Source organism: Argentina anserina, chromosome 6 (genome assembly GCF_933775445.1).
Source record: "Argentina anserina chromosome 6, drPotAnse1.1, whole genome shotgun sequence".
NCBI classification, from domain to species: domain Eukaryota; kingdom Viridiplantae; phylum Streptophyta; class Magnoliopsida; order Rosales; family Rosaceae; genus Argentina; species Argentina anserina.
Genome location: NC_065877.1, coordinates 30168574 through 30236023, shown reverse-complemented (window position 1 = coordinate 30236023; position 67450 = coordinate 30168574). Strand labels below are relative to the sequence as shown.

The 67450-nt window shown below is 37.3% G+C and overlaps 12 protein-coding genes across 19 annotated transcripts in view; 8 read left to right on the top strand and 4 right to left on the bottom strand.

The window, feature by feature from the left end:
- LOC126800416 (scarecrow-like protein 23) overlaps nt 1-978 on the top strand; it is a 2088-nt gene extending 1110 nt beyond the window's left edge. Inside the window, exon 1 of the mRNA XM_050527786.1 lies at nt 1-978. This exon is cut by the window's left edge and continues 1110 nt beyond it. Within this exon, the coding sequence (XP_050383743.1) occupies nt 1-478 (478 nt within the window). The 3' untranslated portion in view covers nt 479-978.
- An 840-nt stretch (nt 979-1818) lies between these two features.
- Nucleotides 1819-5135, top strand: LOC126800414 (uncharacterized). Of its 2 annotated transcripts, XM_050527783.1 has the most exons (5): nt 1819-1837; nt 1928-4142; nt 4356-4557; nt 4642-4820; nt 4915-5135. In XM_050527783.1, the coding sequence occupies exons 2-5, from the start codon at nt 1979-1981 to the stop codon at nt 4977-4979; spliced, it is 2610 nt and encodes an 869-aa protein (XP_050383740.1). In that variant the 5' UTR covers nt 1819-1837; nt 1928-1978; the 3' UTR covers nt 4980-5135. The 2 variants fall into 2 exon arrangements, with proteins under 2 accessions (XP_050383740.1, XP_050383741.1); XM_050527784.1 differs by lacking the exons at nt 4642-4820; nt 4915-5135 and having other exon boundaries at nt 4337-4391.
- Nucleotides 5136-5670: 535 nt separating this feature from the next.
- Nucleotides 5671-12539, bottom strand: LOC126800413 (COP1-interactive protein 1). The gene is made up of 7 exons (XM_050527781.1): nt 12403-12539; nt 10497-10609; nt 7242-10391; nt 6870-7112; nt 6616-6774; nt 6281-6439; nt 5671-6137 (listed from the first exon to the last, which is right to left on the bottom strand). Exons 2-7 carry the CDS (start codon nt 10572-10574, stop codon nt 5904-5906), a joined length of 4023 nt encoding a protein of 1340 aa, XP_050383738.1. The 5' UTR covers nt 10575-10609; nt 12403-12539; the 3' UTR covers nt 5671-5903.
- A 3789-nt stretch (nt 12540-16328) lies between these two features.
- On the top strand, nt 16329-17529 carry LOC126797254 (uncharacterized). The gene is made up of 3 exons (XM_050523910.1): nt 16329-16419; nt 16721-16980; nt 17380-17529. The coding sequence occupies exons 1-3, from the start codon at nt 16329-16331 to the stop codon at nt 17527-17529; spliced, it is 501 nt and encodes a 166-aa protein (XP_050379867.1).
- A 952-nt stretch (nt 17530-18481) lies between these two features.
- LOC126800415 (gamma aminobutyrate transaminase 1, mitochondrial) lies at nt 18482-25099 on the bottom strand. Its single transcript, XM_050527785.1, has 19 exons — nt 24933-25099; nt 23867-23982; nt 23555-23639; nt 23356-23428; nt 22693-22790; nt 22338-22430; nt 21808-21881; nt 21682-21720; nt 21517-21605; nt 21355-21431; nt 21179-21253; nt 20892-20939; nt 20731-20814; nt 20554-20641; nt 20405-20483; nt 19384-19474; nt 19208-19286; nt 18848-18963; nt 18482-18733 (listed from the first exon to the last, which is right to left on the bottom strand). Exons 1-19 carry the CDS (start codon nt 24972-24974, stop codon nt 18659-18661), a joined length of 1521 nt encoding a protein of 506 aa, XP_050383742.1. The 5' UTR covers nt 24975-25099; the 3' UTR covers nt 18482-18658.
- A 1043-nt stretch (nt 25100-26142) lies between these two features.
- Nucleotides 26143-31527, bottom strand: LOC126797138 (probable protein S-acyltransferase 19). The gene is made up of 9 exons (XM_050523814.1): nt 31124-31527; nt 30423-30536; nt 29463-29873; nt 29085-29153; nt 28905-28976; nt 28691-28819; nt 28504-28584; nt 28069-28266; nt 26143-27632 (listed from the first exon to the last, which is right to left on the bottom strand). Exons 1-9 carry the CDS (start codon nt 31166-31168, stop codon nt 26556-26558), a joined length of 2196 nt encoding a protein of 731 aa, XP_050379771.1. The 5' UTR covers nt 31169-31527; the 3' UTR covers nt 26143-26555.
- A 2228-nt stretch (nt 31528-33755) lies between these two features.
- Nucleotides 33756-39405, top strand: LOC126799151 (protein FAR-RED ELONGATED HYPOCOTYL 3). Of its 2 annotated transcripts, none has more exons than XM_050526282.1 (10): nt 33756-33960; nt 35420-35559; nt 35785-38004; nt 38084-38140; nt 38329-38397; nt 38487-38555; nt 38647-38715; nt 38801-38845; nt 38931-38942; nt 39078-39405. In XM_050526282.1, exons 2-10 carry the CDS (start codon nt 35557-35559, stop codon nt 39099-39101), a joined length of 2568 nt encoding a protein of 855 aa, XP_050382239.1. In that variant the 5' UTR covers nt 33756-33960; nt 35420-35556; the 3' UTR covers nt 39102-39405. The 2 variants fall into 2 exon arrangements, with proteins under 2 accessions (XP_050382239.1, XP_050382238.1); XM_050526281.1 differs by having other exon boundaries at nt 38931-38989.
- A 799-nt stretch (nt 39406-40204) lies between these two features.
- LOC126798124 (protein FAR-RED IMPAIRED RESPONSE 1) lies at nt 40205-44789 on the top strand. Its single transcript, XM_050524963.1, has 8 exons — nt 40205-40361; nt 41004-43232; nt 43347-43403; nt 43622-43681; nt 43778-43846; nt 43948-44013; nt 44118-44165; nt 44269-44789. The coding sequence occupies exons 2-8, from the start codon at nt 41082-41084 to the stop codon at nt 44320-44322; spliced, it is 2505 nt and encodes an 834-aa protein (XP_050380920.1). The 5' UTR covers nt 40205-40361; nt 41004-41081; the 3' UTR covers nt 44323-44789.
- An 853-nt stretch (nt 44790-45642) lies between these two features.
- On the top strand, nt 45643-49842 carry LOC126798682 (protein FAR-RED ELONGATED HYPOCOTYL 3-like). Of its 6 annotated transcripts, none has more exons than XM_050525710.1 (8): nt 45643-48261; nt 48350-48406; nt 48504-48569; nt 48691-48753; nt 48838-48900; nt 48980-49094; nt 49226-49290; nt 49402-49842. In XM_050525710.1, exons 1-7 carry the CDS (start codon nt 48097-48099, stop codon nt 49264-49266), a joined length of 570 nt encoding a protein of 189 aa, XP_050381667.1. In that variant the 5' UTR covers nt 45643-48096; the 3' UTR covers nt 49267-49290; nt 49402-49842. The 6 variants fall into 6 exon arrangements, 5 of the variants coding, with proteins under 5 accessions (XP_050381667.1, XP_050381666.1, XP_050381668.1 ...); XM_050525709.1 differs by lacking the exon at nt 48980-49094 and having other exon boundaries at nt 45643-45788; nt 46003-48261; nt 49226-49300; nt 49393-49820; XM_050525711.1 differs by having other exon boundaries at nt 49226-49300; nt 49393-49454.
- LOC126798681 (cytochrome P450 97B2, chloroplastic) lies at nt 49834-54746 on the bottom strand. The gene is made up of 15 exons (XM_050525707.1): nt 54642-54746; nt 54304-54503; nt 53634-53814; nt 53292-53399; nt 52887-52971; nt 52539-52777; nt 52039-52212; nt 51794-51841; nt 51622-51681; nt 51439-51525; nt 51226-51314; nt 50843-50934; nt 50536-50597; nt 50285-50431; nt 49834-50178 (listed from the first exon to the last, which is right to left on the bottom strand). Exons 2-15 carry the CDS (start codon nt 54444-54446, stop codon nt 49954-49956), a joined length of 1740 nt encoding a protein of 579 aa, XP_050381664.1. The 5' UTR covers nt 54447-54503; nt 54642-54746; the 3' UTR covers nt 49834-49953.
- A 5349-nt stretch (nt 54747-60095) lies between these two features.
- Nucleotides 60096-61307, top strand: LOC126798796 (VQ motif-containing protein 22-like). The gene has a single exon (XM_050525854.1). The coding sequence runs from the start codon at nt 60192-60194 to the stop codon at nt 60948-60950; it is 759 nt and encodes a 252-aa protein (XP_050381811.1). The 5' UTR covers nt 60096-60191; the 3' UTR covers nt 60951-61307.
- A 2499-nt stretch (nt 61308-63806) lies between these two features.
- LOC126799942 (probable pectinesterase 8) lies at nt 63807-65636 on the top strand. The gene is made up of 5 exons (XM_050527205.1): nt 63807-64192; nt 64292-64463; nt 64549-64755; nt 65001-65257; nt 65420-65636. Exons 1-5 carry the CDS (start codon nt 63807-63809, stop codon nt 65577-65579), a joined length of 1182 nt encoding a protein of 393 aa, XP_050383162.1. The 3' UTR covers nt 65580-65636.
- The last annotated feature ends 1814 nt before the right edge of the window (nt 65637-67450 follow it).

The following is a 67450-nucleotide window of genomic DNA, read 5'->3' as shown; positions in this document are numbered from 1 at the left end:
CTACGACGTCACCGGAAGCGACATCGCGACGCTGAGATCGGTGAGCCAGCTGCGGCCGAAGCTGATCACGATCGTGGAGCAGGACCTGAGCCACAGCGGGAGCTTCCTGGGGCGGTTCGTAGAGGCGTTGCATTACTACAGCGCGTTGTTCGACGCGCTCGGGGACGGGTTGGGTGCGGACAGCCTAGAGAGGCATATGGTGGAGCAGCAGCTGTTCGGGTGTGAGATAAGGAATATCCTGGCCGTGGGTGGGCCCAAGAGGACGGGGGAGGTGAAGGTGGAGAGGTGGGGGGAGGAGTTGAAGCGGGTCGGGTTCCGGCCCGTTTCGCTTGGCGGTAACCCGGCCGCCCAGGCCAGCCTTTTGCTGGGGATGTTTCCTTGGAAAGGGTATACATTGGTGGAGGAGAATGGGTGCTTGAAATTGGGGTGGAAGGATCTTTCCTTGCTCACCGCCTCAGCCTGGCAGCCGTCCGATTGAATGACTTTGACTATCCGGGTCGATTATTTCGATATTGATCGATACCATCAAGCAAACGTTGGGTCATGGAGGCAAAAGGAATATCATTTCTGCTTTGTTTCCTTGGGTGTTTTTCACTGTGCTGTAATTGTTTGAAAGGAGGTAGTTAGGTTTTGTTCTTTAGAGGAAAAGGTCTATAGTTCATGGGGGTCTTTCTATAGTTGATGAAAATTCAAGTGAAAATCAAATGCATTCTTGGTCACTTGCAATTTGTTTAATTCATTGACTAGTTTAATTAAGGTTTGGCATTGTCATGAATCATGATAGGGTGGGAAGTTGCAATCAAGATGGAAGAATATTGGGAAACTCTAATAGAGAAAATAAAACAAGACTTGTCCTCTTTGGTGTGCTCAAAATATGAACAAGAGACTGAAAAACTGTTGCGAAGTATTTATTGGAATTCTTTGTTAGTTTCTGTCAATTCGAAGGACACCATTGATGTTACAAGTTGCAAAAAATTCTACAATACTCGTGAGTGCTACAAATTCCGCATTAATCTTTGTAAATTGAATGATCTGAGAGTGATGAGGATTGAAGCAATAGGGTACCATGTTGGCTTGGATGATTGAGCAGGCAGTCCAGCAGTGAAGACAAGAGAGTGCACATGTAGCTGTACCAAGGAAAACGAAAGCTTATCCTATTATGTCTGGTGTCCCGATATCCTGTTATGCTTCTTTCTTCTCTTCAAGCAATCCCACCTTCAGAGACAAAGAGATCCTGATTTGTGATGCAATAGAGCATCTGTTGCTCCTGTTCGTATTTGATGGTGACTAAATTTATACAAGCCTAAACCATAATGTTGATGAGTAGGGACAATGGTGGAAGGGCAAAGAAGCCTACGACATTCCTTCACATGTCACACATTTATGTTCAGATAAAAAGAAACAGACAATTCATGGTTATTTTTAATTTGTATATTTCACAAATCAATTGTGTTGTGTCATTTCACAACTCAATTGTTAATCTATATATTTCACAAATCAATTTGTTACAACTTACGAAGACATGTGTTGACTTTTTTGTCATCATAAAAGTCGAATAAGAATCATTCATGTTACAAGTTAAGTAGTTAACGGGTAACGACTCACGAGCGACAAGAAAGGTGTAACGGAAATTATTATGATCTTCTAAGTATTCAGATTCAAAATATTTGATGTTGGGCCAACTGTTTGTGTTATCTGGCCGAGCCAGGCCATGAATTGAACCGGGTCGAGCTCTTACGTTGCCTTGGAATCGGGTCGTCCCACATATAAAAACACAGACCCCCTCTCCATTTCTTCGGCACTCCAAAAAGACTGGGACAGCAATCAGCCGACTCAAGTAAGTCACATTTTCTCTTTTGAATTCATCATTCAGTTTTAAATGCATGCAGTGGGCTGTGTTTGATTTAGCTTATTTGATTGCATGCAGCATTATGATCTGGGTAGTGATTGATTGATTGATTGATCATTGTGTTAGAAGATGACATCTTCTTTGGAGGGTTTTGAGCCCATAGCTATTTCCCCAAATAAACAAGACCCAGGATGGAAACACTGTCAAGTTCTCATTAAAACTGGGGACACAAGGGTTGAGGTTAAGAAGTGTTTGTATTGTGGCAAACTGTTTCAGGGTGGAGGGATTAGTAGGCTTAAATTTCACCTTGCTGGTAGAAAAGGAAATGGCCCAATTTGTGATCAGGTCCCTCCCGATGTTCGTGTTTTGATGCTGCAGCATCTGGATGAAAAGATTGCATCTTCTAGGCATAGAAAGAGTCAAGTGGGTGCGAACTTGAGTCGTAGTTTTAGTGGATTAGGCAATGTGCTTACTGAGAATGAAGATACCAGATTGGCTGGAGGACCCGATTTGGTGATTCGTGAGGAAAATGTGGGAATCAGTGGTGATAGTATGACTGATGTGCCTCTTGAGGTTGATGATTGTTTCAGGAGTGATGGTTTAGAGGGACTGACTAGTGTGCCTCTTGCAATAGTTGACTCTTATAAGGGTAATGCGCTAGGGAGAAAAGTTGGAGTACTGAATTCAAGTTTCTTGGAAAATCGAGAGGAGGGTGTTGATAGGCGAGTAGGGTGGAAGGGTGGAAATTCTTTTGTAGCTAGTGGTGCTGGTTTGGGTTCTGGTTCTGCTAATGCTATCAGATTGAGTCATGTCCCAGCTCCTATTCATAGTGAGGTAGACAATCCACTTGTCAAAATCACAAGTCACAGATCAGGTGGTTATCCTGATTCAATTATGTTACATTTTCAAGCTGAAGTTGGCACAAGTAATACAGATGAGCAAAGTAGGAAGAGGGTTAGATATGAGAATGGATCAATGGCTGCCAATGCTGCGACTATAGGCAACAATGGTAAAGTTGAAAAGGCAACCAGTCAGCAGCAGGTTCAGATGGCCATTGGACGGTTTCTTTACGAGATTCAGGCTCCTCTGGATGCCGTGAAGAGTTCTGTTTATTTTCAGCCCATGATTGATGCAATTGCCTCCAGGGGACTAGAGTGTAAAGCACCCTCATATCATGATCTTCGCGGTTGGGTATTGAATGATGCGGTTGAAGAAGTTAAGAATGAAGTTTTTCAGCACACAAATTCTTGGGAAAGGAATGGTTGCACTCTTCTAGTAAACCAATTGAACACCGAAAAGGGTAGGATGTTGCTAAATTTCTCAGTGTACTGTCCTGAAGGAACAACATTTTTGAAATCTGTGGATGCATCCATATTAATAAATTCTCCAGATGCTTTGTACGAGATCCTTAAGCAAGTAGTGGAAGAAGTTGGAGTTGTGCGTGTTTTGCAAGTAATTACAAATAGTGAAGAGCACTATGTTATTGCTGGGAAGAGGTTGATGGATACGTTCCCCACGCTGTACTGGTCTCCCTGTGCAGCTGCTTGCATAAATTTGATACTAGAGGATTTTGGAAAAGTTGAGTGGATAAACTCCATAGTATCACAGGCTAGATCTGTTACAAGGTTTATTTATAAACACGTCTTTCTTTTGAATATGATGCGGAGGTATACTTTTGGAAATGACATTGTGAAGCCGGGAGTAACTCGGTATGCTACAGACTTTATGACTTTGAAACAAATGGCTGACCTTAAATTTAATTTGCAGACTATGGTTACTTCAAAAGAATGGGAAGGGTGCCCTCATTCTAAAACACCAGAAGGATCAGCAATGCTGGATTTATTGACTAATCACACATTTTGGTCTTCGTGCATTATGATCGCGCGATTAACAAATCCACTTTTGCAAGTCTTGAGAATCGTTGGTAGCCAGAAGAAGGCAGCAATGGGATATGTTTTTGGAGGAATGTATCGAGCAAAAGAAACAATCAAGAGAGAATTTGTCAAGAAAGAAGAATATACAGCTTACTGGAATATCATAGATTATAGGTGGCAGAAACTATGGGATCTTCCGCTTCTTGCTGCTGGTTTTTACCTTAATCCAAAGTTTTTCTATAGCATCAAGGGAGACATGAACAAGGTGATTATGTCGAAGATGCTGGACTGCATAGTGAAATTGGTCCCAGATTTGAAAATTCAAGACGAAATTAGCAAAGAGATAACCTTTTACCAAAATGCTGTTGGAGATCTGGGGAGGAATTTGGCAATTAGAGCTAGAGAAAATCTGCTTCCTGGTGAGGATCTCTAGTTACATTGCATTGCTATTATCAAAAAATGGTTCCTGTATTTGCTGGACTGTACGGCAGATATCTAAAAAAGTACATGCCTTTTTGTCAAAAAAAAAGAAGGTTTTATACAATAGAATGATAAATTGTCTATCATTGTAGTTGATTGTAGCTATTTCATCTTTCATCTCATCTCCTTAAAGTTTTCATTGTTCTAAACAGCTGAATGGTGGTCTACATATGGCAGTGGTTGCCCAAATATGGCACGTTTGGCAGTTCGAATTCTCAGTCAAACGTGCAGCTTAGTTCAGTGCAAGGAGAATCAGATTCCTTTTGATCAGTTACACAAGACAAGGAACAGCTTAGAGCATCAACGTCTAAGTGATTTTGTCTTTGTTCAGTACAACTTGCAACTAAGACAGACGTATGTAGAAACCCATACACTATTTGTGTTTCGTAACTTATATTTTTTTGCTAATAAATTTTCTTGTCGGGTTCACAAGAACAGAGAGCACGAGTATGTGGATTCTATGTCATTTGACAACAGTAGCGTTGTTGAAGAATGGGTAACAGAGACCGAAATGTACCTAGAAGACAATGGCAGTACTGATTGGAAGGCAATTGATCCACCCTCTTATAATTCAAGGCTTTTGGAACTTTCAGCTGATGAATGTGACTTGGGTTCAGGTAACTGATATTGTCTGAGTTGTGAACTATCTCGTGTTAGACTCATGATTTATTTTCAGTTTAAATTTCAACTAGAATGTTGATCAATGTACAGGATTTGATGACAACGAGATTTTCTTTGATGGATTGCAAGTGGTCAAAGAAGAAGGCAGAGCATAATGTCCCTAAGCTGATGGGCCAGACTTCATACACAATCTGACAATCTTTACTATTAATGACCCCTTACCTTCAGATCCATCAAAGAAGGTACTGTAACAAAGTAACATGTGTAAATATACTCTCTTTAAAAAAATATAGTAGTATTCCTGTAGAAGTTGCTGATCACCATGATGCTCTTAAGAGTTGAGTCAATAAATAGAACTAGTCTACTTATTAGATCGATATACAAAAAAAGCAAACCAACTCACTCTGATCTATCATTCTGGTGGTGATTAAAGGTTCCAGGAATTATTTTCACAATATCTGCACATTTGTTTGAGGACACTATACTTTTTGTAAAATGACATATTATAACAGACCTGTTGCTTGTGTCGTCATTTCTTTTGCTCCCAGAACCTCACAGCTTTGTTGGTTGGGGATCTCCTGGGCACTGATAGTGGCAAAACTAGGGCACACTGATACTTCAGCATTTCATTTTTAAGTATCTTGTATGATATTGTTGACCTGTACGATCGCATTTCACTCTATTTTTACTAATTTTATCTTAAATTTGAGACAAATGTAAAACCTTTTTATAGCGTCCCTGGCCAACTGAAATATGTTTAAGAAAATTTCATCAACAGGTGAATTTTAAGTAGTACTCGAAGAAGCTGTGAAAACAATATTTCTAAAAGCACCAGCAACCCAATCGAAAATTAGATACAAGCTTGAATAACAATACATGAATTAACTGTGTTTTGCTTCGCAAACATGCAAGGGATATAGGCATCAAAATAACCTCCCCGACCAAAAACCTCAAAAACTATAAGCTTGAAAGCATAAAAACAAAAGCTTTCAACCAGATGAGCATAAATTATGCCAAGTGGAAAATATAAACCAAAACCTGAGAGGTAAAAGTAAAACCAAGACCACAATACACAAAAGCTAATAACTTTTCCCAAGAACTATGCCAAGGATGACAGACACCAGAGCCACTCCGAGTACGACCTTAATGGTCATCATAGGGGAGGCATCAGCAGTGTGAGCAAGGCTCTCTGATGAGGATGATGTTGGAGCAGAAGTTTTTGCTTCGGACTTCTTCTTACTCTTCCTTTTCGATGGAGATGAAAGGGTTGATCCAATGTCCCGGGATTTCACTTCCAATCCTGAGATATCACCCTGCAACAAGATTTAAATATAAGTACCTATACAACTTCTTTGCTGGAAGACTTTGCTTCATGATTCTAGTAATTTTGTGCGTGCCGATCTGTTTGCATTTGGTATATACATGAAGTTTTGATGGGGACTAGGTATAAACATACCCTTTCAGTTATATTGGCATCAGAAAGCTGTAATTTTTGCTCAAGGTCTTTGACTTGCTTGTCTAGAAGTGCGACTTCCTTGTTCTTAGCTTCAAGTTGTTCAAGAGAATGCTTCAATGCCGCTTCTCGTTCCAAGTCCTTTTGAGAATCTGCTTCTTTCTGTTGTTGGGAATCCAAACAAGATAATTTCATCAGGCACAACATTATATATAGACATAAGATATGATACTTTGTTTGGTCTGAACAATTAGCAGCTCTCCAAGCAATAAACATCTTATAGTAAAGTACAAACAGCCTTATAAAGTTATACTCTTATATGATGAGTATTGCCTTACCTTTTCAGAAACAGCGGTCTGAGCAAATTCTAACTCCCTCTGAAGGTGTAGTACTTGCTCATTTAATGCATCTCTATCGTGGACCTTTATTGCATGATCCTCCAATTTTGAAGTCAACTCGGCTTCCCTAGCCACAGCAGCTGCCTTGACGGTTTCAACCTACAATACCGTCATCGAAATCAGAACCAAATAATACAGGATAATAAAATCTTGCATGTCGATTTAGTTGATTGTTGCAATTGATATTAGTCTACCTCTTTCACTAGTTGAGCTTCAGCTTTCACCAACTGTTCTTCGAGTTTCTCAAGAGACTTCTGTAACAAGGGTTTTTCGGCAACCTCAGCCTTGAGATTTTCAATCTCAGATTTTAGAGCATCTCCTCCTGCTTTGTGTTCCTGCAGTTGTTCTTCAAGCTGTGATATCACTTGCTGAAGTTCTTTCTTAGTACTTTGATGCAGTTCATTAAGAAGGTTATTCTCATCCATAACCGATGATATCTGTAACAAAAACATATAGATTTTCAAAATATTGCAGGACTGGAAAGCAACAAATCAATCACTGAGAGTATTATGTAGAAAAGATTCATTATATTAAATTATATACAAATAAAAAGGCTGACTGCAAACCTGAGATTGTAATTTTTGCCCTTCAGAAGAAAGCTGCTGCGTTAACTCTTCTATAGTCTTTTGTGCAGTCTGAAGTTGTTCAACTGTCTCATCCTTCTCAAGGATGGTGGCAGATAATTTAGCTTCTAGATCACTCACTTTGGACTCATATACAGACACTTCATCTGTAAGCTTAACATTTGCCTCGGCTAGCTTTCTGCTCTCTTCTTCAGAGTGAGTCAACTTAGTTTGTAGTTCCTCAACAATATTCTCAAGTTGCTTTAGCTTCAAGAGAGCCTCTTCTAGCTGTACTTTAGTAGTTTCAGAAACTGCAGACAATTCTACAGCCCGCTCTTCATGAACCTTTATTTGGGCTTCTAATTCCAGAATGCGGGCTTCGGCAACAGAATGGAGATCAAAGGCTCTTGAGTGTTTCTCTGTTAACTCCTCAATAGTACTCTTGTGGGAAACAAGCTGTCCAGTAGTGGCTTCTTTATCAGATAGAGCAGAGTTCAACAATTCTTGTAATTCATCAATCTTGCTTTTCAGCTGAACATTAGTCCCAACCAACATTTCATTTTCTGAGAATGATTGAGAAGCTTTGTCTTCTGCTTCCAAGATCTGTTTTCGGAGTTCTTCATTTGCGCTTTCTGAAGAAGCCAATTTACTCAAACTGATATCCAATTCTTCTTTCAAAGATGCAGATTTTTCAGCTGCCGCAGCAACTTTCTCTTCATAAGCCTTCACCTGATCTTCAAGAATAGTAAGTTTCTCAGCAAGAGATTTTGCCTCAGAATCCCTGTTACTAAAGTTTCCTATTGCTTCTTGGAGTTTAATCTCTGAATCCCTCGACAGGGATTCGTGTAGAGATTTAAGTTCTAAGTTTCTTGATGATGTCTGCTCTATCACTTTGCTATGTTGCTCGAGTTGATCCTCTGCCAACTTGAGTTTCTCTATGACCTCACCTTCTCTGATTCCAGCAGCCTCAAGATCAATTTCGATTTTCATCAATTTCTCTTTAGTTTCACTTAATTCATTCTTCAAGACTTCCACTAAATTCTCCGCTTCTGAATACTTCTCAGTCGAGCTCTTTGATGCATCTTCTAACAATTTCTTCTCTTCAGTAGCAATATTCAAGGATTCTGTCAACTCCCTTTCCTTGTCATTTGCCGTCTTCAGTGCAACTTCAAGGCTAGATGCTTTTTCTTGGAATGCCTCAAGTTCAGAAGCGAGTTCAGACACGTTGTTCGAATACTTCTTTGAATCTGCTTCAGCATCCTCACATTTCTTTTCCAATGTGCTTATTTGTTCCTCAAGCTCTTGAATTCTATACTTCTCAGTTTCAAGTAACAACTCCAGCTCACTCGCCTTTTTACTAGCATCCTCCACTTTGGAATGAGACACTTGGATCAAATCTTCGAGTTCCAGGCTTCGCTGATGAATTGTAGTGGCTTTGCCTTCATGTTCAGAGCATTTCTCAGTGGAAATCTTCAATTGCTCCTGAAGCTCCTCATTATGCAAAGATGACTGGTTTAAGGCAGATTCCAGCTGTGTTATTTTCTCTTGGAATTCTTGAACTTGACTGCTCAGCTGATTTTTTTCTGCCTCAACTTCTCCCAATGTTGCAGTGAGAACTGATCTCTTTTCAGAAAGTTCTTCCAAATTTCTCTCAGCTACTCCTTTGTTTGACTCTACCAAATTTAATTGTTGCTCCAGCTCTACATTCTTTTGTTCCACTGATATAAATCGTGTATGAAGCTCTGTCAATTGCAATTTCACTTCTTCTGCTGCTGCAGTTGAGGATTGAATAATACCCTCAAGCTCAAGACTTCTTTGAGTAGCAGTTGCATGTGCAGCTCCTGATTCACTATGTAGCACCTCCAATGACTTCAACTTCTGTTCAAGCTCTACATTGTTCGACAAAGCTTCAGACAATAGAGAATCTGTTTTTCCAAAATTCTCCTCCGAAAGCTTCAATTTTTCTTCAAGATCACTGCACAACTCCTTCATCAGCTGTACATTACCAGTGAGATCGGCCACGGCTGCTTCCACTGCTTCTTTTTCTTTAGTAACTACAGCCAACTTCTCCTGTACAACTACAACCTGTTCTTCATGGGTTTTTTTCGCAGCTTCAACCAATTCCTTGGCACTTGATTCCTCCTGCAGCTTTAGCTTGATTTCTTCCAACTCAGCAACCTTTGCCTGAAGATCTTGTTTGACTGAGGCAAACAGACTCTCAAGAGCTGAAATGTCTTCCCTCACTTGAGACTCAGAAGCCTTTTTCAAGTCCAATTCCCCGGTTAATTCACTTATAAGAGCTTCCTTATCAGAAAGTCGTTGCTCCAAGTCTGCGCCTTGGGACTTTGACAGAACGAGTTCCTCTTGGACAGCAGAAAGCTCAGCAGCAGCAGACTGAAGTGCTTCCTTCACTTTTTCATCTTCGGCAATCTTGTCATACAATCTCTTAAGTTCTTCTTGAATAGAACCCATCTGGTCTTCCATTTCTTTAGCACTCAATTTTGCTACTTCAAGCAGCTTCTCGAACTCCAAGGCCCTCTTTGTCTCAGACTCGGCGTGTGAACCACTTTGCTTGTGCAGCTCCTCAAACTTCTGCATCTCACCAGCAGAACTCTGCAGCTCTTGCTCCAGCTCCTGCATCCTCTTTCTTGAGTTTTCAAGCTCGAGGCTTAGACCATCAAAAGATTCCTTCACCCCAATAAGATCCTTGTGCTTTTCTTCTTGAGTTTGCAATGCCTCTTGCAAAACACTGAGTTGTGAACTATATTTCTCCTCAGCTTCAGTGATCTGCTCTTGCAATTTCTTGTGGCTGAGTTCCAGCTCCTTGTTCTTCTTTCCACTTTCTTCAAGCTTCTCCTTTGTAAGTAAGGCCTCACTCTTCAGCTCAGAATTCTCCGACTCTGATTGCTTCAACACACCAGCCAATCTTTCATTCTCTACCTCAAGTTCACTCATCTTCTCCCGCGCTTCTAATAACTCCCTGCTTGAATTGCTTGTGCTTCTCTCAATAATAGATGGCTTGCTGTCCTCCCCCGCCAATGTCTTTTCAGTTAGTGATTCCTTCTCAACTTTGATGAACTCTCCATCGAAGTTCGCTTCATCCTCGTCTTTCTTTCCTTCTTTTTCAAACAGTAGGACGTCCCCATTTGTCACCTGTATAAAATCATCCGAATCAACACTCAAATCCTATTCAGATTTTAAGAAATGAAATGAATCCTTGAAAAAGGTATAAATCATAAAACACATGATGCAAATTACCTTTTCATTAGTCTCAGCTTCTTCAACGGCCTTCACTGGGATCTCTGCACTCACTTCAGTCACTTGTGTTTCATCCATACTGCAACAAATGTTCAGCTACTCTTCTTGCTTCTCTGAAATTTAAAAGAACATCATGATCTACTTCAATCTTGTTACATGTAATGATATAAATCAAACAACAGTTCTTGTTTTGGATGGAACCAATTAGTTAAATTATAGTGGTACCCTAACATATGATCATGTTGCAAAGGTACAGCATGATAGAGGGCTGATCTGTAATTACATGAAAAAAACAGTACCCATTCGTACCATGTTTGATTTGTGTTCCAAGCAAAAACAAACAACTTGACACTTGACACTTGACACTTGACATGGTACCCCAAACAGGGTTGCCCACCCTAAATCATAGTGGTAGCCCATCAATATCTTTTCAACAGATTTATTTTCTTTCACTCAATTATTTTCTAAATTTCCAAGTCATTTTATTTAGGTAAAAGAAAAATAAAAAATAAAAATAATTTAAAAAATGCAAAAACAAAATCATATCGTTTGTTATTAGTGAAAAATTTGAGGTAAAAGTAAAGAAAATTAGGAGGGTTAAAAATTATTCTCTAAATTTGGTTGGTGTGATCTACCATGTGATGATTTCATGTGGATCCATCTCACAGTCAGTGGGACCCGAGCTTCTTCATTGAAGCTATATATACATGAACACAACTGATCATATATAATATAAGCTTGCACCATTTCACGATCCAATTGATGTAAACAGAAGAAAATGACACATTTTAGTTTCGACATTTCAGGTGAAATTCAAGCAGTTTCCATTGCGGCGAGGAAATAATTGATAAATATAAGAAAAACATTTGTGAAATTTTCAAATACATCAAAATTGAATCATAGTGGGTGGAGCCTGCTTCCATGGTAGGCACTCCCATCCTTTAATTTGTTTTGATCCTTTGTTTATTTGAATGGACAGGTCACAAACCCCCATCTTACTTGAACTGTTTTCTTTCTAGAAATCTAAATTTATGACAAAAAAAAAGTTCAGGAAAAAAAAGGGTCCAAAGAATCTTTCAATGGTCTTAAAGCTGCATAGACAGGTAGCTTAGCCATCATTTTCATTTTTTCTAATTTTGATTTTTGGCATGGCCTTGATCACTTTTGGCTCTCTAACAAACACAAATAATCAGAGAACTGAAAGATCAATTTTTTTTATATCTCTTCTAAAAGAAAAGGAGGCATATCAATTATGACTGACAAATAGGAAAAAAAGGAGAAAAGGGTGCCCAAGTCTACAATATGATAATGATCTTAGAAATTCCACTAATTGAGGGGATGAATCAAGATTAGTAATAATGTAATAAAACTGGTAATTTCATACTTTATTAAAATTTAATACTTCGATCTAATTATACAGCTGACGAATAAAATCCCAACCAAACACACCTCAATAAAAACAAATAAAAAAACCGTAAATATATCAATTTAGAATTTACAGATTCAGTTCCCTTCCTTGAACAAAGATCTCAAAGCTAGTACTGGTCAAACAAGAGTAAACCAATCCCAAATGAACTTGGAGCTTCCACTGATCCATGATCAATGTAATGGGATTCTTCCAAATCCTTTCAAGACAAAAACTTTGATAACAAATGATGATCTAATCCACACAACAAAGATCAAATGCTTAGTTTCAAACCACACCTATATGATCAGTCACCCAGATATCAAACTCACATAAAGATCAAAACTTGATACTTAAATCAACAAAGACAAGATCAAACACCACATCAACTCTACACATGAATCATTACAACATGAAACAGCGAAACCAGAAACAGTAAGTAACCCAGAAAACAGAGCAGGAATATAAACATATGTAGAAGAATAAGTGATCAGGTTTTACCTGATGAAGATGATTGCTTGTCTTGCTTAGATATCTGGGAAGCTTATTGTGTTTTGTTGTCTGTTTTACGAAACACTGGAAAATGTCTCGGAAAACAAAACTGAAATGGGAGTGATTAGGAGAAGACGATGATGAAAATATAAGACAAAGCAAATGAGAGAGAGATTCTTGGTTTTTATATTAGAAGAGGGATCGAGGAGTATAAGGGTCCACTTTGTATGTGGGGGCTTGATGAATAGGCAGGCAATCGGAGAGTTGCAAACTTTGCTCTGTTCGCAACTCTTGCCTTTCGATTTGATTTTAATTACAATGCCGACCAGAGCATACTATAATGTTCTGCAAATTTGATTTGGTTTGGATGGACTATAAATGGGGTTTGGATTTTTCTGTTTTATATTTGGAAGCATATTTTCTTGTGTTTTTTTTTACAGTTTTGGATACCTAGAAATCAGTTGAAATCTAATGTTTTGAAGCTTGTTGATTTGGAGATCCATTGTTTTGACAAACGATGTGTAGTTAAAGTTTTGCATGTTTCAAATGGAGAAATCATATCATCATAAATAACATATTAGTAATTAGTGACGTTATAAAATGAAATTGCATAGTAACACTCAAAAATGTAAATATCAAGGACGTTAAACACAATTGGTAGGCATTGTAGCATCATGGTTCTTCCCAACATCGCATCTTTGTGTTAGTGCATGTGTGGTATATTTGTTGTTGTGAAATAACTAGTGTAATCTCCCACATGTGTAGTACTCCAACACTCCTAGGATCCCTTTTCTCATAAACCTTTGTAAACGAAATTTTATGACGATCAATCATTCAATCATCTTTGGAAACCTTGGCGTGCCTCTATGCCTCAAGTTCCAATAGAGTCGTATACATTTGCAAAGTTCTCCATCTTGTAACGTAATAAAGAAAAGATAATTGAAGCAACTAATAGTTGACCTCATATACCACTTTCCTTAATAGCTTGTAGAACTTGTAATATAGTTTCCTCTGGATGCTCATGGTAGTGGGGAAGACATGATGTGTTACCTCATGAAATAGCTCATCGACTCCTTTTCAAGTGGCCCTATTTAGAATGAAGTCTTGATTTCTTTTTCTTATGAAAATCAGAACATGCATCTGAATATCATAATGCTAGGTGTGAGAACACAGACTTAGAAATAAGGCCAAGCAAGTCATTTTGTGTATAATTCAAAAAGAAATATTGGCTTTTGGTAGGACTGTGAGTGGCGGCCATATCCCGACCGACCAAACCGCCCTTCCAGGCGTGCCAGCATCACCTCCGCTGTCTTTCTTTGGCCCATTTGCGACATTTTCCCCGCCTTTTCTTTTTGGCTTCAACGTTTTTTCTAACTTTTTGAACAAATCTAATTTCTCTCGGGCACATTGGTCCTAGTCCTACACTTAGTTTATATGAATCGTTGATCATTCTTCTTCTAATATAACATAACATGGTAGGCCAACAAGTTGTTCAGCATGTCTTTTCTTTGTTTAAGAGTAAACTTAACACAAAACATTCAAGTATGAAAATAAATGTTCTCGAATCATTACAAAACTACGTTACTACAACATCATCTATAAACGAAATCATCAATAAAGATTACAAAACGAAAATTAATAATAGCTTGTTCAACAAGAAATGTGATATCCCGCCCTAATGTACGATCTGAAGCATTCTGTGTGACGATTGTGCCCATATTCATGCATTACCTGAGGTGGTTCAAGAAGGATTGGCATATAGTTCTACCTGCTACGAGTACTAGTAAATGGACACCAGAATTTGGTATCAATTAGCTGTTAGTTAATTACTTTACATGTAAAAAGAAGGTACATAAGCTGGCTACTAATGGTACCTGGCTACTGTGAATAATTGCTAGATATTGACAAGTTGGAACGCATAATTACGTGAGGCATCAAGCTGTTGTAACACGTACATATTATATAACAAAAGCCTAATCTAGAGAGTGTTTCACCAACACCTAGCTACCTCCTTTTGCGTACATAACTGATGTTAGCAGCATCATATTTACACTTCATCAATGTACAATTAAGATCTGGCATCATATGTTAAGCTTCATTCAAACAATCAATCGATCAATTACTTTCCTGCTTAATTGTGAAATGGAAAATGATTGTTGGCCTTCAAAATATAGGCCTCAAAGGTCTTAATCCTATGTGTCAAGCTTAGTTATATAGACACATCATATCTTTTCCAAATTTATATAATATTATTGTTAAGTAGAAAGACCATCAAATCATTTCAAAATATAATGGTTATTATTTTTTTGAAAATATCTAAAAACCATATTTTATTCCATATATTTGAGTTCTATTTTTTTCTCAATATATTTTTCTCAAATATTTGTTCTTCAACTTTTTTTTCTTTGATTACAAAAAAAAACAAATAAACTCCCGTAAAGAAAGAAAAAAGATGGTTAAATTTTGTTTTTAAATGCATATTTGTTTTGAATATGTGAATACATATGAATATACCATATATATAAGGCCTACATATAAATCATCTACAAAATATATAATTTGAATATATAATTTGCACTAAATATATTGTGAAATTCTAACAAAATTCATATTGAAATCGTATTTTATTTATGAAGAAGTTTATTTCCTTGCACATTTGCACTAACTAGTAAATTAAAGAAAGTCAAAAGATCTAAATATAGAAAGAAAATATATTAAGATATTAATTAAATTCATGAGATCCTTGTAACTAGAGAAGTAAGAAATTATCATTAAGTAATCAAATTTAATTAAGAAAAAAATGAAGTCAAATGTAAAGAACAAATTATAACCAATAGATAGATATTTTCAAAATAAATAATAACTATTAAATTTGAAAGGATTTGATAGTCTTTTTACTTAACAATGATGTTGTATAATTTTAAAAATGATATGATGTGTCTATGTGACTAGACTTGACACATATGATTAAGACCTAAATTTGTGCTCTTGTGAGTTGTGAAATCATAATAGAGCCTGATCGATATATGGTAATAATAGATACCAATATATATGGCAGTATCTCACTAATGGAAATTTTACATTGGAGATCATGATGTTAGATGGCACAAGAAAGGAGACTAATTAGCTAGCTACGTAGTATTGATATTGAAGAAGAATGTTTGAGACTAATCAAATCAACTAGAGCCGGCCAAACATGTTTGACTAGTTGTTTGAGACTTGTAAGTTGGAAACCAAGTCAACCAAACTACTCAAAATCTGGCCGAATCAAAAAAGAAGACGGCAGTCTAAATGGGTTGTTGATCAGATCAGCTACATGCACTGTTCTCCAACGTATGAATGGGTGCTTACATTGGCGTTCAAGAATCAAATATGAATAATTGACAACTTGAATAAGATTTGAGACAGTTTTATAAGCTTGATTCTGCTGACTTCACTATTTTTAAACTAGGTCTGGCTGAAATAGTGAAACTGGCGCGCAGAATCAACCATATAAAACTGCCTCAAACCATATTCAAGTCGTCAATTATTTCATATTTGTTTTTCCGACGCAAATGGTGATCATCCATTCATATGCATACGATGATCAACGACCAATTAAGACTGCTTGCTATCTTCTAGCTAGTTATCATTAAGTAATTACTTATAACAACTGATCATCGATATATAGAATATCCAATATTAGCTGCAGCCTCATCCGCGAGCCTCGTACTTGATATTATTGGCTCTGTGATGATGAGTGATACCATGCACCATTACTTGGCACGTCATTTCCATACACAGAGTTCCCTAGACACGTGTTATATATCTGCACTGTCAAGTACTTGCAGTGACGGTAAGAAGCTACTGTAGCGGTGCAGCTTCATATCTGATCGATATCGTATACGTTGTCTCTATATATAATTATATAAAGACTCCGGAAGGCACAGAGAGTGATGGCATTGAGTATGTTTTGTGCAACCAGGGCTTCTGTGTATTTGATGAACATGAACACCTCAGTTCCTTCCTCTAGAGGCTTTTCTTCTGGTATGTTTTTGTATATATGGATCCGAGTACAAGAATCTTAGATTTTTGGTGTTTTGATCTTGTCTGTATAAATAAGCTTCTGTTTCATATTCTGTCATGGGATTGCCCTGTCTGATTTAGTGCTAGCTTTCTGGGGAGGTACCTCATGTGTATTCTCAGGAAGCAGTTATAGTTAACTTATATATAATTAAGCTTTTACCTAAGTAGTGAAATCTTCAATGATTTCCTTAAAATCATTAATCATATATATGCTCAAAAGCGGATTTCCTTAATTTGTGATATGTGTTGTGTGTATCTTCAGTTGTGAAGGGTTTAAAGTATGCCAAGTCGCATGAGTGGGCGAGAGATGATGGGAAGGTGGCCACGATAGGGTTGAGTGACCATGCTCAGAAGCACTTGGGTGATATTATTCATGTTGAACTGCCTGATGCCGGTGAAAATGTAGCACAAGGCGCCATATGTGGTACTGTTGATTCTGTCAAAGCTAGCAAGGGCCTCCACTCTCCTCTCTCTGGCAATGTAGTTGAAGTGAATGAAAAGCTTCGTACTTCTGCTGCTTTGGTAATTATAAGTTTATAACCGCTTTCATTGATCATTTAAAGAGTATCTGATTAGTCGAGTCTGATTCAACAGCTCTATTGCCTCTATACTTCCGAGCTTTGGCAAGCATAGTCCTTATTCACTTTGATGTAGTTGACACAGTCTTGAGTCTTGACATATATGTTAGTGCTGCCATCTAGTATGCGGCAGTATAATCATGTAACACCTTGCAAATTGGTACATTGGTCAAATGATTTCTTGTTGGGCCAAGAGTCGCCTCCCCAGTCCCCAGTATTGAAATTCACCATCATTCTTTTCAGAAACTGAGAATTGTTGCCAATCTCAATCCACTATAGTCTACTTCAAGCATTCACCGGCGTGCTTGTGTTTCAATACATTTTTGATGGAATTACCGTGCAGGTAAATGCAAGCGCATATGAAGATGGTTGGCTCATGAAGGTAGAAATGAGCAGCAGAGAGGAGCTGAATAACCTGATGGACCATGATGAATACTTGACCTGTGTGCAAACTAAGTGCCCAAACATTGACGAACCAGTTGCAAACACCTAGAATATGTTGTATCAGAAGTAAATAAATCTCAAGAAGCACTTTCAATGTTGTATATATGAATCGGTGCTTCCGTCTACTTAATTTTAGTTTTGATGTGGTAGGAGTAATTTTGTACGTTTGGATGGTTTATTACTTTATTTACATTTTTGAAAATAATCTCAACTCCAGTCTTTCACTTAATTGTGGTGAACTCTACAACTGTGGAAAGCTAGCATGCAAGAAACACCATGTCACCATGATTGCTGAAACAGTTGAAAAATATTTACAGAGGTGAATAGCACCTTATCCACCCCGAGTCTCAAAGACCACGAGATACATAATCCTTAGAAGCAGGTAGCCTGAGAGTGAAGTAGAGAAACATGGATGGGTTGCAGCAACTTGGTCTTCCCGTTCTTGGTATTGTAGCAGCTGCAGCTATCACCTTCTATGTTGTGAGCTTCTCTGAGCTTAGTGAGGTACAAACTCTCTATCTTTATCGATCTCTTTCACATGGATAAGGTTCATATACGATTCTCTATCCTGTGGTTCCTGAGATTTGTTTGAATCTGCAGAAATCTTTTAGAGACTTGGATAAGAGAGACTACGATGTCGAAGGATATAAGCCATCTCCGAGCTTTAGGGTTAAGCGGGCCAGAAGAAAAGCTAACAAACAGTCCAAGAGTTGAAGACATTACCAGACTATGCTTGCTTTAGCTACAGTTTCGTTCCTGAGTTTTTTTTTTCTGCTGTTGTTTTTGTTGCTGGAACTATATATCATCTTTGTGAAATATGTTTGTAGATTTGTATTCAATCAGATTCTGTATGATTTGGTTATCACCTACACAATGTGTCTTTACAAGTCTGATCGAGGACTATAACTTTAATCCTCTCGAGGTACCTTTCTATGCAATTCAAGAAGTCAGAATCTATTAACGTACCATTGCTTATACTCAGTTCCCCAGATTAGGATGTATGACAAACATAAAGGGAAGAAATATAAACTCCCAACAGTCACTTGATTTATTGATAACCTCATAAAACAGAGTTTGGTACAGAGGGAAAGAAAAACAGCGAATGGATTTTATGTTGTACATGAAGTCCACACAGTTTTCAGTTTTTCACCATCATCAGGTACTACTGTATATAACAGCTATTTCTTCTGAGACTTGAGCTCCTTCACATACTCTTCAGTAGCCTTCAATGCCTTACCATATTTGCTTATTAACTGAAAATGAAAATACATTCTTGCTTAAGAGTTTTCTTCAAATTTTAAATCATTTCAGGGGAACAGATATCTATTGAGGAAACAAAAATCTATTGAGGATATTGTGGCTCTTACCTCATCAACCTCACTAGGAGTCATTATAAATGGTGGGGACATCATTATAGTATCACCAGCAACTCGTACCAACATCCCCTCTTTCTCACATTGAGCTCCAAAATATGCGCCAACCCCTGTTGATGCATCTTGTCAGTAAACAATATCAATATGAAATTATGAATGGAAGTATCCAACTTTGCTTCTGGTCTCATGTCTCAACTTTATACCAATGACCAGGCAGAAATCACAAAATCTAATATAGGATAACCAACAATGTTCGCGTGGCTCAACTATGGGGGGAAATTCCCACAAAAACTAAACATATCGATGCGATGAAATGTAATATGTGTTTCTTTATCATAGAAAGATGGCACATACCCCATTCAGGAGGGAATAAATCATTTGGTGACTTATTGTCTGTAAATTCTGTACCAAGAATCAAACCAGTTCCCCGTATCTGCAACATGACAGGAGCACCACCTTGTTAACATATTAGTGATCGCAATTTCTCTTTGCAACGTCTACAATTTGGAAAATTAATGAACAAAATATACCTCTCCTATAATGGGACTATCAGAAAAGGCTTTTATGCCATCTTGAAACTGCGGGGCAATGCTCTTTACTTTTTCAACGATATTTCTTTCCCTACAACAAGGACAAAGGTTGAAGCAAAAGGTTGAGTTAATTATAGTTCAGCATTATAAAATAAGGACAGAGGTTGAAGTATATTGGACTATTTTCAGTTTTTAAGTGATTAAATTATTCTTTCCAAGCTCTATATATGTTTCTAAGTTTACTAAGACAAGCAGTGCCACACCAATCGAGTATACAATTTGTCATTCGAAGTGCAACTTGGTTATTCAACACTTCTACTTGAATATATTAAAATATGCTGAAAGTATGTTTTAAAAAACTCGACTCAAGTCTAGCCTGAGGCTTCAAAAAACTTAAAGCTACTTATATAACACCTTTGTTTTTCGGTCTAGGCAGTGAGGCTTAAAAACTTACGCCTTTCACATCTACAGCTACGTTTTTCACGTCTTTTATGTCTTTTACTATGTCTTAGAAAATATTCTTTTTAGGTATGTTTTTATATTTATATATATATAATGTGTTTAAATTGATGAAAACTATCTAAAAAGTTTAGATTATGAATTTCATTATATCTAAATATAATATATTGGTAAGTTCTCATGTATATTTGTTCTTTTTGTACGTGTATAATTATATATTTACATATACGCCTTATGCGCCTCAAGGTTTAAGGCTCATGGCTCTCAAGAAAATGTCTTGGGGGTACACATTCGCTTTTTAAAACATTGGCTGAAACAACAAATCATTGAAGTATCGAAAAGAAAATGGAGGAAATAAATCCATCTGCTTTATAGCCTAAGTCTTTATCTGGATTTATACTTTTAAGTTGTTTCCTTTGAGATATAATTACTGGAGTTAGTACAAATATTGTGATTTAGTCAGCATGTTCCTATTCTATACTTAGTTGTTTTATTCCTGGGAAGTCGAAATCTAGATACATAAATTTAGTTTTAAATATTTATAAGAGAGATGAGAACACACTTGTAGATCTTGAGCGCTTCAATTGCAACTGCACAAGCTACCGGGTGTCCAGAGTACGTGAACCCATGAGAAAATGAACCTGTCATCAAAGAACTCATGTCAGCCAACACAATGAGAATGGGTGGAATTTCATACAGCTGCCAACATACCAAGCTTGCTGCTTTGAGAATGTATGACGTCTGAAATTTTTGGGCTCACAAGTACAGCACCAATGGGCATATAAGCAGAAGAAAGTGCCTGGGATAACCAACACCAGAGTGATGAGAACAATCAATTTAAACATGGGAGGTGAGAAAGGAGCTTAATCATACACTATGATAGTTTACCTTGGCCAAAGATACAAGATCAGGTTTTATGTTGTATTTATCACACCCAAACATGGTCCCGAGTCTTCCAAATGCACAGATTACCTTCAGAGGTAAATAAAAAAAAACTTAGTAAATAACATACAAGTACACTCAAATATTAACGACAGAATATTACATACCTCATCCGCAATAAATAGAATGTCATATTTCTTCACGACAGCTTGAATCTGCATCCAGAATTAAATGATCTCCATTAAAACTATCTAATTTGGCAGGTAGGAGAGACAGTCATGTGTTTACAGGGCCTAATAACAGCTCATACAAACCTAATTGAAAGCTTTTCACGCTAGTACATGATGATCAGATTATTCATGTAAGAATCTATTAATAGTGAACCTTGAATATATAAGGTGGGTAATATGGGCCTGAAACATTTGCAATTACTTCATGCTTATTATAAGCTCACCTTCTCAAAATAAGTTTCAGGAGGAGGTATCACACCTCCTGCACCCATGACAGGTTCGGCAATGAACGCAGCAATCTGAAGACAAAAAACTGTGTCAGGCACAAAAAGTACTCGATGTGCTTGGAGGATGCTTTAATTTGTGCCAAGGGTTTGAGAGAATGTTATAAATTACTTACCGTCTCAGGTCCTTCTTTAAGGATAAGCTTCTCCAAATTGTTGGCTAATCTGGTTGAGAATTCCTCCTCCGTCTCATCTGCCATATTTATAAGCAAGATAAAGTTTGATAGAACTGGTCGAATATGCATGTGAAATATTACACAAGTGAAAAGTAAAAGGACCTGGCTGGTGATACCGCCAATAGTGGGGGCAATCAGTGTGCAACACAAATGGGGCAGGAAGATCAAATTTTTGATGCAGAGCTGGGAGGCTGTGAAAAGAAAATTTACAGTTACTGAACTGGAGGGTAATCATTTCCTGATATTTCTCTAGACTATGTATCATACCCAGAAAGACTTGCAGTTATCAAAGTTGAACCATGGTACCTGTCATAATACAAAGATAACATCAAAAGACTTAAGGACAATGACCAAAGAATAAAAGAAAATAAATTCATTGAGTAGTGAACATACGATTTATGGCGAGCTATGAATTTCTTTTTATCGGGACGTCCAAGCGCATTATAATAATACCAAACCAGCTTTACCTACAGAGAAAAATACTTCAAGTTATAGAGATATCATCTCAGAATTTGACAAAGTACTTGGTCATGAAAATAAATAAATTAATAACCAGACTGATTAATGATCACTATATTATTATCTTTGAGCTCTTGACAAGCAAATAACTTAAGTTGTTGACAGTGTGTTCCAGTAGGCTGAATTGTAACTGATGTGTCTCCAGAATTGGGTGTCAACTATTTTAAATTGAATTTTTTTTTAAATATTAACAGGAATCAAATTGAACAAGAGGAATAAGTCTTAGAGATCCGCCAGTATTCTAAGAAGAAAGTTAAATGAGTCCTCATCATAATAAACATCATTATTATTCTCTCAATGATCCAGACAGAAACCGATATCATTATTATCATGCAAAGGAATTTGTACCACTAGTTCAATAATTATCACGTACATATAAATTTTCTCAAATAAGTCAATCAGACCTGAGTATCATTGGCCTCGGAGCCGCTATTGGTAAAGAAGGCTTTTGCCATTTTTGTAGCAGTAAAAGTTTCGAGAAGATCTTTTGCCAAATCCTGCAAAGTAAAACTCCTGTTACAGCCGCGCAAGCATTTTATGGAGGCAACTTTCAACTATGGCACTGAATAAATACATCGCAGAAGTGACGCATAGAGTACAGATCTGAAGAATTATTTTTCAAAATAGTACAACGCTATTTTATAAGTATCCAAGTTAGACCGGGAGATAAATGACAGGCATGTGGAAACAAGTAATTTTTTATCACAGATTAACATATAAACCGTCACTTCAATAAAAGAGAGATACGGATTATATTACCAAAGAAGGTCTGGTAGTACGATTCCAAAAAGAGTGGTAAAATGGCAAGGTATTCAACTGTCGAGTTGCAGCTTCAACCAAACGAGGTTCATTTCCACCTGCAAAGTATTTTGACAATCTATAATTTGAATTCAAGTACATTCACAAATGAATACACAAACAAGCAAAAGTATACATGAATATATTTCATGGAAATTGATTAAAAAGTACTTTTCGACAAATGTCTGATACACAACTAACTTATCAATGGTAAGGTCAGGCAAAGCTATTAGTGAGATGGTGATTGATTTAGCCAAATATAGAGTCTAAAGTTTGTCAAAGCAAACCAATGCTCATTGATCCTACGCTATAAAACCTGGAGATAGAAGGCTGAGAAAGGAGAAGAATGTTTCTAGGTACTTTCACAAAGAAATGGACATACTTGTACCTTTGCTCATACTTTCATCTGAAATTATCGGCTTTCCATAAGGTTGATATACTTGGTAATTACAGTTTTTTATCTCTACTTTTTATTTGAGAAAAATACCATTCAAATATAGTAATGAAAAATACCATTCAAATATAGTAATGAAAAATACACTGCAAGACACTTCTAATACTATGCAATGACATATCTCGAGTTGAAATCAAACGAAGGTGAGAAAAGAAATAGTAAGGCGAAACCTAGTGCTGTGCACCATAGACCAGCAAGAGCATCAAGATACTTCTTCCCATTGATGTCATAAACATAGCTACCCTGAAACCAAGAATGACTCTGTTAAATGATTTCGGGAACATCTCAACTAGGGAAAAGCAGATGCTTTTATTTTCAGAGAGAATGTTTGATTAATTAAAGGACACGACCAGGAAGACACAAGTTTACCTCTGACTTCTCTATAAGCAAAGGATGCACATCAGAACTTAGGGACCCAGATGTGAAGGGTGCAAGCATGTCATGCCCTTTAAACCTGAGTACATCGATAAATTTGTTACACTTAGATTGGATTATCTTGGGCTGGAAAAAACACATGAAAATGCATACGCTTGAACAACAGTACTCTAGATCAGTTGAAAGGAAAAAAGCATAATTAAGGTACAGATGCCTGAAGTTGAACATGATCATTTGAAAAATTAGTGACCGCACATCGGAATATTAAGTCTAAATTTAACATAGAGATTCCACCTAGGCACCTACCCTTCATCCGATGGCAATGTTGCGCTTGTACCATAGACTCTAGTTAGAGAGGGAGCCGAAAAGAGACGCTCTTGTGAGCTTCTAGAGGCGGCAACATATTTTACACATGAACCGAGCTGTAAGCAGAAATAAAACAAGGATGGAGAAGCAATTGTAAGTGATATATACAGCTTGTGATTGTGCTGCAATCAACCTAAACAGTATGCATACACAAAATCAGATTCTGTTACCCAGAATAGGGCCGTGATTACAAACAGAGAAATATTTCGACCTCTGTCATCCCTCTACATTAATAAGGACAGTTCCAACTGTATTCTTTGAAATAGATATTATTTCCTACTACAGCTAGTTTTATTAGGGTCATTGTATGTTCCTGGTTTCCACATAACTAAAATTAAACATTCCAAGCAATTCGAATACTTTTCCTTTACAGCATCTACTTAGCAACCAAATGTGTAAAAGAACTGAACATGCAAACACAGTGATGGAGAGAAGTAGATTCATTTACCAACAAAAACTTAAAAGGGTATCAAGCTCCGATTCCCACTGTACAAAACCATTTGTATCAATCAGGTACTTTTGAAAGTTGAAACAAGTTGAGAATTCTGGATCATAGTCCTCCCCCTTTCCCACATTGCAGAAAGTCAAAAATATAAAAAGAAATCAAAGTGCAATGAAAAGTCATCATTGCTTATAAAAAAGTGGAGCTTTCAACTAATAAACTATTTTCAACACTTTGATCCACAAACAGAGGAACCACTGGTTTCAATGATTTCAGATAAGTCATGATCTTGAGAAAAGTCAAAGAGAGTATGAGAGTTCTTATCACTTCCAACTTTTTCTGAGAAAACAAACTTGTTTTTTAAGCAGGAAAGCATCAACAACGTGATCAAAAACACCAAGAACATTAAAAAGTTATCACAAAAACTCAAATCCATGAACCAGATAAACAAAGGTTTCATCAACTTGATATCAGTCCTCCCCAGAAGTCAATCACAAAACAAAAACTTGATGAAAAAACACATGTTTCAAACAAAAACCAAATTGGGTTTGTGAGAATTGAAACCTGGGTTGTGAGACTGGATCGAACAAGGCGATTGATGCTCATTCTGGGCAGCTTGAACTTGGTTTGTTTCTACTAGCTGTATTATATTGATGGATGAAATTATGGAGTTTTTGTTTAAGAATATAAACGGAGAGATCTCTATTTCTATTTATAGAGGACTACGAGATACAATCGTATAAGAACTAAGAATCATATTTCTACTGGTAATAGTAAATGTAATACTAGACAAAACTGAACAAATCTCTATGCCAAAGTGGAATAGGCGTTCGTTTTAACCTGTTTGAAAGCGACAATATTGTATGTGATTGGCTTATATGTCCAAGTGCGTTCCAGTTTTTACAGCCAGTGGAGATCTCCGTGTCAGTTTCAAGTTTCAACTTTGATTATTAATAGGATGAATGATACACGCAAGATTTAGTCTATAATTGCTGACGCAGTTACAACTGGTTTGGATAGGAGGAGGATAATGTCGGTTAAACAACAGAAAATCAGACGAGTAGTATTTGTATCCTGAACAGATTATTCTTGAGGTCGACTGAAAGATGTTGTTTAGAACATTCGTGGATTTTAGAAAGAAGTTAATCGCCCCGATCTATATGCACTTTAGTCGTACTATGAGCACAAAATCTAATAACCACAGTCGACAATTAGAATTATTTTGACGACAAAAGTCTCGTATAGCTCATTGTTTGCATTCGTAAGCAAAATGCAAGACATGTATGCATTGCAGTTCAATTATTCATGGATATGGATATATATTGGTTAACATTGCAGGTTCAACCTCCTCAATGATTAACAGATTTCTACTTTTAATCAATGATTCATATCCCTATAGGCTATAGTTTTGGAATCTCCCAGGCCAACTTTTGACTTGCAAACCTGTGAATCTGTGATAGTTTTGTAGTACGTACCACTTTTCTGCATCTTCAATTTTCCACTTATATTATCAAATCAATGACCATGAAGATGAGCTAATACCCTGAAAATGATGATGTTCCAATCTTTAAGGTTGTGGGGTTTAATCTACCTGGCCCTCCTCGTATATCACATGATGTTTGAAAAGAAAGCTCACCCACTCTTAACGAACCCTCTGTATCACTATCAAGTATTAACTATATACCAAGCCAGATAATCACTTCAATTAGAAATCATTTTAGAAGTTTGAAGACTGAAAAGAAAAACAAAAATCTGGACATCAAACAGCAGTGTCTGCAAGTTAAAAGAAGAAAATTAATTAAAATTATGTTAATGAAATAAATCTAATAAATTACATCCACATGTTGTCCAGCTTGATAGTGGTAGACTGCTGGGAGAATTGAAAATTTTCAGTGCATAATGGAGCTGTGCTAAACTAGGCTACAATGTCAAGAAAGCGCAAGAACCACCTCTTAGTTGCCTCATTTACAAACCTCAGCTAAAGCCGGTGTTACCCCAGAATTTCATCAAAGGAATCGCTTGAACCCTGTGGGATTTCTGTTAGCAACAATTCCATGCAGCCAAGCAGGGTCAAGTGTAGCCCTCATCAGTGGTTTTCAAACTTGCATACCCCTCCATTGTGCCCTGTCAGGAGGAGGAAGAATTTTCACACGCATCTGTCTGAACTTTCAGGTCGTAAGCAAATTATTATTTACCAGACCCGAAAAAAGGGTTTTGCTCAAATCCCCCTGGGACAAACACAGGAAGCTGGTTTGACGCAGAATCACGTCTGAATCTAGACTCCCTAGGCAGGTTCAGCGCTGTCCTCTCTTGGCTCTCTCTTGGGCCCGGACCCCTTTCATTTCTCGTATTATCCCTAACTGGGGCAGTTAAGAGTGGACCACCAAAGAATATGGAGTCTCCCGTGTACATCAGTTTCTCTGTTTGTTGCAATGGAGGCTTTGCTGAAGAAGAAGAAGCCTCCTGTGGAGGAACAACTGGCCTTCTATCATAATTGCTTGTTTCTGCATTGAGATTTGGTAATCCTGGAATAGATAACCTGTTGTTTCGAGCTTCAGAAGCTGATACAGGAACTGAGACATATCTTCCAGCTTCTTGGTCCCAAACTACTGATGTCCTTCTGACATCTCTGAGAAGAGATGTAGGTGGACCAGAAAGCATCAAAGGATCAGTACTACCCTTCTGTATTATCTTTTCTTCAAATCCCAAGGGCTGTGACATTGGTTGACTGACATTGGGGAATGTTGTCCTGGAAGGTAAAGGACGTTCAGGAACTAAGCTGGGGACTGAAGTGGCTGTATTAAAACGTCCCAGATGACCGAGACCTTGACCCTGTGGTAGAGGGCTAAGTGTGACTGCTTCATGAATATGGCTTGGACTACTGAAGCTACTTATGCTTTGAGTTCCAGTTTCATACTCATCTCGGCTACCCTGACTTGGAGCATAGGAGTTTCTTGATAGCCTCATATCATTCTTCATCTCTCTATTTGTCCCTGTATCAGTGCTTACACTGCTCCTCACACTCATATTGCCACTTGAGCTACGCTCAAGATCAGGTTTATCAAGTGGCCGTAAAACTGAGGAAGAAGCCCTTGCTTTGGCTGCTGCCCTCATCGCCTCATTGGAGTCTAGCTTCGCAAGCTTCCAAGCACTAATACGAACAGGCCTTTTAGGACCTTTTGGCCCCCTTTCTGTAGATCCAGCTGCATCTGGATCAATAGTTGATGGGACCATTCCAGGCTCCAAATGTGGTACGACTTCATCCTAATGTCAGGGGGTGTAAAGTTAATGTAGATATAAATATTATCTCCCATATAGAATAAATTACAAGTGTCAACCCAAAAAGTGGGAACATATATATAGGATGATCCAGCCAATTAAAAAACCATTTTACAATACAATGAGAACTGGATGATTTTAAGAGAAGAACTGAAGGACAAGCTTCTTCTGAAAGAAAAAAATGTATATATGTTGAAAACAATCAAGTAGGTAAGCCTTTTTTTATATTAAGAACATGTTTTTTTAAATTCATATCCACCCTTTTCTTTCCAAGTTGTTCCACCTAGGAAGTCAATTTTATCATTTTATCAGAGGTCCGGTTCAAAAATATGGATATTGTAAGCCTAAGATTTGAGTTCGAGCAAAGTCGATCATGCTTCAGGAAATACAAGACCATGATATAACATCTAAACTAAAGTACCTGATAATCCACAAACACTCTTGGAGGGGTGCACCATGCACCCTTGTATGGCAGACCCAAAGAACTTCCACCACTCAAGCCAGTTGTAGCTGATCCAGTTGGTGAGTACATGATATTATTGATAGCCTCATCCACCTCTCCTCCGGGTACCTCACTCATTGCTCTCATTGCCACAACATATTCATAGGTAGTAATACCCTAATGCCAAAAAAAACAGTTAAGACAAATAAGATTATTTATTGATTAACTTAATATAATGTCCTACTATGATAATTCTCTATTCTTCTTTCTTCATATCTGTAGCTAGGCTGGTACTACTACAATTACAAACCCAATATTTAGTTGCATACTTTCAAAGTTTAATATCTTTGTTAAACCCGATCCTAACTAACCATGGCATGAAGAAAAATGATAATAACAACCAGCAGTACTGACCTTCCTGATTAAAATCATATGAAAGAAAAACAGTTCACTGAGGGGTACACATGCCAGAATAGAAACTGCAGTACAAATAGCCTGGACAAAGTGAGAACCGCTGTCAGCAAAGGAATACTTCTGCAATTGATACTGGTAAATAATTAGGATGCCAACTATAGTTAAAGCATTAAGATACAGTACGTACCACAACTGTTGCAAAGGGCGCTCGAGTGAAACCATTTCCAAGTCTATCAATGATTTCTGCCTCCATGCTTCTTTTATTAACAAAGCAGCGCACTAGTACAGCAATACCAACTCCAGCTTCAATGGCAAGCTGGACCAAATATGGACAAAGAGAACATCTTTAGTATCCAAAATTGCTGTTGCATAATAATTATTAATCTGCAACCAATACCTACCCAAACAAGACTGATGGCCATCAGGCTGATAAAAGTTATGTAATTTTTGTGCCCCACACAATTATTAAGCCACTGCAAACCAACATAATTACTGATGTTACTTTAGAGCGAAAGAACACTAAGATCTGTCCACTCAAAACAAGTACCATTCGACAATGTGAAAGCAGAATAGTTGAATACCCGACAGTGGTGATCAAAACCGTCAACACACTTATCACAACTTCTACAATGTTTGCTGAACTTGCGAACCTGCAAAAAGAAAAGTAACCATATCTTAAACAGTCATTTGGTCAATTATCAGCATATAGCCGCTATCAAAGACAATATAACCCATTTAGAACATGGTAGTTTTACCAACTCATTAAGAAAAATCTAAAAATATAGATTATATTGAAAAAGTAATGTTGAACATGTTCACATCTGGTTATTGGATAAAGAAAGCAGCTTCACTTCCCATGCAATGCATTGAGAATATTACCTTCATAAAGAAACATGTGATAGCATAATATAACTAGATTTTTGTCAATAATAATAGTCCTAGACCATTCATAATGCTACCTCAGAATTGCACAATGTACAGAACAAAGCCTCTTCACCACCTTCACCGCCCTGATGCTCATATGCTCCTTCCTGTTGTTTGCGGCAGTCTTGATGTACAAACAAGGCACATAAGATTCCAACTCCTCCAACGCTGCTGGCTGTTGGTTCTGCTGGAAAATTTACACCTCCTAGTTCTCCTACTGAGCCTTTCCTACTAGAGTTAGCTCCTGCAATTGAACTTCTGGATACTGATGATGGGGAAGATGCCCCAGTTGCACTGTCATCAAACTTTCTTGGCAAATCTTTTGCTGATAGCCCATCATTTGTATTGACACCATTCATCACCCCATTGTAAAACCTGGACATAATTCCAGGATCTGCAGGGTTTATTGCAGTACATCGTACATAGAGAATAAAAACAAGAAGTGCCTGCAATGCCATAGCAGTATGAGAATAAGACAGAATAAAAGAACTACATCCATCTAAAAGAAAAAGTAAGTATAAATAACAATGATTCGGTTATGAGATAAGTGTGGTAAAGCATTACATATGGTGACTGATTATATAAATTAGAGAGGCAGTTTATTTCCGCTTAATCTAGTTTGGCCTCCTTGCTTTTTTTTATAGAATGAAGTAAATGTCAAACTTGGAAACACGATAGGAATATATTACAGGGCAGAAGCTCTCAATACATTTCAACAACTGGATAAATGACAGAGTTTCATTAGTTGACACTAAAATACTCCAGAACACACTATTTGGCAAGGTTTGACTTATAGTCCTTGGATGACTCTTTTCTACAATAGTACAATGGATCAGGTTAACTGCTACTTTCCAAACCAAAGACTAATATTATTTTTCTTCTATATAGTATTATATATGTCTATACTCTATACAGACAATGAATGCGTATAAAACTGTGAAAACTTCTAAAAGAATTAAAATATTATTGAACATAAATTAAATAATCTCACATACCACTGGTGAGTAAGTTCCAATCAGAACATATTCCCAGATGCGGCCTCCAAGGAAAGGGGCAAAGAAAGCATAGAATGCAACCACTAACAAGCAGAATACGGTAATTGCAACAACCTATCGATCAAACAGCAGAGTTAACGTGATAATTCAACAAATTAACCAGTGACAACCACAAGAAATAAACACGACAAGACAAGCAAAAGATGGCTCAACATCCAGCAAAATATGTATAATCATGAAACAAGAAAGCTTTTGATATTCATTCAGTGAAATACTACAGGACCAAAACCTAGACCACAGGGCACAAAATTTTAAATGTCCGACATAACACAAGGCCTAAACAAACATAAGAGCACACCAGCATTTCCTTTTCACCAAAATGAACTAAAAGATTCCAACTTTCTCCCCTAGGGCTCTCCAAAAAGGTAAAAGCACAAGCACCTAACTCAAAACTAAAAGGAATAATGTCAATGATATAGATTCTAACAATGTCAACCATACAGATTCGACCTTTTACAACAATTGAAAGATGGAAAACCCAAAACAGGGATCAGAATCCAAATTCAGCTCGAGTCGATTTCACCTCAGTAAACCACTAGTTAAAACAAAACCTAATCAAATTACACGAAGGATCACAAATTTACACCCCCATTCCCACAAATTGAGATGAGAGTAAAACTAGAGAGGAGCTATCTGGGTACCTGAAAGGTGTGAGCAGGCAACTGCCATCCATGCTTCCTTACCATAACTAAATCAATCCAGAGACCAAACCCCAAAGACCCAAAAACCCTAACACACTCCCGAAACCTTGACTGAGTCCTCAAATGTCCCAGAACCCAATAAAGGAAGAAGCTTTTAGGACAGTGTGGTGTCCTTTGTAAAACCCAAAAGCCAAAAAAGAAAGCAGCAATCACTTTAAAGCTTAATTGCTTAACACATCCTTAAATTAGAAGCAGAGCACAAGTGGAGAGAAACCCATTGGAGATTGTTGGGTTGTGAATAGATAGAAATGGGGAGAGACCCAGTTGAGAGTGGTGAAGAGGAGAGAGAATGGGAGTGAGAAAAGGAGTGGAATTTTGGGGAAGAGGGAAGAAGAAGGAGGAGAAGTTGGAGTTTGGGGTCTGACTAAGTAAAGTATAAGGGGGAAGAGGGAGCGTATAATTATACGGAGTATTAGGTAGAGGAAAACATGGTGGGTGCGGGTTATTAATGGTGAGGGTCCGCTTACCCGATATTATTCTCTCTACGTATCTCTCTTCTTCTTCTTGCTTTCTCTGTCTCTATGCTCGACTTTTCCTCTCTTTTATGCTGCTCTTTTCTTGTATAATAGTTAATCTTGTGAAACAAGAGTGAAAAAAAGAAGAAGTTTTATTGACAGATAGAATGTCTTATATTATATGGAGGCATTATATTAAAGTTGTCGATGAATTTGAAATAAAATATCATCTTTATCTAGTTAGATTATAATAATTATGACATAATATACTTGAATATCACAGAGAATAAATCTCATACAACATCTTGAACATTTTTCAACTAATATTATTCTAATTTCCAATCATCTTTTGGGGATCCATTTTGATCTCTTCTACAAAGTTTTCCGAGACCGTTTTTCTCTTTTACATTTACTTACTTATTGTATCGTTATTATAGATATCGTCTCAAAAGAGTTTTACAATTTCAATTAAAATTATTAATAGATTCATGGAAATGAAACTGAACTTTATGTAACTATTGAAATACCTTATTGATATTCGTCTGAAGGCACCCTACGAAAGCGGTAAGGACCGAACATGACAACGTGGACTATGACTTCTAAGGTTGCATCTTCTATGACATTTCAATATATCTTCATCATATGACATCGGTTTCGGATCACTTTTAGAATTCCGGTGTTTCACTGTAAACTGCATATGTCCTTCGAGTTGAAATATGGTTTTGTTTTACTAGTCAAGCTAATGTCATATAATTCCTTACTTAAATCAAAATAAATAAAAAATTAGATCGTAGCCAACAGCTATGAAACAATCAAGTGGATGTTGACATAGCCGGTGTAAGTTTACATCACTAGTTATGTCTTGCTTATCAACCAACTCCATTTCCATAATTCCATTGTTAATTAATTCCATCACTTCCATGGCCAGAGAAATGCCCTTATTCAAATGGTGGGGTGAGTCAGACTTGGGAGACAAATATTCATGCAATTATGGTAATTTGGTGGTGATGTTCGAGCGAGTCCATTATCACCCTAGTAGTTTAGAATCAGTGTCGGATACGATTCAACCATCGTATGATGGAGTGTGATTTGATATGATGGAGATGATAAATAGCCTTTTTACCAGAACACAGATGAAAATTGTACTTTGAATTCATCTTATGATGGAGTTCTATGATTCTAGTTAAGATTCAATGTGGGATGTCATTATTCATTACCTCTTGAGTGGCTGCTTGAAGTTTTGGTGAGGTAGCTTGCGAAGCGGGTACAATCATATTCATAATTGGATTGTATATTTGAAATTGTTATAAAGTGTGGTCTTTCAGATTAGTTCATCATCAATGATTATAGGTTTCTATCTATTTTTGAGTGTCATTGTATAATGTATCACACCATCTACGATATAAAATACAAAAACAACAATTAACAAAGCTTCAAAACCCATAAAAAAAGGATGAAGTTTGACAATACATTCGGTTTTGATTAGTCTAGACAAAACCAAATCAAACACAACTTAGCCAAAAACGCAAAGCAAAGATCACCATTTACCGATTCACCTCTACCTTCCTAGCTATCCTCAATTCAATTTTCACCAATCCTTATCTTTCAATTTTCTCTTCATTTCTATTGTACATTTTTCTTATTCTACTCTAGCCAAAAATCTTCCCTATTTTTGTAAACTGAATATGAATAAAAATCGTAAATCAATTCGGTTTGGTCTTCAAAATTCGGAAATAAAAACCGGATGAAAAGCCAAATTTAGTTGGCTTATCATCTCTAGTTCTCTACACACTTCAATTTCAATCAGAACATGCCAGGCTCATACAAATTCTGATATGGAGGGGCTCTTGATTACCCGACCAAAACCAAACGCGGGAAACGCAATTTTCCGCGTCATAAATTCCCCGAAATTCCAGCCTTTGACTTCGGTGGCCACTCGCCACGCGCCCCCCTCACCCCAATAATGGAGTTAGCAAACCCAAACCGGGCCCCACTTCTCAAACCCCTCTGCAGCTGGCACGCGCGACGCGTGTGGCCGTGATTACTGGGTTTAAAAAACAAAAACAAAAAACAAAAAGGGTAAAAAAGAAGGCGAGTGGGCGAAGGTGAGAGTCAGATAGGGGCGTGGAATCGAAACCCTAAAAAGACCAAAACGAATTGGAGGCAATCTCCAGAATTATTCTCCACTCGCCGTAACCCCTCGCGTGTGAGTTCTTCGCACCCCCATCCCAGATCTTCCAAGCTCTCCTCTTCTCCCTTCTTCTCCTTCCTCTTCGTCTTCTTCTTCCATTTGTATGCCAATCACTGCTTATATATATACAGGTAAACCAAACCTCTCTCTCTCTGTTTTTTTTTGGGGTTAAATTTACTTGCTGCTCTTAAAGTTTGGGTATTGTTTGAATTGTGAGGGTGAGCTTGTGAATTTGATGCATTGATTTGAGTTTGTTGCATTTGAAATGAGATTATTGAAATGTAATTGAAAATGAGGGCTGTGAATTTTGGTTTTAGAGTAAATTAGCTGACATGTGAGCTAAGCTGTGCTTAGTTTAGCTGTATAAGACATTGAGACTATGAACTGGTGCAGTTTGTTGTTGTAGTAGGAATATATAGTTTGACTGTGGAGTTTGTATTTGTATGCAGTAGGAGTTTAAGAGTTTTTGTTGGTAGAAATGAGGTTAGAATCAGGATATGAACCGGTTGGTGGTTTGGTCTTAATGTGGATTGCTGTTTGATATAGATGAACCGTCCCCGTCCAGCTGCCAATGTAGCTCTAACTATTGTTTTTTTTTTCGAAAGAAACCAACATTTGTGGAAGAAATGGATAGATTATTGTAGGGGATAACTATTTACGTATTGGATTAAGGGCTTTCTATGGCGTCATATACAATTGATCCTAAATGGAAACTTATGTGTAGATATTATGATGTAAGTTGGCATTTTGTTGAATATACTTTTGATAGAGTAAAATCGGAAAGGAAAAGTTGTACATTAGAGATGCAAATGAGAAATTTATCTTGGAAAAATTCGAAGAGTTTCTGTCTCAATCTCCAGAACTGGTTTACTGCCTTTTAGGGTTTGCCTTTACTTATCAATTTTCACATTACCATTATGCATAAATTATAACAGAAGAATGAATAGAACTTAAAAATCAAGACATATGATGCAGCTATGAGAAAACTAAAAGTTGAAGTATAAAATGGCATAAAGATATACTGATGGAAGCTTGATGGTCTCTTGTTCTCCTTGTTTAACATCATCCAGTTGTATTAATTGACTTTTAACATGTCCTTTGTTCCAGATTCTTTCAAATGCTCTATACAGTTCATATGTAAATGTATATTTGTAATTGAACAACCAAAATATGAGTTTTTTTCCGCCTTTAAATCTTCTGAGACTTATTTGGTGTTAAGAGTCTCACATAATACCGTAGCTAGAACTGTGAAGATTACAGTGAAGACCCTGTATAATGAATATTAATGATAAAATGATCTTTAAAATTTTGTTTTAGGGATGGGGTATTTTCCTTGAATACAAAAAAGAGGGGATTTTCAGGTTAATGAAATGATGTTTGCAAAAGGCTGCAGACCTTTTTTCTCCTCACTTTAATGTTCTCTCACTTTGATGATTCACTGCTTTCGTGTTGATCGTAATTTGGATATATTGGGGTGATTTCTGTTGTTTCCTATTTTTGTAGAACACTAGTAGGATAGTTCTTTTATATTCATTTCTTTAATGTCACCAAGGAGGAAAAGTTATTTTCTCCTGTCTTTTTTCTTCTCAGCCAAAGCTATGGTAGCATTAATATACCACGGGAGGTGTTAGTGGTCCCCTATGTTGGAAGAGGAGGATGCCATCATTCTCTTCACGTTGATCTAGTTGGAGCTGTTAATCAGTACTGCTGTACTCTGAACTTCGAAAATGGTTTGCACCTCTATTTCTGTGCGAATATTATTGTTTTACTGTTATCTTTATTAGCAACATTGCGGCACAATTATAGTTTTATCTATGATTGTTTGCTACATCTTTCGCTTACTATGTTAGAAAGTAAGAAAATAATAGCGTTTCTTTATAGATGAGTTCATCATGATAAATTGCATAGTAATAGATTTATACGTTTTGTTAAGTGCTGTCATTTTCTTTTTGCAGATATTCTCTGATGATCATCAGTTAAAATTAAATAGTCTCAACATGGATATAGACCTTCGGCTACCTTCTGGGGACCAGGATAAGGAAGATGAAGAGCCAAATGCAATTGATAACATGCTGGAACATGAAGAAAAACTGCACAACGGAGATATTGAGAGTGCACATATTGTGGATGTTAGAGATGAGGTACATGGTGAAGATGGGGGAGATTTGAATTGTCCTACAGCGGATATGGTAATCTTTAATGAGGACACAAACCTTGAGCCACTTTTTGGGATGGAATTTGAGTCACATGGTGAAGCATATTCTTTCTATCAGGAGTATGCTCGCTCTATGGGGTTCAACACTGCCATCCAAAACAGCCGCCGCTCAAAGACATCAAGAGAATTTATTGATGCCAAGTTTGCTTGTTCCAGATATGGTACCAAGCGTGAGTATGAAAAAACGTATAATAATAAACCACGGGCCAGACAGAACAAGCAAGACCCAGAAAATTCAACTAGTCGGAGATCATGTTCAAAGACAGATTGCAAAGCTAGCATGCATGTGAAGAGAAGACCAGATGGGAAGTGGGTTATACATAACTTTGTGAAGGAGCATAATCATGAGCTTTTACCAGCCCAAGCAGTCAGTGAACAAACAAGAAAGATGTATGCTGCAATGGCTAGACAATTTGCTGAATACAAGAATGTGGTTGGTCTGAAAAGTGATCCAAAAAGTCCATTTGAAAAAGGTCGGAATTTGTCATTAGAGGCAGGTGATTTGAAGATGTTGCTTGATTTTTTTACTCAGATGCAGAATATGAATTCCAACTCTTTCTATGCCATTGATTTGGCAGAAGATCAACGTCTCAAAACTTTGTTTTGGGTTGACGGCAAAAGCAGGCATGATTACATCAATTTCAATGATGTAGTGTCATTTGATACCACTTATATTAGGAGCAAATATAAGATGCCTCTTGTTTTATTTATTGGTGTGAATCAACACTATCAGTTTGTGCTGCTGGGATGTGCCTTGGTCTCAGATGAATCTGCAACAACATTCTCTTGGCTAATGCAGACATGGCTGAAAGCTATGGGTGGACAAACTCCCAAAGTCATAATCTCTGATCATGACAAATCAATAAAATCAGTTGTTTCAGAGGTCTTTCCAAATGCTCGTCATTGCTTTTGTTTGTGGAATATTTTTGGGAAGGTTCCGGAAATTCTTGGCCATGTAATTAAACGGCACGAGAATTTTCTGGCGAACTTCGAAGAATGTATTCACAGGCCATCTACAACTGAAGAGTTTGAAAAGAGATGGTGTGAAATTGCTGATGAATATGAACTTAAAGATAATGACTGGGTTCAGTTATTGTATGAAGATCGAAAACAGTGGGTGCCAACATACATGAAGGATGTTTGTTTGGCAGGTATGTCTACAGTTCAGCGATCTGACAGTGTGAACTCCTTTTTTGATAAGTATGTTCATAAGAAGACCTCTGTGCAAGACTTCTTGAAACAGTATGAAACCATTCTACAAGATCGGTATGAAGAAGAAGCCAAAGCAGATTCTGATATGTGGAACAAACAGCCCACAGCTAAGTCACCGTCACCATTGGAGAAGAGTGTCTCCTTGATATATACTCCCTCAGTACTGAAGAAATTTCAAGTGGAGGTTTTGGGCGCAATTGGCTGTAATCCTAAAAAGGACAGACAAGATGAACTGACTGCTACTTACAGAGTGCACGATTGCGACAAGAATCAAGATTTCACTGTAGCATGGAATGAAATGAAGTTAGAAGTTTCGTGTTCATGCTGCTTGTTTGAATACAAAGGTTATCTTTGTAGACATGCTTTGATTGTTCTCCAAATGTGTCAAATTGGTACAATCCCAGATCAATATATATTAAAGCGTTGGACAAAAGATGCAAAGAGCAGGCATTTAGTGGTGCAAGAACCTGGCCATGTACCTTCCAGGGTGCAAAAATTTGACAATTTATCTCAGCGGGCAATGAAGCTAATTAGGGAAGGATCTCTGTCACAAGAGAGTTACGGTATTGCATGTCAAGCACTAGAAGAAGCTTTTGGACATTGTTTTGCTGTGAATAATTCTAGTAAGAGTCTGGTAGAAGCTGGAACATCAGGCACTCAAGGCCTGCCTTGCATTGAAGACGATAGTCAAAACAGGAGTAGTATTGGCAAGGGCATTAAGAAAAAAAATCCAACCAAAAAAAGAAAGGTTTGTTGTCTGTCCCTGCTGATATTATTGTGTTGTTGTAGTTACTTTTTGTTTATGTGACCTTCTAAATATTTTGCAGGTGAACTCTGAGGCAGAGGGTATCACTGTTGGTGCCCAAGACAGCTTGCAACAAATGGTTTGTCCTGTCCTACATTATTTACCTTTTATTATTAGCAATAACTGACTTTTGGACTATTTACATTAATTATGGTTTTTAATCTGGACTCACTCCGATCAAACAATATGGTTACCCGTAATGGAAATTAAATATTCATATTTAATTATATCACAAATTTTTCTGACTATCACTACACTTTTCATTAGGATAAATCAAACTCAAGAGTTGTAACCATCGATGGTTATTATGCTGGACAGCAGACTGTGCAAGGAATGGTATGACCACGTCTTCATTTCTTAATGTAGCAAATACTTCATAATCCCCTATATGTTCAAATTGAGAGGGCATTTTGTTTTTTGGTCAGGTTCAATTGAACTTAATGGCACCAACGCGGGATAATTACTATCCGAATCATGTGAACATTCAGGGGCTTGTAAGTCATAACGGTTGAAGCTAGTAGTATAGTGTTAGGTATAACTGCATCTGAAATGAGTAATGCTGAGACCTGGATTTCATACTTGTAGGGACAACTGAACTCGATTGCCCCAAGCCATGAGAATTATTACAATGCTCAGCAAAGCATGCATGTGATGGTACAGTGCCCAATGATCAGAAAATATTTAGCTTATAACCATGGTGAAAGGACACGTTTTATAATATTTGTTCTCATGTTTGCAGGGACAGAGTGATTATTTCCGACCTAGTTATCCTTACAACTTTCGGGTCAGTTTGCAATATCCTGTGTAATGCTCTCATAATCATAATTTCTAGTTAAGTTACCTTGCCTTAATTATCTCTTTCATGCCAGGATGACCCCAATGTAAGAACGGCTTCGTTGCACGATGATGCTTCAAGACATGCTTGATGGTGCATATTTCTCTGCTAACTGTTTGTATGAGTATGAATTTAGTACTTCAAAATGTCGGTAGATCTGATATGAATGAATTGTTTGTAGGTGAGGGAGAAGGAGATACGTTGAAGATAATCTCTTGTAAAAAAAAGAAAATGTATCATGCCTTGTGGCTAGTGGATAATAATGGAAACATCATTTGGTACCTGTAAAATAGGAGAAGATAGAGCAGGCTGTTGTTAAGTATTTATCAACTTATTATGTCCTCTCATAGGAAGTTGGAAGAAAATTCGAGCAGGATTCATATATATTGTAAAGGTTGTAATGTTGTATCTCTGATTCCTTTGGCTCAGTAGAATCAGTTGAAATCTCAAAACCTTAACCAGTCATTGCTATTGACTGTGCCAATTCAAGCAATCTTTTCATCATCCAACTTCTGTATCTATATTCATCATCCAACTTCTGTATCTATATTTTTTTAACTTCTGAGTTATTATGTCATTCCTCAGTGAGATTTCATACAGAGCACAAAAGGAGATGAGTTACCGAGTGAGTACCATGTAGGTATTTGAGTAAAAAAAGAAAACGCATTGGACTATAAATGGGAATGTCAAGATTCCTTGGAGATTATGCAGTTAAATTCAAGATATCAAGTCCATTGTAAATAAATTGGTGACCGTTGATTTTAAGCAGATTCTTAGAGAAACAAATTTTGTTGCTGATGCCATTGCTATGTAGGTCATAATTGTATTGATGGTGTAATTTGGAACGACTTTGTTCCAAGTGTGACATTTAATACGTTTTTATTTGTCATTGTAAACGCCGGATGTCCGAAAGACTTCTGTTTAAGTTAATGTAAATCTATTTCGTATAAAAAAACAATACGTTATTTTTTTTTTGGAAACACATTACTACCTTTATGGAAATAATTACAAACGTTTTCATCAACTTTTGAGATACTTTCTTTATCAAACATGGTAGTTTCATTCCGGAAACAAATTAAACATCATAATGACATAATGTTCAGTTCATTTACTTCCTACAAACTAAAACGAGACATAAATCTAAGATCAAGCCCATCAACTTGAGTGACCACAAATTTGTAAAATAACCGTGTGATATTACCGTACTCGATCAATTTACACTAACACGGTTAATTTACAACCAATCACGTGGCGCCAAAGGGAGATAGAGAGAGGGAGGGGCACAGAGTAGACGCGCCGCGAGGGGAAGGAGGAGTAAAGAGCGTGTGAGGAAGGCGAGTGGATTCAGATCCCCAATTTCCATCAGAAACCCTAATTTCTCCTCAGATTCGCCCACTCGCGCAACACCCCACTCGCCGCGCCCCCCTCTCAATTTCCCGTTCCTTTGTCTTGACTCCATTTTCAGGTCTCACTCTCCCTCATTCATACTTGTCTTCTCTAAATTTGTTTGGTTTAGAAATTTGTATTGCTATGAACTATTTGGTTTTCTGAGAAATATTGCTGCAAATTATATCAAGATAAAAGTTTGATAAAATTGGATCACTGCTACTATTTAAGGCCTTGGCACTTCACACAGCTCTGTTTTTGTTCCAGTATTGAAATTTGTTACCACAGATTGTTGGATGAATTCAACTGTCAATACTGGCGTGGCTTGAGGCTTAATCTAACTGAAGCAATGGGTTTTTTGCCTTTTCGTCGAATAGTTTCCGAAAATGGATACTTTTTTACTAGCTTACTGTAAATCAGCAATTTTGGTTCTTGTTAAGTTCCTGTGATATCGAATAGTTTAGCTTTATGGTATTGTCATATGAAGTATGAGGGCAATTGCTGTTTGATGTTTGCGTGCAGCTAATTAGCGACATTGATGTGTACCAACTGTGAGTGGTCGTGGTGGCACCATTTAGGTTTTATGGAGAGTGCTAATACTTTTAGTGTATGCTTTTGCTTTCTGTTATCTCAATGGTTTTCCGGGGTTTGCTTTGTTATTTCCTAATTGGTTATTCTAAAGAATTGTTCTTATTGTATTTTTTTCTTCTTCTTATTTTAGGTATCAGGATGATAGTTTGCTGGGAACATTGGAGCTTCTTATCGGAAACAGGTACTAAACCACTGCTAGCTACGCAACATGGATGAGAATCGGAGATTGGTTGGAATGTTGGTGGAAAGTCGAGACAATATGAATGATGGTAGAGTGAGTGAAGATATGAATATGGTTCCTCTTGTAGAAGAAGTGCAAAATAGTGGTGGGGGGATCGTCAGTTCTCCTAAAAGGGATGTTCAAGTGTTTGAGGGGGATGCAGATATTGAACCATGTAATGGCATTGAATTTGATTCACATGAGGCTGCATACTCATTTTATCAAAACTATGCCAAGTCTATGGGATTCACCACATCGATAAAAAACAGTCGGCGTTCAAAGAAATCAAAAGAATTTATTGATGCCAAATTTGCATGTTCGCGTTATGGAGTAACACCAGAATCTGATGGCGGGAGTAGTCGTCGGCCGACTGTGAAAAAGACAGACTGCAAAGCCAGTATGCATGTGAAGAGAAGGGCAGATGGAAAGTGGATTATTCATGAATTCATTAAGGAGCATAATCACGAGCTTTTGCCTGCTCTAGCATATCATTTTCGGATTCATAGGAATGTAAAGTTAGCTGAAAAGAATAATATGGATATCTTGCAAGCAGTCAGTGAACGCACCAGAAAGATGTATGTTGAGATGTCTCGACAATCCGGTGGCTATAAAAAAACTGGGTCTCTTCAGATTGACTCAGAGTATCAGCTTGATAAATGCCAGGAATTAGGTCTGGATGAGGGAGATGCTCAAGTAATGCTTGAATACTTCAAGCGTATCCAGAAGGACAACCCGAACTTCTTCTATGCTATAGACTTGAACGATGACCAACGGGTGAGAAATTTGTTTTGGGTTGATGCAAAGAGTAGGAGTGATTATAAGAGTTTTAACGATGTTATCTGTTTTGATACCTCTTACATCAAAATCAATGAAAAGTTGCCATTTGCTCCTTTTGTTGGGGTAAACCACCACTATCAGCCTATGTTGCTTGGTTGTGCATTAATAGCAGATGAGTCTAAAGCAACATTTGTGTGGTTGTTGAAGACATGGGTTAGAGCAATGGGTGGGTTAAATCCTAAAGTGATCATCTCTGATCAAGACAACACCTTGAAGGCAGCCATTGAAGAAGTCTTTCAAGATGCACGTCACTGCTTTTCACTTTGGAATATATTGGAAAAAATTCCTGAAGTTCTTGCTCCTGTAATCAAACGGCATGAGAATTTCTTGCCAAAGTTTCACAAGTGCATTTTTAAGTCGTGGACAGATGAACAGTTTGACTTGAGATGGTGGAAAATGGTTACCAGATTTGAACTTCAAGATGACGAATGGGTTCGCTCCCTGTATGATGATCGTAAAAGATGGGTGCCTACTTATCTGGGAGATACGTTTTTAGCTGGAATGTGTACAACTCTGCGATCTGATAGTATGAACTCTTTCTTCGACAGATACATACACAAGAAGATAACTCTGAGAGAGTTTGTCAAACAATACGGGACAATTCTACAAAACAGGTATGATGAGGAAGCAATTGCGGATTTTGATACGTGGCACAAACAGCCTGCATTGAAATCTCCTTCCCCTTGGGAAAAACAAATGTCAACAGTATACACCCATGCAGTATTCAGAAAATTTCAAGTTGAGGTCTTAGGTGTTGTTGGCTGCCAGCCAAAGAAAGAACATGAAGATGGATTAACTACTACATTTAGGGTTCAAGACTGTGAAAAGGAAGAACAATTTACTGTAACCTGGACTGAAACAAAGTCAGAACTTTCATGTTCCTGTCGTTTGTTTGAGTACAAAGGTTTCCTTTGCAGGCATTCACTGATTGTTCTCCAAATTTGTGGCCTTTCAAGCATCCCACCTCATTATATTTTAAAGAGGTGGACAAAAGATGCAAAAAGCAGGCAATTGATCCTTGAAGGCTCTGAGCTAGTACGGACTAGGGTGCAACGTTACAATGATTTATGTAAACGAGCCATTGAATTGAGTGAAGAAGGATCATTATCTGAAGAGACTTACAATGTTGCTTTTCGAACACTTGTAGAAGCTTTGAAGAACTGTGTAAACGTGAATAATTCTAATAGCACTGTTTTGGACTTGAGTAGCACTGTTCACGGTATTCGTGAAGCAGTACAAGAAAATCAAGAAAGCCTTGCTGCAAAACCAAGTAGGAAGAGATGTACAAATAGGAAAAGGAAGGTCAGTTTATGTTTCTGTAGTTGATGGCTGACCCTTTATATTAACCAATTTCTCGTATGCCAAATGCAGTAAGAACATTAAGCGTAATGTGTAAATTTGTTATATATATTTCAGGTGCAAGCAGAGCAAGATGTCATGCTTAGCGAAGCACAAGACAACTTGCAGCCAATGGTTTGTCCTTCCATCTAGTTGCCATCTAATTTTACTGTCTATGTTGAAAGTGCACTACATTCTAACTTTTAAAAAAAACATTGATATTGTAGCTGTTCCTTGAATGCAATACACCATGTAATAAGAACATGTGTCCGTGTTCTTAAATGCTGAATACATTCAATAACTTCATCCTCCTAAATATCTTCATTAATGTGCTTTCTTAATCCATGTTGTAGGACAATTTGAGCTCAGATGGTATATCGCTTAGTGGGTATTATGGTGCTCAACATGGCCTGGTATTACAATGTTTCTTTCCTTGAATAATCTATGCAAATATCTACACTGCGAGTTTCTTGCATGATCATATGCCATTTTGAAATTGATGCTTGCAGGTTCAGTTAAACTTAATGGAGCCACCCCACGATAGTTACTATGTTAACCAGGAGAGTATGCAGGGGCTGGTAAGTCATGATATAGTTCTGACCATAAAATTTTCTAGGAGTCACTTTGGAATCATATCGATAATGCTGTGTGTTATATTTAATTGGGTTTTCATGTGTAGGGGCAACTTAACTCAATAGCACCCAGCGATGATGCTTTTTTTGGGACTCAACAAATTCACGCGCTGGTATGTTATCTAAATATGCGGGAGCAATTCACTTTCTAGAGAATTTCTGTAATAGCTTTATGTTCACTAGGAAACTTTTCTAAAATTGTGCTTCGATCATGTAGGGACAATTGGACTTCCGACAATCATCTAATTTCAGTTATAGCTTACAGGTTTGCTCAAATTTATGGTATCCATGTCTACTGAAGAAACATAAATGGTTTCATCAGCAGTTTAACTATATTAATATATTTATTAATATGACTCCAACTGCAGGATGAACCTCAATTAAGATCTGCAGAGTTGCATGGCAGTTCTTCAAGATCATGAGGAAGAAAGACTTGTTACCTAGCTGTGCGGGGTGGTTGCTTCTCGGAGTGGGTTGTTTCCCTGCATAAACTTGTTCATAATCAGAACAAGGAAATCCAGGAGGTGGTTCCAGATTCCTGGATTGACGTCTGTTTCTTCTTCCAGTGCAGAGTCGCGTTGGTTAAGCCAAAAGCATTACATTGACCTCCACAGTTGAGTAAATATGTATGTAGATACGAAGGGGATTCTATTTATTTTAGATTGACTTTATCAACCCATCAGTAGTTAATTTACTGTCCCACAGTACGATGATAGCAACAAAATCTGATGTCAGGTGTAATTTAGATCCTTATACTGGAATAGAATCATGAAGGTGCCAACCACATCTTAGCTGATGTGACTATCGACACTAGAGTTCCATGCTGTGATATAAATGATTGTCCAAGTTGGATCAAATATTGAGATTAGTGTAAAAGCCTTTTTTATTTTTATTTTTTTAAAACATGCTGCCTTATGTTTGAAGTTGGTTTACTAGCTAGTTTGGTAAAGGGTATGGTGGTGATCATCCTAATCAATGTACACGTAAAGGCAATGCCATGCTTAAAGAACTAATCACCATTTAGAAGTTGGAACATCTTAGCTTTACTAACTGAACCTGGCAAAATTGATTCCATACAACATACCAAGATTTGCTCTTTAAATTTTCCAAAAAGCTCGTTGCACTCTTTTTCATTCAGGTTCAAATTGCATAATAAGCTATGAGAATTGTGCTCAAGCAAATGAGTATTGTGTTAGGACCAACATTCTATAACCCTATAATATTTGGGCTGGTGTATTAATTTAGTTAGATTGAGTAGTCATTTGACTCGGGTCGGGTCATATGTTAACGGGTATTATGGCTACCTACTAAATAGAACTATATAAGACATAATTATAAGATTTTATCTAATGAATATGAAAATGTCTTAATTATTTTCTTTTTAATTTCTGTATTTTAGTTGTTTGATTCCCTTCAATGGATTATGATCCTAACATATTGAATAAATTCATAAAAAACTGTCTAACTCCACAGTCATAATATCTAACTCCAATATCACGCAGCCTAAATTAATTTGAGAAAAATAATAATGAGTTACTGAGGGAGTTTTTTAATGAAGACCACTAAATCAAGGTTGTCTCAATTGTGTAGATTTTAACTAGTCCTCAACTGAATAGTTCTCGATGGTAAGGCTCCCTATTTGCGTAGCTAAAAACATCTCTAGGTTTTATATGCATCTCAAAGCAATAGTACAATTGCTTTCAAAACGAACACAGGCGGGTACAAATTACACAATTGAACAAATCATACCCGAGCTGTGGGTAAAACCCGCTCCGCCTCTTTCTGAGTCTATTTTGTTTTCTGGGCAGAACTGACGAAAAACAGAAGCAGAATTGAAGTACCCAAATCTCATGGCTGAGTTTTACTGTTCATAAACATATTTCATCTGGTAAGATTTTGATTCCTGGGCACCAACAAAGGAACATGCTTTTACATTTCTGATGCATAGTTTCTCATTCTAAGCTTTTACTCTGTTATTTACCCCGTAAAGATTTCATCTTTACTAATTTTTAGTGTTTTGGAGGGCATAAGTAATCTGATCATGAGTTGGTCAATTTGTAGTGTGGCTATATGCTTCATAGTTTCATTTGTTTTCTTTTCAGGTAAAGATTTGATAAAGTCAGCTTTGATATTGTGTTTTCTTAGGCTGTTTTTAATTTTCTGTATGGAGATAGATCTTGAACTGCCGTCATGTGAGCAGGACAAGTTAGACACTAGGTTGGATAGAGATGTTAATGTTGAGAAGTTAGGTGAGAATGTTAAGGAAGGTCATGGACTGGGTGCAAATGAGAGTGTTTCCGGAGTTCGGGATCAAGTTGATGGGGACAATGTTGTAGTGAGTGAGGTTGATAAGGGGGTTGTTAGTACTGTGGATGCCGTAGATGAGATGAATGTTGAGAACAGTAGTGAGCATGTTGGGGAAGCTGGTGAGTTGACTGCAAACAGAAGTGCTTCTGATGTTCAGGGGCAGGATGATGCAGACAATGTTTTGAGATTGTAGTTGGTACGAGGGTTGGGGTTGTTCGTGAGCTTGAGATTGGTTTAGAGTTTGAGACTAAGGAGGATGCTTATTCCTATTACAAAGACTATGCTCAGTTGGTGGGGTTTGGCATCACAATCACAGCCAGTCGGCGCTCAAAGAGAACTGGAAAATTTATTGACATAAAGCTTGCATGTTCTAGATATCGAAAGCAGGAAGCTGGCGATAAAGAAAAACAAAGAGTCAACCTAATCAGCACAGGCTGCAAAGCCGGCTTGCAACTGAAGAAGCGAGAGAATGAAAAATGGTATATACATAGTTTAATGAAGGAGTATAACCATGAGATGACGGATGGTTTTATTGCTTTAAAGGGAAGAACAAGAGACCTGCAATTGTTGCTTATCAGAAGGGTCTGCAGTTCAATTTAGATGAGGAGGATGTCTGAGTAATGTTTGAACAATTTATGTGTATGCAGGACAAGAATCTTAGCTTTTTCTATGCCATAAATTTTGACAGTGAAAAACGATTGAGAAGTGTATTTTGGGTTGATGCAAAGGGTAGGCGTGACTATAACAGTTTCTGTGATGTAGTCTTGTTTGATACTTATTATGTTAGAAACCACTATAAGATGCCTTTAGTTCCTATTGTTGGAGTTAATCATCACTTTCAGTACATTTTACTTGGATGTGCATTGATTGGAGATCAGACTACAGCGACTTTTGTTTGGTTAATGCGGACATGGCTAAAAGCTGTGGGTGGCCAAGCTCCAAGAGTGGTTATTACAGATCAAGACAAATACTTGAAGGAAGCTGTAGCAGATGTATTTACTGAGGCATGCCATCGTTTTTTTTATGGCATGTATTGACTAATATTCATAGAAGTGTAGGCTGTTCCATAAATGAAGATGCCATATTTCTGGAGAAATTGAACAAATGCATTTACCAGTCTTTGACTTCTCAACAATTTGAACAGAGATGGTGTAACTTGATTAGCAGATTTGAACTGAGGGAAAATGAATGCCTTTGCTTATTATATGAAGATCGGAAGTACTGGGCTCCAACGTATATGAATGATTCGTGTACAGCTGGAATGTCAACAGTTGTGCGATCTGGAAGTATAACTTCATTTTTTGAAAGGTACATATCTCAAGAAGCTACGGTTAAGGATTTTATGAAGCGGTATAAAGCATTTCTGAAAGACAGGAATGACATGGATGCCAATTCTGCTTTTGAAGCTCAGAATAAACAATCTGAATTAAGATCACTCTCACCTTTTGAGAAACAAATGTCAACTATATAACAGATACAATATTTAGAAACTTTCAAGTTGAGGTTTTGGGAGTTGATTATTGTCATCTGCAGAAGGACGGTCAAGATGAAGTAACTGTAATATTCCGAGTTGACGAGTTGGAAGAACGGCAGAATTTTATCATAGCTTGGAATGAGCCAGAATCAAGAGTATGCCGTTTATGTCATTCATTTGAGTACAAAGGTTTTCTCTGTATACATACACTTCTGGTCCTTCGTATGCCTGGTGTTTCCAGAATCCCTACTGATTACATTCTGAAGCGCTGGACGAAAGATGCAAGAGTTGGGTACACTGTTAGTGATGTCTCAAAGAGGTTTAAATACAGGGTGCAGCGGTTCAATGATCTGTGTAAATTAGCCGTTAAATTGGGTGCAGAGGGCTCATTGTCTCCAGAAACTTACCAGATTGCATGTTACACGTTAGACAAAGTACTGAAACAATATGCCAACTGTCTGGAATGGGGGCTTCAGATACCAAGACATCATCTATTCATGGGTCAGATGATGTTGAAGTAAATTACAGGGGCACACTGACCAACTTGTCTAAGACAAAAAATACAAACAGAAAAAGAAAGGTTTGTGAAGGCTTGATCTTTGTCATGCAGATTAGTTATTCATCCTAATAGATATGTGGCGTAAAAATTGATACTTTGTATATTGTAGGGGCAAACTGAACGAGATGGTGTACCTATCAGGTTGCAAGATAGCTGCCAACAGATGGTTTGTCTCATGATTAGCCTTGTGCCAGATTTTTCACTCACCATTCAAATAGGTATTTTGAACTGTAACATGTCATACTGTACCCTAATAAATGTAGGGATTGATGAACTCCGGATCATGTATTCTTGATAGTTGTCACGTTCTGCAGCAGGAATTTCAAGGGGTAAAATGTGACATAGCTATGTTTTTTCCCCATATATCCTTTAGTATTTAGTTTCAAGGAAATTGTGTAGTGTCAAGTGTAAATATAGTCTTTTCATATGGCCTTTTGTATGCATTTTCAGAAACTTGGTTCCAAAAGTCGTGCTCAGGATATATTATGGTGCTCAGCAGAGTATGGAGAAATGGTACAAATCTTCTATTCTTGACTGCAGTGTTTAATGTCTTTAGTAGTAAATGTTGATCAGGGGGATGTATTATACTTGTCTCAGGGACAGTTGAACTCCGTTTTTCCTATCCATGATGGCTTCTATGGCAATCAGCAGGCCTCAGAGGTATAAACAATGCTTGCATTCCAGCCTTTATGATTTGTCATCATAGTTCAGGATGCAAACAATTTCGTGTGTTCTTCAGGGACATTTACGTTCATTACCAACCCGTGTTGGTCATAATGGAACCCAACAGACTGAACAGAGTATGCAAGGAATGATACTGGATGTTCGCACTTTTCATTTTGCCAAACCATATTGTAGGTTGTCATAACAATTTCCAAGTTCAGATTAAACAACAAAAAAATAAAGAAGAAAGAAAAAAGACGTAGAAAATGAAATCAATTACTGAGGCAGCAGTGTGATTGTTTGATTTTTTTTTTTTTTGTAGTTTCAGGGGCAACTTGGTTTCAGAGCACCAGCTGTGCATAGCTCTTTCAACATAAGGAACAGTCTAAAATATATGGTCCGCATTCTTAAGGCCATATTGGTCTGTTTTATATTTGACATGTATAGGATTCTTATTCTATAAAGCTTAATATGTTTCTTTGGCTACAGGAACAGTCTGCAGGAACCTCTGGCTTTCATGGCAATACGTCAAAGCATCCGCACAATAAGCACCAACCGCATCAGCTGATAAAGCAAGGTTTACCATTGAGATGATGACAGTAGTTCCATAGTAGATTCAGCCTCATGTTTATACAAAGAAATCTCCCATGTCGACCCAAGTTGTGTACATAAATATTCATATACCAGTATTTATGTATCGTCATCGACATCAATGGCGTATCTTCGTTTCTTCTGTTCCGGTGTGTTAAATTACAACAGGGTCTGCATAATGCATGGAAATCCATCTTGGCAACCTAGGTCTTGTAATTTTATTTTTCATGGGAGTCTTTTACTGATGAATATTTGCTGTGATATTCCGTCTTAAAATATAACACATGGTGGAGCTTTATTTAAATCTCAGCCTCATTTGTTCAGGACCTGCTATGGAAATCTTGGAAAACTATACTTCATTAAAATCTCAGCCTTAGCTGGTAAACCAGGTTTGAAAGAAGAACGCAGTTGACATTTATCATTTGCGTTGTTCCTATTATTGTATACAAGGTATACATATCACTGTGTGTCAGACCTCTTACTTAATGTGCACCACATTCCATTCTTGGTATGGATGGTTGCCCCTGTAACTAGTCCAACTGACTCCGGAGATCCTCTTAGCTCTACATTGAACTTCTGCAACAGCATTGCCAATGATACGGTTGACTCCAACAGAGCAAATTGGTCCCCGACGCATTTGCGTGGCCCTCCTCCAAAAGGTATAAAGGAGAAATCAGACATAATCTGAGAAGTGCAATAGTAATATTCAGTACTTGATACCATAAATATGAGATTATGAAGTTTATACTTAAAACATGGTTGTGTCACTAGAAAACAACTAAACACACACCTCATTCGGATAATATGCCCCGGGGCTTCGAGAAGGGTCAAAGCCAGCCCATCCTTCAATGTCACTATTCTTTTGCACTAAAAACCTCTCCGGTTCGAATACATTAGGACGGTCCCAGAAATATGGAGATCTATGGATATTATATACCTGATTGAACAATTTCTTCGTAAATAATATTGATATACAAGAAATTCATAATGAGATAAAAATAAATCATTATGAGATCAGAGAAGGGAGATTTATTTGCTCACAGAGATAAATATATCAGTTCCGGCTGGAATCTTATAACCACCTTTTTCACCATTGTATCCTCCTGCACCATGGACATAAGGTCCCAGTGTTAATCTAAACGAAAAGAATCAGTACACATTACTGTGGACCTATACATCACATATATAATCTCAATTTCCGAGTGTTGCATGTCTTATCTCATAGTGAAAAATTTATTTATAAAAACAATGAAAATTAATGATTCCAAAAAGAAAAAACAGTGAAAAATTAATTTGTAAAATTTTCATGCTTGAGTTCTTGACCATATTGCTTTTGCCATATTAATACCTGGTAGTGTATCTGATTTTAGTGAACGCCTAATTAGCAAGGGGGGCTGAGGATACAAACGAAGAGACTCCGCAATAATGCATTTTGTGTACCTGATGATTAGATCATATGAATATCACTTTGAGCAACCAACAAGGGTGCAAATGAGCTTAATAAGAATTAATCATTGTGTCTTTGCTTGCCTCTTTCATTGCTTAACATGTTAGCAGCTTAGAGCTCATTCATATATAAAAGAAAAGGTTCAGGCATTAGTGGCCACCATCAATACATGATTCATGGCTTCCCCGTTCCCTTTATATTAATGTTCAAGATGTGATCAGTCTCGCTATATGTATAAAGCATGGAAATGAGTAGAAAATTTGGTAAATGTCTTGCGAGCATACTCCAATTTTTTAAGTGATTCTATAGTTGGTTGATTTTGTCCAAGTACTGAGTCAATTTCCGACTGTGCTTTTTTCATCTTGGCCGGGTTCTGCAACAAAGAAAAGTCATTGCATCTGTATCATCACAGATATGGGATGACAGAGTTCATATGTTGAAAAAAGCGATAACAAACACTAATCTGTGTAGCCTTAGAGTTAGAAATGAATTCATACTTGTGCAAGGAAGAAAATAGCCCAAGTAAGGACAGCTGCTGTTGTTTCATGGCCGGCAATAAGCATTGTCATCAAGTCATCTCTCAACTGTCAAAATCCATTAGCAATAGAGCAACCACTGTATCAAACTTATTTTTCATCTCAAAATCCTGTCTCTAAAAATTGAAGTTCCACAGTTTTTACCTGACGGTCGTCAACATCAGCTCCACGCATATCAACTAAGAAACGCAATAGACTTGCGTCCTGTAAACTTTACATGATTAGAACACTTCAGCAAAGACCCTAACAGCAATCACACTTATCTTTAGCATAAGTAAATTCCATTGGCTTAAAGGGTAGTTGGATATTTCCCCACCTTCAGATTAGCATAGTCTCTTTGTTGCAGTTTTTCGACATCTGTTTCCTGTGATAGAATGTAACCAAAATTTATGTTTGTATACTGGCTATAAATGAAAGAAATAGCGAGTAGCTTTTATAGCATGTATATCATGACCTCCCATAGTAAGACATATACAAAATTTTATTCGAAGATACTGATTTACTTGGTTAGTGCTGAATCTCAATTTGAAACATTGTTATTCAACTTAAAAGTCATCTAACCTCTCTGGTCTCTTTTGCATTTCTTATAAGGCCATCGAGACAGTCATTTATGACCTTCAGATCACCATAAAACTTCCGTTGCCGGGGAACTATCCACTTTGCCAGGGGAAATTTCCAATAAGGGATGTAAAAGGTGGACCTATGTTCAGCTTCAGAGAGAGTACCATATACTGCCTGCAATGTATAAACTAAAAGCTGATTGTCTAATTCAAAGAATAAGCATTGCTGATGGCTGACATGCATGAATTTTGAACACATTAATAATGACTCAAGGGAATAAGGAAATATGGTATCCTCACACAGATCTATACTTCACAATGCTTGGTAAATTATATACTCATTTTTTTAGGTAAGAAACAAAAGGATATATTGATCGAAATAGCAAGTTCTATTCACTCCAGAAGTTAGGAGGAACAGAAAATTAAAACCAAATATGCTTATATTAACTGAATGCAAGATACAACCCAATCCCAAAAAATGGTGAGTTCCTTTTGCCATACCTTAATGACAGGAGATTCTTTGGTAACAGAACCAAAGTCATAGTTAAAGACACCAAGCCCAATAATATCAAGCCCCAGACTCAAAAACTCTGCTTCAAGGTCCACTTCAATTGTCTTTCTCCCATTCATCTCCTCTTTTTCTAGTAACTTCTCAAATTTTAATACTGTTCTTTCCGAACAATCGTTGAACATTTTGACCATAGCTTCTAAGTATACAGCATGGAACCCAGGAGCGATAACTGCAAAATCACATATGGTTGGTGAATATCTATATTCTGAGCCAATATCATTTCCAAATGATCCAGTGGCTGAGGTGCAAACCACATAAATATGATGTCTACTGCTCACCTCTTCTCCTCTGCTTCCAAGTTTCAAGGTCAGCAGGTATAAGTCCTTTTCCCATTATTGGTTCAAGAATATCTGCCAGAACTCCCTAAGCGGAAGTGTGAAAGCAGAGGTAATTTGACAGAACATAATTATAAGTAGCTGATGAATAAATAGTACCCAAAAAATAAGGAACAAAAAAAAAAAGGGAACGAAGGACAGTGCTTATTTGCAAAACTTTTACATTGGTCCAATTAAATAGCGTGAGATAAAGTAGCTGATAAGTAAATAGATTAAATCAAGACTAAAAGTTTTCACATGCTTCAAGCTGAAGGAAAAATACTTACAAGTGATGATTAGTTTATAATGTGAAGTTACATTACACCGATATATAAACTCTTGTTACAAAGCAAAATTATGAAATAGTACCTTGTCATAACCAAATGCATTTTCTCGAAGAATGTGCCTTGCAACAATAGGATCTGATACAACAACAAAAGCTTTTGGTCCAAATGCTAGCTTATACACAGAGCCATGCTGTAATGTCCAACAGAAGGTTACAGACACAGTTGCAAGAATATGCCGTCAAAATTATAGTCTAAAACAAGAAAGTGAACATATAATAGAACATCCACCCAACTACTCTCTACATGTCCTGCCGATAGAACTAACATTCAATCCAAGGCCAAAACCAACCGAACACCAGAGCAGAACACATATGAATTTATCAAAAAAAAATTATAGAGACCAAAGTTTAGGAAAGGTGGATACCTCTATGAACCAATCATATAGTGAAAAGAAGAGAGGCCGATCAAACAAATCAGTGACTGCACCTTCAGCTACGGGCATAGACCCAAGATTTCCCCCACTTAAAAGATTTGTCAGGAGATTGCTTGCATTGTCCAGTAAATTTCTTTTTGTTTTTGGATCTTCAGTACTAGTTGATTGGCACCTACATTAATCAATGTGATATCATATTGATAATTCCAGATTAGTTTAAGAGGGAGTATTAACAGTTTACACCATCAGTTTGATTTCCAACACAGCATAATTTTAATCTTACTCAGTAGTCAGTACTGGATTCATTTTTCTTTGGAAAAAAAGACTTCAACTTTCCCATCCAATTTCCATGGAACCAAAATGAAGCGTGAATTCAAATTTTAGATGACTATAAGCTACGCATCAATAAAGACGCAAGCTTGGTCCCACAGAAATTGTGGAACTAAAGCCACAAACTAAAGCTAGAATCTTTCTCACTTTCCTAGAGTCATAGTTGAAAACTGCAATCTATGTAAAAGACCTGGATGTTATAATATATCAACTGCTCAAATGAGTATCTGGGTATCATCCTGTACATGCTTTTCTCTCAATTCTCCACCAAATTCTCAGTACCCAAGTTGAAGAAAACTAGCACATGAACAGTTGAACATTTTGCAAGTACCTGATAGAAGAGCGTTTGAGCTTTGAATTCAGAAGACGAGTGGTGCTTGAAGAATGGAGATAACCAAAGTCACTTCTCTCGAAGCTGAGATTAACTACAGTTGGGGAAGAGGGATTCAACAGAGAACAAGCAGCCATGGCCATAACGCAAGTGTTAGGCCTGAGCAGAGAGTGGGTTCGGGTTTATAATACAGAGCACTACTGAAATGGGAAAAAAGACAACTAGTTTAAGCTTGACACATGGAAGAGTAAAAATATATATCAAATCAAGTGCAGTAGTAGCAGAGGAAGCTACCATTTCTGATCAAAATATGAATTACAGTTTCTAATGGTGGTTACCTGTCAGTCTGTCACCAATTTCTTGCATGCCCACTAAGCCAGGGATGACTGTTGTGACGGTTGTTATCCGAAGTATGACCTGCCAAACTGCACAGAATGTGGCTGTGCTCATTGTGCTTCCTTATTTGCTCCAACACACTGCATGATGCTTTGTGTGTCTTTGTCCCAGTTATGCATTTGGACACTGGCCTATGGGCCTAATCTGATTCTAGAAGCCCAAGAAAAATGCTGAAATTGAATTGAGAGAAATTATGAGATGGTGGGTGTCAATTATATAAATTAGAGAAGGGTGTTGCTAAATGTACCCGTCAAATTTCTAAGTATACCCAGCAAATATAAAATTATCATGTATTCCCTAGTTTACCCATAATTGATAGACATCCCTAATTATATTCAGCAAAATAGTAACCAACTAACTGTAATACTTCAACTTCAACCCCGCTTCAATTCTTCTCAACGAACCGCTTCAATTCTATCATTGACATTGACCCATCATTCATCCGCTTTAATTATAGTATGAATTGCTCAAATCTAGGCGACTATATATATGTTGATTAATAAAACCTTTATGCAACAGTGCAACCTTTTGCCCTCTCAGTTCTTGATTGTAACTTGTAAATTCTTCTTATATAGTTGCAAAATTGCAATTGATTTGTTGTTGGACACATAATTCTAAAGACCATTACTCGAACAACGAGATTTCTCAAGAAGCGAATTGGAGTTTTATAGATTGTTTAAACAACAAGAAACATGATGCTTTAGATGGAGCAAAGAAACATTAGTTGGAGAATTTCACCGATTGAAGTGTTAATGGATTACTGAGGAAGATCATCTTACATAATCTGATGCAAAATTTGGATGGGGAGGTGAGATAGTCCTTCAACAGTTTGTAGAAAATAATAATTTATAAATAGGGTTAAAATTGGAAATATTTAGGAAAAAGAATGTGTTATGAATATATTTTAGAAATTTAATAGGTACAGTTAGCAACGGCCATATACGTGAGAGCATGTTTCCTGATTGGTCCAAGGCACCTGCCACAGAGTACTGACAAACCAAACATGGTGAATTCACTGAATTGAGATTTTTTTTGGGTGAATTCACTGAATTGAGAGTTGTTGAAACTGACTTGTTAAACAATTGGTACCCTTGAATCGTCTTCATCGTGTCGATCAAAGAATTTTCCCATTTAGTTTGCTTACTTTTCTGATGGTTCGTTCGTTCTCTTTCAAGCAAATAGCCGAACAAGTTCTTTGATCCAATCTTCGGCATCTAGCTATTGCTTCCATCAAAATTTCTAAGAATATTTTGCCAAACATTTTATCTTACAGTCCTACACCACTTAGTAATTAGTTGAGCATGCAAAGTTCTAACTCTTAATTAGGTAATTATAACATTAGGGCCCAGTAATTGCATTTACTCACATCCGTTTAATGTGCACCAGAAAATCCGATAAGATAAACCAAATCCTTCCGCAAGAACCTGAGGATGTATTCGTATGTTTCATTGAGTATAGGACCATTAGATGGTTCTGTAACTTCTGTTGGATCTTTCCGGACAGATGATAAGGCGTCGATCGATTAGCTAGTCATGGTTGGCCGCTAATGAAGACACAACCTTTAGACATTGTGAGTTGTGACTAGTCAATAAGAACGTGGGAATTAGTTCAATATTTCAGTAGAGGGGTCATACATGCATTTCAAATCAACATCAATATCATCTTCAATCTTAATCATACAATTTCCACTAACATGTTATAGACTCTTTGACACTCCTATGTGGTTGAGGGTTGAACGTAACAGACTGCATTTTATGAAAATAAATTTACCGACCACCCTTTATTTACCTATTTTGTGTCCACCTTTTTAAACTCATGACATGTGTTCAATTGCTCAATTATTATCTAAATATGAGTTGAGAAAAGACACATGACATGAATTTATAAAGATTGACACAAGGTAAACAAATAAAAGGTGTTGGTAAATTTATTTTCACAATTTATCTGTTGGCAGAGGGAAGCAAAATAATATGGAGTATTTTTAAAGAGGAATGTGGTGCAGAATCTTATATATAGAAATATCTTAATCAACTCTGAATCAGATATGACATGCGTTTGGAAATCTAGGGTTAGATATGTTTAAGAAAGTTCCAACTGTACCTTTCTTGGTTATGAAACCGTATAAAACTTGATTGAATACGTATATAATGACGCAACTAAGTATGTGAGGAATAGTCCTTGGTGAGTGGAAAAACTAAAATGGTATAAAAACTAAAACCGAAGAGCATTCAAAATAGAAAAGTCTACATCGATCCATCGACCCTAAAAAGAACAAGTGCAGAGTAGGAAACAATCAAACTTCATGCACGCACTAATGCTTGACTTCTGAGAGAACTTATGCGTTCCCGTTTTGGTTTTAAAATGTTCTGTTTCGGGATATGAGACACGGCCATAGTGGAACTCGATCCGACATTAATTTCATTGCCAAGTAGGATGAGGAAAACCAAAGTACCTTCATCTAGCTAGCACCAGAGTAATTATTATGTATACCCGTCACACTACGTGACACTATCATGTAATGTATCCAGTCAATTATCTTACATCATAATAAAATTAAACATATACACGGTGAAAATGACAAAAGTTTATTTACATATAAGAATCAATCAAAAACAATCACAATAAAAAATATATATCAATAATATTAAGGAGGTACGACACGTGGGATATGTGACATATATATAATAATTTCTTATAACACCAATGTATATGTATAGGATGAGGAAAACAAAGAAAAGAAACACCATGTTCTTCTAACTATGTGAGAAGATAGAAACACCAATGGTACATTCAAATATTGCCTGCATTAATCTGTAGAAAATCACAGGAATTCAAGTTTGAACTCTCGATCATACATGAAATGATGGAGCAGAGTTAACCTAATTAATATATCAGACTAATAATCAAGCACTAGCTAGAAAACAAACAAAACACTAAACATCGATTAGTTCAATCTATCTGCTCAGGAAGCTTGACTTTTGCTGGCCTCAGGCCCTCAGCAACATAAAAAGGCTTCAATTAATATATAATATATATGACGAGAATGCTTCTAGTGCTTGAGCTATCCAAGAGATCGATAGTTTTGAATCGTCCAAAAATTTCTAGAAGCTTTCTTAATTAAATTTGTGCATCTTAATTTGAATCAAAGTAATTCAGCTTATCCTCGATTTGAAAATCAAATTAAGAAGGTCTGCATGCTTGACCACCTGCTCTCATGTATAATGTTTGTTCAATTCAACATGGGTATGAAACTTTGAACTCAATGTAATTAGTTATTTAATTCAACTCGAGGTTCGCAGATTGTATATTGTACATTAATACATTCTTGTTACACAACATTGTTGAAATGTCATGAGGAAAGGATGAGCAATCATAAGTGCATGAAGAATGAAAGAAAAAGAGAGTAATGGAAGAAACATGGTGCGATTTTAGATAGTTTAATTCAACACACATCAAAATCTCAAATTCTACATCTGATGATATTCTATTAATCAATTACTTATGAATTATGTGTTTAAGCCAATTTAACAAAAAGTTAAATTCTAAGCGATTTAACTCAAATGCCGATGCTTGTGACCCAAACTATTTTATTATTATTATTATTATTTTCAGGATCTACGGAATCATATTCGCATATGAAAGTTATTTACCGAGATCATAAGTAATTATGAGCTGTCAAAGTCGGCAATGAAATGATAATCTTTATTGTAATCAAAATCAAACTCTGTATCTATGGAAGGAAATCTATAATCCTTGAAAACGAATGAATCGCTGAAACTCAAATCTAACCACTATATAAAGGAGTGAAGAGCACAAAAGCATACACAACTCTCAACATACAAATCAACACAACTACTAAACAAGACCATCGGGCAAACCCTATTCAAGTCCTCCTCGAGGCAAACCAGCGAACAACTACCAAACCGCTAGAGACCCCTCACGTCCTTAGCAACAATATCCGAGACCGCTAAAGACCTCACGTCCTTCGCAACTCATATTTACCTATTAAAGCTCTGTTTACTCACAACGCAATGATTAAGTATCGATAATGACTCATATTGAAACGTGAAAAAAAGCTCAGACAAACCAGGCGACCTACATGTCGGACCAAGCGAAGGAAAGTTCTCAACCTTCATCACATTTACCGGCATCAAAAGTCAAGACAGCGCAATCACATTAAACTCACTCTGGTACGTTAGTACTAGCACGCCTACACACACACCACGCTCCAAATAGAGAACGTTCGCCAATCCAAACTCACCAGGCAACATGAACATTATGATCAAGTTTTAAACTTGAGAACTATCACATGTGATCGACTTATCAAAAGCTTGTTAAAAACTTAACTACTTGAATGTAGAAAAAAGAAACTACTTAAATGTAGAAGTCTCAAACTCGCGGTCGAATCTAAAAAAGTCGATTTAAATTTATTCTTAATTTTTTTTTGTGGTCAAGAAAGATTGAGAAATGGTTTTGCATGATCACCCGTCACATATTAGTCTTGTATCTACGGGAAGAGATCATACAAAATGAAAACATAAGTTTCAAACTCTAATTAGGTTAGATCATTTGAGATGGAAGAATTGAGACTTAAACATTGAGACTTAAAAGGCCAGTTTGATCCCAATGTGATTTTTCTAAAATCTACAAACTCAGATTTAATTAGTAGTCGCTTTTAAAATCTATCTAAAAATTTAATTGGAATTCGTGAATTTAGAAAATATTCACCAAACATATTAATTAGAATATTTGAGAATTTAAACCATACTCAGCCTTAAACAAGTCTACAAATTAATCGAGTCCGATCCAATCAAGTTAACTACTCCAGATTTAGATATAAAACCAAGAAAAAGAAGACGAACAGTTTCTCTTTGTTTGTTGTCATCAGTAAAGTTAGTGTGCTAATTAAACCTCAATCAATCAAGCAGCACCGTGCCATTTGGGCCGCCATGACTCAGCTCTCAGCATGATCGAACAGAGACAAAACCTTGGAAGCGACTCAGTTACTTCTTTAACTTCCTTCATGAGGCCCAAAAAACCCTAACCCCCTCCACCATCCTCCTCCCACCAATAACAAGAAGACGTCTCCCAAGTGTCACACAAGTCCACCTACCTCCACCACCACGTGTCCTGCCATGACGTGGCCACCATCTCTGGTGACGCCATCTCCGATAAACCCAGGACGACGGCGCCCTACGTTGCTTCCAGGAAACCATGCACACGCACTCAACACAAAAACACACCAAAGCTTTACAAAGCAGATCTTATTTCCTTCTACAACTTTTCCTACCAGAAAACCACAGTACTATTAGCCCGCCCACGTGCCGTGTCACGTGACTCTGACTTTTGACCAGTCCCGGCCTCCAAACCTACCACCATATATACTCAATCCTACGCTCTCATATTCCTTCCAATTCCCTCAAAACCAGAGAAAGAAAGACACTTTTTCTTTCGATCTGTTTCACATTTCTGTCAATTCTGTGCTTTGCTTTATGGCCCTGAGTGGAACCATGTCCAACCCCAGCGACTGGCTCCAGTTCTACAACCTCCAGAGCAACACTTTATCCGGCCAAGCCCTCCACTCGTCGACCTCCCACGGCCACGTCTCCTCCGGTTCCGGCATGTTCGGTCAAGACCAGGCTGCAGCAGTCTCCCATCACGAAGCCACTGTCGTCACCACCACCGCCGCTACAGCTTCTGCTTCTGCTGCTGCATCAAACCCCAGCTCAAGTAACAACACCAACAGCTTGAGCCCGGAAGGCCGTGTCTCCAAGCCGGTCCGAAAGCGGTCCAGGGCTTCCAGAAGAACCCCCACCACGCTACTCAACACCGACACGGCCAACTTCCGCGCCATGGTGCAGCAGTTCACTGGCGGTCCGAGTACGGCGTCGTTTTCCACTCAGACTGGTGCAACTAATTTCGGTTTCGGATCACTTGGGGCCAGACAAGGGTTTGTGAACCCTAGTGCTCCAGTGATGGTGCCACCACCTGGGTATAACAATCATCTACAGCTTCAGCAGCAGCAGCAAAACCCTTATCTGCTTTCACTGAACAACAACAACAACAATAACAACAGTGATAACCATGGGTTTGTTCAGAGATTAATGAGCTCGTCCTCATCGGCACGACCCACAAACATGGGGTTTTCTTTTTCCTCCGATGGAATGCAAGGGCAGCCCAGTCTGGTTGGAAGTGGTAGGCCTAATTCGAACCCCTCCAATGAGAATAGAAGCAACAGTTTCTTGTACTGAGAGCGACACAAAGCCGAAAACGAAGTTAGGTAGACTGACTTATCTCTCTAGGGACACAATTCTTGACCAATATATGTACATTATTCTATCATATCCTTTATTTTTCTTTTCCATATGGATTTTCATACTAAAATGTATCTGTTTCGAAATCTATTTTCGAAATTATGCTTGTCCTAAAATATGGTATCTCGACTCAGTAATGGCCAAGGTGAGACTACTCTTGTAAGTGTAATAGTTATGAACATTTGATTTCTTCATTTATCTAAGTTTCGAGTTTTCCTACATTTAATTTGTATTCCTTATTACTGAGCACTTCAAATGTCTTTTTGAAATTCAATAATGAGTGATTTAGCTAGCTGGTAACTTGTTAGGTTTAATTTTCTTTCTTCTTTCCTTTAATAAGATCTTGCTCAACTAAATGTATTCATTTTCCCTCAGACGGAATTCTTTGTTTAGGGGTAAAGTAAAATATCACATCAATGTAGCTGATCGATGTTGGATTTGGCTATTTGCAAAGCTGTACGAATTCAGCCACCTTATGATATTAACAATTTCCGGGTTGTTTGGCAGTTTGGCCATCTTTCATTATAGTTCATTTGTACTGTATAGTTGAAGTACTCTTCGTTATAAACAATCTTGTAATTATTCTCATGAAAGAAAAAAAATCGTATCTTGCAATCTAACCTGCCAAAAATCGAAGTACTCTTAATTAAATGTTAACCTAACCCTAAACAGTTACAATCGCTAGCTAGTTTGTTAACATTCGCCACTTGAAAACTAACAGATCGAGATTCCATAGATAATATCACCTCGATCATACCTCGATATGAAAACATATCCTTTGCTCATTCTAAACTCGTATATTCCCTCCTACTAGATTCATATTGTAATGAAGGGGACCATATCCTATTTGTAGTTTGATTGGTAACCTAAAATGGTCTTGTATCCACATCATGCATGAGCTTCATCAAAAGGAGAAACGTAAGTCTAAGGTAACTGGTATTTTAATTAAGCCTAAATGTTACCCCAGTAATCCAACAAAAGCAAGTGTACGTAATAGGTGAGAATAGAAAATGAAGAGATCGAGTGAGTGAGTGACATTATAGCTGGCCAAATTATTTCAATCAAAATTGAAAAACTATTCATGTTAATTTGTCACATTTCAATATCATGAGCTATGTTCAACCTACATCTATTAACATTGCATGTGCAGTGAAGTTTGCTGGAAATATTGAGTGATCAAGACTGGCTTCAATCAACGATATCGCGGCAGCATTAATCGATGAGTGCCCAAGTGTTCTTGTACATTTCCGAGTGTCCAAGTGTGATAGAAGATCCAAAGCCAAGAAAGATAGAGTTTTTCCTTTCATATATGATCATAATTAAGCAATCAAAACTAAATATGCAAATTAAATGTTTTTTCATCTTGTCCTTTTAGTAAAGTGGGCGATGGGAGTGGAGCGTCTTGCGATGCTTCGATGAATCCGTGAACTTTTTATAAGGACTCGTCTGAGTGAGAAATGGGGAGGGAAAAGGAGCTGAATGCGAGCTCAGCAAGGGACCCATTTGGCGTGAAAGGTAGAAATTGCACTTTTCACAAGTCAAATATACATGCCCTAATGTTTGCTAATTTGAATTTAAATGGGTGCCATTTGATCCACAAAGATTACATCAACCTTTGATTGGCCTTTTAGTTTCATTTGTCCGGCGGGCATCATTAACCACCTGAAACCATTCGATATGGTAACTTTATGTCAAACACGTGGATATTAATATATTTACCTTAATCGATAAGGTCTTCTTTCACCACTCCGATTCCTGCCGAGCGTATTCTTATGGTTGTGGTACGGTTTCGCTTGATAGTAGATAGAGACATTGAGAATCTCATTAGTTCATTCATGAGCGTCAAAAATTAGATAATGAGGCTTAAGAGAGTCACGTATAGTTACTCCCGTATTTTATTCGCGTTTGATTGTATATCTTTACTTTGAGCTGAATAAATCAAAAACAATTAAACATAATCGCCTGCGTATTACTCAAGGAGCTAACCATGGTCACATATAATTTGATCTGTTTGGGATTTTGATTAATTAGGGAGATACATATATAGTCCCCGTGTACTATACTTCGTGAAAGTATTTAGTTTTTTTCCATACTCAAGAACTTATTTTAGTTGGAAAAGATCAGAATTTAGCAGTGTCCTCATTGATAGAAATATTGATCTAAGTAGAGACTTAAAATGGAAGCTAGTTTCCACATATATTATTCGACTTTGCCTTGCTTATTAGTTATTACCAACCCAGAAAAGGAAATCGTAGTCGAGTCTTCAGCTAGAGAAACATAGATCCAAAAAGAAGTAACAATTAAAATTGATAAGTATGAGAGATATATCGGTCGTCCTTGACCCTTGAGCTTTCAAATTTTGAAAAATAGCGAAGCGTTGCTCACTTGATCAATATGCAAGAACTTAAAAAGTGAAACTAACCGAGAGCCATGCATGCATGCATACACAGATGCGAAATGAGTTCAAGCTGGAAGAATTATTAACCAATAAAGAGAGTTGAAGAATATATTGCGAAAAGAAATGTAGCTAGTTTTACACTTGTACTAATGAAATATGCACCTGTGAGGTACATTCTGAACTTTTACGTGTGAATTGATTTTGTATACGGAAAAAAGAAATGGTTGGTGTAGGATATCTAGTGTCTCAAGATATCCAGGGACAGGGTGATTTGTAAGACATTCCACCAATTCTTTCACTTCAAGTGCATGTCCATCTATTTAACCAACTTCAGTGAGTCCAAACATATTAGGTTCCTCTCAACCTAGCTATTTTCTTCTCCCTTCAATCAGAAAATGATGAGTCTCAAAAGTATATCCCTGACCTTTCTTGTTGCCATTTTCGCATTTTTATGGGCTTACCCAAACTCACAATACCTCAAATACTTCGAAGATCTCAGTCTCACCACTGCTTCAACATCGCCTATCATGTCTCTTCTCATCCCATACTGCATCACTTGTAATGCTAGGCATCACAAGAAGCAAGATAACATGGCTAAACAAGTGTCAATTTGTGATGATTTCCCTCCTGGAATACCTCCTCCAGATACCGACAAAACCTCCTTTTTTTGCGTGGATGGAAATGGCTGCTGCAATTTCACTTTAGTTCAAGCAGCTGTTGATGCAGTTCCAGCTCTTAGCCAGAAAAGAACAGTAATATGGATCAATAATGGCATTTATTAGTAAGTATAACTATAATGTAGTATTGTCTTCCTTAATTTCAAGCTCTCCTATATATGTGCATGGACTTATGCTTATCTGTACATGTTGCGATTATATAGTGAGAAAGTCATTGTTCCAAGCACCAAACCGAACATAACATTTCAAGGACAAGGGTATTTGTCGACTGCAATATCGTGGAATGACACTGCAAATTCATCACATGGTACATTTTATAGTGGCTCTGTTCAAGTTTTCGGTGCCAACTTCATTGCCAAGAATATCAGCTTCATGGTAAGCAAGAAACCTGAATTGAGTTTCACAGATTAAGCTACTAGCTAACATGTGTGCTAACGGTACGACCTATATTTGATGCTAGAATGTAGCTCCAATTCCAAAACCTGGTGATGTTGGAGCGCAAGCTGTGGCAATTAGGGTTTCGGGGGACCAATCTGCATTTTGGGGCTGTGGATTCTTTGGTGCTCAAGATACCCTCCATGATGATAAGGGCCGCCATTACTTTAGGGATTGCTACATTCAGGGTTCCATTGATTTCATCTTTGGCAATGCAAGGTCATTATATGAGGTAATCACAATCAGCTGCTAGACATGATACCCTACATGGATATTATATACACTGGACATGTGCAAGGAATTTTCTTGTGCAATACATAATTTCTTCATAATATATGCATGTGTGCAAATTACTGTGATCCGAGACTCCAGGTTTCAGATCGCAAATTAGTAGACTATATGTTCATCATATACATCTAAAATATCATTAATAAATTGAAAATAACAATAAGGGTGAATTTGATCGATCTCACACAGAATTGTCAGTTGGTTTCGATGGCCAACCCAGTAGCCCCAGGAGCAAAGAGCATTACTGGAGCCCTTACTGCGCATGGCAGAGCTTCAAATGAAAACACTGGATATTCATTTGTGAACTGCACTGTTGGAGGGTCTGGAAGGGTTTGGTTAGGTCGAGCGTGGAGGCCTTTCTCCCGTGTGGTGTTCATCAACACCACAATGACTGACATCATAGCTCCAGAAGGCTGGAATGATTTCAATGACCCAACAAGGGACCAGTACGTACTAGCTAACTAGCGCTTGCAACACATTAATCAATTTTTCTCTTCAAAAAAACACATCAATCTTTTTTTTTTCAAGCTATCTAGTAAAATTAACTACGTCGATTCTCGATCATTTTACACTTCGAAGCTGATTTGACCAGTAAGTTATATATGCAGGAGTATATACTATGGAGAATATAATTGCTCAGGTCCGGGAGCTAATTTGACCATGCGGGCATCTTATGTACAGAGACTCAATGACACACAAGCTTCTCCTTTCCTTAATGTGTCCTTCATTGATGGAAATGATTGGTTACAATCTCTGAATGCTAACTAGTATACATATCTTGATCTTAATATTAATTAATTGGTAATTCCTTCTCATTCATATATACTTGGCCACTTTGTAATTTGACTGCATATATATACCGACTACGATACATTTGCAATAAGCCAACAATTAAGAAGTTAACATAGACACCAGATGCATGCATGCATGCAAAATATCAGCTCTTAACATCGGACATATATACAGATGCCTGGTTTCTTCTTCTCCTCCTCCTTTTTTTAAAGGGTCCTGCATGGTTTCTTTTTTTCTTAAGAGGATTCGAATTAATTGTGAAGATTAATTAATTCCGATGATGCTTCTTTATAAGTTGCTTTGGGACAAGCTAATGCAGCGAAACTAATTCATTAGAATCCACTATTGACAGTCTTGAATCTACAAGATTAGGGTTTCTCGAATCAACGAGAAGCTTTTGATATAATCAGGATAATTGAGAAAACTCAAAGGTTTATTAATTAAAAGATGTCCAAATACAAAGGAAAATTATGCTTATATAGCCATCAATAACCTAAAAAAAAAATCAAAGTCGCAGTCTAACATTGAAACCTAAGAATCCAAATTAAAGAGGAAACACATAAACCTAGATAAAAGAGTTCTAAAAGGAAAATAAAACTAGCATAAAATACTAAATCCCGAATCAGAACGTTAATATTTGACTTAAATCTAATAGGATTCACTAAAGTGAGTGTTGTAGATATCGTCGTTCTCGTTCTAGAAAGATATTATGCATGTCAAACATACATTTTGGTTAAAATCTGCTTAAATCTGAATCACAAATTAAAATCTATAATTTCATACGAGCAACTCGAAAAGTCCGAAAGATCATATTATTAAATATTCTAGTAGCTAATAGCCTTAATACACACGAATTACCTATATTCACATCATTGTCCTTAATTGTCTACTGCTTCCTTACTTTTATATTTTCTGATTCAATTTGCCCCCTTCTTGTCATGTATGGCCGTATCACAAGCTATTTTGTTTGGCTCTTGAAGTCACTATTCGAGCTGGGAAAAAGATCTCTTCAGAGAACAATCAGCAAGCCCCGGTTTTGAACCCTAGGTGGTTCTAACCTTCGTTCTCTGTTGTTGCTTGGCGTGCCAGTACCTTTGAGTTAGGTACAACTCTTGCTTGTTGATGATGATTGCGTTCACGTACTCTCTTCTTCTCGAACGATTGTTCCGCAGTTGCTGATAAACCGCTGAAGTTCGAATGACCTATACACAACCGGAGTTGCTAGGTACCTTTCACTCCACCTCAAGTAGATGACCGATCTTACTTTAGACCGCTTGGGGAAAAACAGAGCTTATAATGTGTCGTTAATAGCGGGACTCTCATGCTGTAGGGAATTGCTGACTAGTGCAGACTTTTGTGTTTGCTAGAAGCTAGGCTAGCGACTCGATGAACTTGACTCTAATTGCCGAAGTTAATCGGACTTGTTGCTACATGCAGCGCGAGGCGTACATCTGGGTAGCTCCACTCCGATGGGAGACTTGGTTGCCGACGCGAGTCGGACTTTTGCTTCGTGAGGAGACTTGGTTTGCCGAAGTGAATCGGACTTTTGCTCCGTGAGGAGACTTGACTATGCGGTTGCGCGATAGTTTGTTTGACGTTGTGTGTCTATTATTTTGCACATTCGACCCCTTTATATAGAGAACACATATTGTTCTTTCTTGCGGATCAAGTCTTGAGAACCTCTTAGTGGATTTGAATTCACCTTCCTTACTCAACTCAGATTCTATACAACATCAGTCCCCAAAATCTATTCTAATAAAGAATGTAATCTTGCTATTTGATAGATTTTCCTCAAATAACCGGTCCACGAGCCTAAAAAATCTAAATAATACCGGAGTATTATTTTA

Excerpts from the sequence above, each read along its gene's own strand:
- LOC126800414 (XM_050527783.1), top strand. The coding sequence starts at position 1,979 with ATGACATCTTCTTTGGAGGGTTTTGAGCCCATAGCTATTTCCCCAAAT. Across the intron at positions 4,558-4,641 it reads AACTTGCAACTAAGACAGAC|AGAGCACGAGTATGTGGATT; the intron begins GTATGTAGAAAC and ends TCACAAGAACAG. Across the intron at positions 4,821-4,914 it reads TGAATGTGACTTGGGTTCAG|GATTTGATGACAACGAGATT; the intron begins GTAACTGATATT and ends ATCAATGTACAG.
- LOC126800413 (XM_050527781.1), bottom strand. The coding sequence starts at position 10,574 with ATGGATGAAACACAAGTGACTGAAGTGAGTGCAGAGATCCCAGTGAAG. Across the intron at positions 6,440-6,615 it reads AGACCGCTGTTTCTGAAAAG|AAAGAAGCAGATTCTCAAAA; the intron begins GTAAGGCAATAC and ends TCCCAACAACAG. Across the intron at positions 6,138-6,280 it reads ATGCCAATATAACTGAAAGG|GGTGATATCTCAGGATTGGA; the intron begins GTATGTTTATAC and ends ATCTTGTTGCAG.
- LOC126797254 (XM_050523910.1), top strand. The coding sequence starts at position 16,329 with ATGGCATTGAGTATGTTTTGTGCAACCAGGGCTTCTGTGTATTTGATG. Across the intron at positions 16,420-16,720 it reads CTCTAGAGGCTTTTCTTCTG|TTGTGAAGGGTTTAAAGTAT; the intron begins GTATGTTTTTGT and ends GTGTATCTTCAG. Across the intron at positions 16,981-17,379 it reads TTCGTACTTCTGCTGCTTTG|GTAAATGCAAGCGCATATGA; the intron begins GTAATTATAAGT and ends ATTACCGTGCAG.
- LOC126800415 (XM_050527785.1), bottom strand. The coding sequence starts at position 24,974 with ATGAGCATCAATCGCCTTGTTCGATCCAGTCTCACAACCCAG. Across the intron at positions 21,882-22,337 it reads CCGAGGCCAATGATACTCAG|GTAAAGCTGGTTTGGTATTA; the intron begins GTCTGATTGACT and ends TTTTCTCTGTAG. Across the intron at positions 18,734-18,847 it reads CTCCTAGTGAGGTTGATGAG|TTAATAAGCAAATATGGTAA; the intron begins GTAAGAGCCACA and ends TTTCATTTTCAG.
- LOC126797138 (XM_050523814.1), bottom strand. The coding sequence starts at position 31,168 with ATGGTAAGGAAGCATGGATGGCAGTTGCCTGCTCACACCTTTCAG. Across the intron at positions 29,874-30,422 it reads TTGGAACTTACTCACCAGTG|GCACTTCTTGTTTTTATTCT; the intron begins GTATGTGAGATT and ends ATGGCATTGCAG. Across the intron at positions 28,585-28,690 it reads CGCCCTTTGCAACAGTTGTG|GCTATTTGTACTGCAGTTTC; the intron begins GTACGTACTGTA and ends CACTTTGTCCAG.
- LOC126799151 (XM_050526281.1), top strand. Across the intron at positions 38,141-38,328 it reads AAGACAGCTTGCAACAAATG|GATAAATCAAACTCAAGAGT; the intron begins GTTTGTCCTGTC and ends ACTTTTCATTAG. Across the intron at positions 38,716-38,800 it reads AGCAAAGCATGCATGTGATG|GGACAGAGTGATTATTTCCG; the intron begins GTACAGTGCCCA and ends TCATGTTTGCAG.
- LOC126798124 (XM_050524963.1), top strand. The coding sequence starts at position 41,082 with ATGGATGAGAATCGGAGATTGGTTGGAATGTTGGTGGAAAGTCGAGAC. Across the intron at positions 43,682-43,777 it reads ATGGTGCTCAACATGGCCTG|GTTCAGTTAAACTTAATGGA; the intron begins GTATTACAATGT and ends TGATGCTTGCAG. Across the intron at positions 44,166-44,268 it reads ATTTCAGTTATAGCTTACAG|GATGAACCTCAATTAAGATC; the intron begins GTTTGCTCAAAT and ends CTCCAACTGCAG.
- LOC126798682 (XM_050525709.1), top strand. The coding sequence starts at position 48,097 with ATGTTACACGTTAGACAAAGTACTGAAACAATATGCCAACTGTCTGGA. Across the intron at positions 48,262-48,349 it reads ATACAAACAGAAAAAGAAAG|GGGCAAACTGAACGAGATGG; the intron begins GTTTGTGAAGGC and ends TGTATATTGTAG. Across the intron at positions 49,301-49,392 it reads GGAACAGTCTAAAATATATG|GAACAGTCTGCAGGAACCTC; the intron begins GTCCGCATTCTT and ends CTTTGGCTACAG.
- LOC126798681 (XM_050525707.1), bottom strand. The coding sequence starts at position 54,446 with ATGGCCATGGCTGCTTGTTCTCTGTTGAATCCCTCTTCCCCAACTGTA. Across the intron at positions 52,778-52,886 it reads TTGGAAGCAGAGGAGAAGAG|TTATCGCTCCTGGGTTCCAT; the intron begins GTGAGCAGTAGA and ends GTGATTTTGCAG. Across the intron at positions 52,213-52,538 it reads AAGAATCTCCTGTCATTAAG|GCAGTATATGGTACTCTCTC; the intron begins GTATGGCAAAAG and ends TATACATTGCAG.
- LOC126798796 (XM_050525854.1), top strand. The coding sequence starts at position 60,192 with ATGGCCCTGAGTGGAACCATGTCCAACCCCAGCGACTGGCTCCAGTTC.
- LOC126799942 (XM_050527205.1), top strand. The coding sequence starts at position 63,807 with ATGATGAGTCTCAAAAGTATATCCCTGACCTTTCTTGTTGCCATTTTC. Across the intron at positions 64,193-64,291 it reads ATCAATAATGGCATTTATTA|TGAGAAAGTCATTGTTCCAA; the intron begins GTAAGTATAACT and ends GCGATTATATAG. Across the intron at positions 65,258-65,419 it reads AATGACCCAACAAGGGACCA|GAGTATATACTATGGAGAAT; the intron begins GTACGTACTAGC and ends TTATATATGCAG.